The sequence below is a fragment of the Oncorhynchus keta genome, chromosome 6, assembly GCF_023373465.1.
Source record: "Oncorhynchus keta strain PuntledgeMale-10-30-2019 chromosome 6, Oket_V2, whole genome shotgun sequence".
NCBI classification, from domain to species: Eukaryota; Metazoa; Chordata; class Actinopteri; order Salmoniformes; family Salmonidae; genus Oncorhynchus; species Oncorhynchus keta.
The window spans coordinates 42,957,363-43,011,110 of record NC_068426.1 but is presented as its reverse complement, the minus strand read 5'-3'; the positions used below and the strand labels follow the sequence as shown (position 1 = coordinate 43,011,110).

Below are 53,748 nucleotides of genomic sequence, written 5' to 3'. Positions count from 1 at the left end.
CCCCCTTAAAAGATTTAGATGCACTATTGTAAAGTGGCTGTTCCACTTGATGTCATAAGGTGAATGCACCAATTTGTAAGTCGCTCTGGATAAGAGCGTCTGCTAAATGACTTAAATGTAAATGTAATGTAAACGTTGTAAATGACATCGCCGAAGTCGAGGATCGTCAGGATAGTCAGTTTTACAAGGATATGTTTGGCAGCATGAGTGAAGGAGGCTTTGTTGCGAAATAGGAAGCAGATTCTAGATTTAATTTTGGATTGGAGATTCATAATGTGAGTCTGGAAGAAGAGTTTACAGTCTAACCAGACACCTAGGTATTTATAGTTATCCACATATTCTAAGTCAGAACCGTCCAGAGTAGTGATGCTAGGTGGGCGGGCGGGCGCGGGCAGCAATTGGTTGAAGAGCATGCATTTAGTTTTACTAGCGTTTAAGAGCAGTTAGAGGCCACGGAAGGAATGTTGTACGGCATTGAAGCTCGTTTTGAGGTTTGTTATCACAGTGTCCAAAGAAGTGCCAGATGTATACAAAATGGTGTCGTCTGAGTAGAGGTGGATCAAAGAATCACCTGCAGCAAGAGCGACGTCATTGATATATACAGAGAAAAGAGTCAGCCCGAGAATTGAACCCAGTGGCACCCCCATAGAGACTGCCAGAGATGTGGACAACAGGCTGTCCGATTTGAAACACTGAACTCTGTCTGAGAAGTAGTTAGTGAACCAGGCGAGGCAGTCATTAGAGGAACCAAGGCTGTTGAGTCTGCCGATAAGAATATGGTGATTGACAGAGTCGAAAGCCTTGGCCACGTCAATGAATACAGCTGCACAGTACTGTTTTTTTATCGATGATGGTTATGATATCGTTTAGGACCTTGAGCGTGGCTGAGGTGCACCCGTGCGTGACCAGCTCGGAAACCGGATTGCATAGCGGAGAAGGTACGGTGGGATTCGAGATGGTCGGTGATCTGTTTGTTCACTTGGCTTTCGAAGACTTTAGAAAGGCAGGGCAGGATGGATATAGGTTTGCCCCGACACTTTAACAAATGCCCAAATGCTCTGTCCAAACGCAAATATGCCTTGCACGGTATACAGTTGGGATCATAACTTTCATTTGAAGGATAAATTATTTTTCAAATACAAAAAAAAGATACACTTACTAACTTTATGCATTTTCTTCTTTTTCTATGAAATAATGGCGGTCCCCAAACCAACGTTAAAGGTGCACCTACTCTGGTGGAGTGTATGGTCAATCACAGTTTACAACATTTCTAAATACTCCTACCCAACTCAACACAAAGAGCCCAACTAACTTCTAATAGGCCCTCCCCATCCCCCGAATCCCTTCCAAATGCCCCCAACCCCATCCCACTTCAATGACCCGACACTTCAATCTTTACCTCTCTTCCAACATACTTACAACAATATAACAACACATGCTCCACCGTTTCATCAACCATATTATCCAGACACAAACCATTCACATACTTGCCAACCAGATGTAATAACAGGTCCAATGTACAGTGTCCTAAGCGCAATTGAACAAACATCACCTCTTCCTCCATAATTTGACTTTTGAATCTTGGTCCACCAACCTTTATTTGGAGGGCATATAAATGACAGCCCTTGGGCTCAGAGTCCCATCTCTTCTGCCACACATCTATCAAAAGGGCTCTGATCTTACATTTAGCCTCACCTCTACCCAGTGAAACATTACTACCAATTATATCTCATTTCAAAGCTCTTTTGGTTAACTGGTCTACAATTTCATTCCCTTCCACACCCGAATGTGCTGAGACCCTGCAGAATCTCACTACTACACCCATAACATTAATACCTCCAATAGTAGGTCACTCCTATTAGATTTACTATATTATAAACATTTAATACAGACAGAGAATCTGAGCATACTATAATTCTAACCGATTGTATGACTCCCTAGAAAGGCCAAAACCTAGGAAGAAACCTAGAGAGGAACCAGGCTATGTGGGGTGGCCAGTCCTCTTCTGGCTGTGCCGGGTGGAGATTATAACAGAACATGGCCAAGATGTTCAAATGTTCATAAATGACCAGCATGGTCGAATAATAATAAGCCAGAACAGTTGAAACTGGAGCAGCAGCACGGCCAGGTGGACTGGGGACAGCAAGGAGTCATCATGTCAGGTAGTCCTGGGGCATGGTCCTTGGGCTCAGGTCCTCCGAGAGAGAGAAAGAAAGAGAGAAGGAGAGAATTAGAGAACGCACACTTAGATTCACACAGGACACCGAATAGGACAGGAGAAGTACTCCAGATATAACAAACTGACCCTAGCCCCCCGACACATAAACTACTGCAGCATAAATACTGGAGGCTGAGACAGGAGGGGTCAGGAGACACTGTGGCCCCATCCAAACAGGAAGGATATAACCCCACCCACTTTGCCAAAGCACAGCCCCCACACCACTAGAGGGATATCTTCAACCACCAACTTACCATCCTGAGACAAGGCTGAGTATAGCCCACAAAGATCTCTGCCATGGCACAACCCAAGGGGGGGGGGGCGCCAACCCAGACAGGATGACCACATCAGTGAATCAACCCACTCAGGTGACGCACCCCTTCCAGGGACGGCATGAGAGAGCCCCAGTAAGCCAGTGGCTCATCCCCTGTAATAGGGTTAGAGGCAGAGAATCCCAGTGGAAAGAGGGGAACCGGCCAGGCAGAGACAGCAAGGGCGGTTTGTTGCTCCAGAGCCTTTCCGTTCACCTTCCCACTCCTGGGCCAGACTACACTCAATCATATGACCCACTGAAGAGATGAGTCTTCAGTAAAGACTTAAAGGTTGAGACCGAGTTTGCGTCTCTTACATGGGTAGGCAGACCATTCCATAAAAATGGATCTCTATAGGAGAAAGCCCTGCCTCCAGCTGTTTGCTTAGAAATTCTAGGGACAATTAGGAGGCCTGCGTCTTGTGACCGTAGCGTACGTGGAGGTATGTACGGCAGGACCAAATCAGAGAGATAGGTAGGAGAAAGCCCATGTAATGCTTAGGGTTACTCCTGGAATAAGTGGAATAATAGGGTTACTCCACATTAACGTGAGCATTTAAAATCTCACACCTGCGTATCTGTGTCTGGACCAACATAAGCAACATTTCCTACTTATTCCAGGAGTAACCCAATTATTCCACTTATTCCAGGAGTAACCCTAATATTCCACTTATTCCAGGAGTAACCCTATTATTCCACTTATTCCAGGAGTAACCATATTATTCCACTTATTCCAGGAGTAACCATATTATTCCACTTATTCCAGGAGTAACCATATTATTCCACTTATTCCAGGAGTAACCCTAATATTCCACTTATTCCAGGAGTAACCCTATTATTCCACTTATTCCAGGAGTAACCATATTATTCCACTTATTCCAGGAGTAACCCTATTATTCCACTTATTCCAGGAGTAACCATATTATTCCACTTATTCCAGGAGTAACCCTAATATTCCACTTATTCCAGGAGTAACCCTAATATTCCACTTATTCCAGGAGTAACCCTATTATTCCACTTATTCCAGGAGTAACCCTATTATTCCACTTATTCCAGGAGTAACCCTAATATTCCACTTATTCCAGGAGTAACCCTATTATTCCACCTATTCCAGGAGTAACCCTCCTATTATTCCACTTATTCCAGGAGTAACCCTAATATTCCACTTATTCCAGGAGTAACCCTATTATTCCACTTATTCCAGGAGTAACCATATTATTCCACTTATTCCAGGAGTAACCATATTATTCCACTTATTCCAGGAGTAACCATATTATTCCACTTATTCCAGGAGTAACCCTAATATTCCACTTATTCCAGGAGTAACCCTATTATTCCACTTATTCCAGGAGTAACCCTATTATTCCACTTATTCCAGGAGTAACCATATTATTCCACTTATTCCAGGAGTAACCCTATTATTCCACTTATTCCAGGAGTAACCATATTATTCCACTTATTCCAGGAGTAACCCTAATATTCCACTTATTCCAGGAGTAACCCTAATATTCCACTTATTCCAGGAGTAACCCTATTATCCAGGAGTAACCCTATTATTCCACTTATTCCAGGAGTAACCCTATTATTCCACTTATTCCAGGAGTAACCCTAATATTCCACTTATTCCAGGAGTAACCCTATTATTCCACCTATTCCAGGAGTAACCCTCCTATTATTCCACTTATTCCAGGAGTAACCCTAATATTCCACTTATTCCAGGAGTAACCCTATTATTCCACTTATTCCAGGAGTAACCATATTATTCCACTTATTCCAGGAGTAACCATATTATTCCACTTATTCCAGGAGTAACCATATTATTCCACTTATTCCAGGAGTAACCCTAATATTCCACTTATTCCAGGAGTAACCCTATTATTCCACTTATTCCAGGAGTAACCCTATTATTCCACTTATTCCAGGAGTAACCATATTATTCCACTTATTCCAGGAGTAACCCTATTATTCCACTTATTCCAGGAGTAACCCTAATATTCCACTTATTCCAGGAGTAACCCTATTATTCCACTTATTCCAGGAGTAACCATATTATTCCACTTATTCCAGGAGTAACCCTAATATTCCACTTATTCCAGGAGTAACCCTATTATTCCACTTATTCCAGGAGTAACCCTATTATTCCACTTATTCCAGGAGTAATTCCACTTATTCCTAACCATATTATTCCACTTATTCCAGGAGTAACCCTATTATTCCACTTATTCCAGGAGTAACCCTATTATTCCACTTATTCCAGGAGTAACCCTATTATTCCACTTATTCCAGGAGTAACCCTAATATTCCACTTATTCCAGGAGTAACCCTATTATTCCACTTATTCCAGGAGTAACCCTATTATTCCACTTATTCCAGGAGTAACCATATTATTCCACTTATTCCAGGAGTAACCCTAATATTCCACTTATTCCAGGAGTAACCCTAATATTCCACTTATTCCAGGAGTAACCCTATTATTCCACTTATTCCAGGAGTAACCCTATTATTCCACTTATTCCAGGAGTAACCCTAATATTCCACTTATTCCAGGAGTAACCCTATTATTCCACTTATTCCAGGAGTAACCCTATTATTCCACTTATTCCAGGAGTAACCCTAATATTCCACTTATTCCAGGAGTAACCCTATTATTCCACTTATTCCAGGAGTAACCATATTATTCCACTTATTCCAGGAGTAACCCTATTATTCCACTTATTCCAGGAGTAACCATATTATTCCACTTATTCCAGGAATAACCCTAATATTCCACTTATTCCAGGAGTAACCCTAATATTCCACTTATTCCAGGAGTAACCCTATTATTCCACTTATTCCAGGAGTAACCCTATTATTCCACTTATTCCAGGAGTAACCCTAATATTCCACTTATTCCAGGAGTAACCCTATTATTCCACTTATTCCAGGAGTAACCCTATTATTCCACGAGTAACCCTATTATCTCCACCATTCTGCCTAAGAGACATTATGAGTACTTGTATATATGTGGGCCCTCTAGCCCTTTTCTGCAGCTATATGCAGTTTAGCGACGTTGCAACAGGTTGTGTTTTGAGTAACTCATACTTCCGACCGAAAATGTGGAATGGTCCAATTGAAATACATCCTGGGTGCAACTTATTTTTTTCTCGCTGGTATGAAAGTTAAGTTCCAAAGGGTTCCAAAAATGTATCGCAAGCGAGGATTATTAACGTTTTTAAACGTTAAAACAGAGCGTCGGGATTGTAGTTCACATGGAGCCAAGCCCCCTTGCGTCCTTAAACGCTAAAATCATCCCTCGCTGCCAAATGCTGATGTAGTTTACATTGAGAGAACAGTCGGAAATAGTGTTTTTCAAATATTCATGTTCATATTTTCAGTCAAACTTTTATAAGTTTGATTGCAAGAGAAATACACCTGCTTTTTTTTTTCAAATGAAATTTGCAGGTGAGATCTGAAAGCAAACAGCAAACTAATCTTTCCCAAGTCTCGTTGCGGATGTTTCACCACCGGAGTATTTTTCTTGTGGCACACGGGTCTTGCTTTTGGATTCATCCAACATGTCTAGTTCTTACAGAATCAGGTGAGCTGTAGATTTGATTTATACATGGAAAGTAGGCCATAATAACACATTCGATTAAATGTGATCTAGCTCTGTTTGTCTACCGTAAATGTTCACTGTAATTGGTCGTGGATTATGAGGTGGTGGACTCTGAAAGCCCTGTAAACTGACGTTAACTAACCACCTCTGACCATTGCGTTGTCTCGAGGAAATGGGAAATCATCTGCTAGCAACGTCGAGGAAACTGTCAGCTTCATTGACCTGTACTACACTGCAGACAATGTTTTTACATTCCAATCCGCTTGAATGGAAAACATGTTTCCTAGCTATCTGCTCAAGCTAGCTGGCTCATTCATAGGCTCAAGCAGTCCACTCCCAAAATGAGAATTTAATTCGAGGTGTTAATGAACGATGTAGTGGCAAACATTATGAAAGGACTAAGAGGTAATGCAGAACTGCCGCTAGCTACCTAATTCATCATATACAATTATGCAACTAAGCAATGTTGTTAACATCATGCACACATTCTCCACTGATCAAATGATCACAACAAACTGGAGACCCTTTTAAACGAGTCAGTCAAACCTGTGCGTTGCATTGGACTTCATGTTAATTATAAGCTCCAAATACAGGGAGAAGTACAAACTAGTCTACTCAAGATGCAATGTTGCTATATAGCCTATTGCATAACATTTGGCCTATGCAATGGACATAATAACAGGACATCCTTTGAAATTCTTGCGAGACGAGGGCAGTTCAAAGCAGGACGCACTAATGCACTTGTATTAAATATATTTACACTTCCGCTATTTGGCAGTTATCAAACAGTAGCCTTTGCTGCAAGGCTAAGTTGGAAGAAGGTGAAGGTTACTCATTATAAAGCTTCCCTGGCGTTTAGGCTACTATTCACTCATGCTTCTGGACTTTCTTGTTCCAGGAAAAGACTGGATCCAATGTTATGAAGGCCAATCAAAGTTATGGTTTAACTGTGACAGCAAAGCACTTTTGCCTGGTGTTCGTTAATGATCTGAGGTCAGGGCTGGTGTCTCGTGAGCACTGGTGTTTGATTAAAAAAAAAAACAGATGAACTGTCTTCCCTTTGAATAGCCCCAAGCTGAGTAACTTTGCTGATCATCTGCAGTTTTCCAGAGAGCCATGACAAACAGGATGTAGCTGCTGGTGAAGTCAAGGAAAGAGAACAGGAAAGAGAACAGGAAAGAGAATAGGAAAGAGAATAGGAAAGGGAATAGGAAAGAGAATAGGAAAGAGAATGGGAAAGGGAATAGGAAAGAGAATAGGAAAGAGAATAGGAAAGAGAATAGGAAAGAGAATAGGGAATAGGAAAGAGAATGGGAAAGGGAATAGGAAAGAGAATAGGAAAGAGAATAGGAAAGAGAATGGGAAAGGGAATAGGAAAGAGAATAGGAAAGAGAATAGGAAAGAGAATGGGAAAGAGAATGGGAAAGGGAATAGGAAAGAGAATAGGAAAGAGAAATTGCTATTACAGGAGAAAGGCATACTAGATTGAAATCAAGTAACTCTTTATTTGGTTCTGTAGGTTAGAACAAAAATCTGAATATCACAGATATGGTGTATTTAAGAATGGACACAACTCTCTGATGTTGAATCCTGTCAGTTCTACACACACTTCTTTCTATAAGACCTGCTGTAGCCTATAACCTACTTACTGTCTGCTGTATAGTCTAGGCCTTTGAGGTTTTTTGGGGGGCTAAATCACAATCAGTCCGCCCGATCTATTTTGAGTTCCTCTGGGAGAATCTTCTTTTCCTGGTGGTGGTAATGCAGCCTAACCACCACATCAATGGGTCCTGTGATTTGGCTGGATAGTCAGCTGCTCATAACAGCAGGACAGCCCACATTGATCATGGGAGCACATAGGTGTCACTGTCTCCATGCAGTCCAGCTGTAGAAGAAGGATGTTTCAGTGAATAGGCTAGTGGCAGTACTGCAGTTTGAATGAGTAATTCAGCAGTGTTACAAAACAATAAAGGGGTACTTTGACCAAGTCCCTCCATTTTGTATGTTATGTTGTACCATAAGAACAGTTGGAGCAGGTTGTGTTGGTAAATCAGAATGTCAAAGACCGTATACTTAGCAGTTGTCTAGGGTGGAAGTTGAACTACTTAATGATGTTGCTATGGGTGTCTATGGCTATAGGTACCCCCCTCCTTTTCTGGGCACATGATTTGACCCCCCCCACACACACACACACACACACACACAGTCAATGCACTAGGTAAACAAATGGAACCGTGCAGCCCTTTGTAGATTGTGACACGAAAATAATGTGTTTTGCAAATCTTTTTGTATCCTATCCTCCTCCTTTATTTGTGGTTGTCACAGTAAACACATTAGTCTACCCAATCAGAACACCCAGTCCTGTATTGTTTATGTCTGTCTGCTGCATGTGTAATAATCTGAACGAGGCATTATAGGAATGCTACCTTCCTCATTCTCGATGGGAGGCATTCTTTTATGATCTACCATGAATGCAACAAACAATATGCCTCTTACAACACAACCTACTTTGAGATGTTATTTTTTTCCTTTCTTGTGCAAATGAAGGATCCAGGAGTTCAAGGTGGCCTTGAGTGAAGATAAGCTTGACTTAAAGGTGCTTCGGGAACTTTGCTTCAGCGGTAAGCCAGAACTTTGCTTTCACCATAAAAACGATGTATTTTTCCATATTTTCTGAACACATGTTCATGTTTCCTATCTCTCTCCAGGTATCCCGTTTGAAGGAGGCATCCGTGCACTATGCTGGAAAGTGAGTTACTCCACAGCCCTTTAATAGACAGAGTGCATTCGGAAAGTATTCAGACCCCTTGACTTTTTTCACATTTTGTTACTCTACAGCCTTATTCTAAAATGGATGAAAAATTATTTCATCAATCTACACACAATACCCCATAATGACAAAGCAAAAAAAAATGATATCAAATTTGCACAAGTATTCAGACTTTTTAGTCTGTATTTTATTGAAGCACCTTTGGAAGTGATTACAGCCTTGAGTCTACTTGGGTAAGATGCTACAAGCTTGACACACCTGAATTTGGGGAGCTTCTCCTGGCTCTGGCTGGGTCACTCAAGGACATTCAGAGACTTGTCCCGAAGCCACTTGTTTGTTGTCTTGGCTGTGTGCTTAGGGTCGTTGTCCTGTTGGAAGGTGAACCTTCAACCTAATCTGAGATCCTGAGCGTTCTGGAGCAAGTTTTCATCAAGGATCTCTCTGTACTTTGCTCCGTTCATCTTTCCCTCTATCCTGTCTAGTCTCTCAGTTCCTGCCGCTGAAAAACATCCCCACAGCAGGATGCTGCCACCACCATGCTTCACCGTAGGAATGATGGAGGCCACTGTCTTTTGGGGACCTTCAATGCAGCAGAAAAATGTTGGTAGCCTTCCCCAGATCTGTGCCTCGACACAATCCTGTCTCGGAGCTCTACGGACAATTCCTTCGACCTCATGGCTTGGTTTTTACTCTGACATGCACTGAAAACTATGAAGCTTTATATAGACATGTGTGTGCCTTTCTAAGTCCTGTCCAATCAATTGGATTTACTACAGGACTCCCAAGTTGTAGAAACATTTTAAGGATGATCAATGGAAACAGGATGCACCTGAGCTCAATTTGTAGATGATAATGGCGCTGAAGGGGATGGCTGCTGTTTTACAGGCTCCTAACAAACTGCTATTTTGTTTGTTTTTCCAGTTTTTTTGTAACTTATTTTGTACATAATGTTGCTGCTACCGTCTCTTATGACCGAAAAGAGCTTCTGGACATCAGAACAGCTGTTACTCACCTCACACTGGACGAAGATTTTTTCTTTAATGAGTCTGACTCGAAGGATATACTGCTTTGTCAAGACAAGGCCCAAATCCCCATCATTCGTGTGAAGAAAATATGGAAATACAGGGGGCGGAGGTCTGGGTGCCTTGTGAGAATTAATTGGCGAATGAGTAAACCACCACTACCCTCTGTAATATTGGCCAACGTCATTATTGGCCAAAATCATTGGAAAACAAACTGGACGCTCTACGATTAAAACTATCAACTACCAATGGGACATTATAAACTGTATCTTGTGTTTCACCGAGACTTGGCTGAATAATAACATGGACAATACAGAGCTGGCTGGCTTCTCCTTTTCTCGGCAGGACAGAGCAGCTATGTCTGGTAAGACGGGGGTGGGGGTGTGTGTCTATTTGTCAGTAACTGCTGGTGGTGCCCCATGTCTAATATTAAAGAAGTCACGAGGTATTGCTCGCCTGAGGTAGAATACCTCATGAAAAGCTCTAGACCACACTATCTACCAAGAGAGTTCATATCTATATTATTCGTAGCCATCTATTTACCACCACAAACGGATGCTGGCACTCAACAAACCGATGCTGGCACTAAGACCCCACTCAACGAGTTGTATAAGGCCATAAGCGAACAAGAAAAAGATACATCCAGAAGCGACGCTCCTAGTGGACGTGGACTTTAATGCAGTCAAACTTAAATCCACTTGACCTCATTTCAGTTCTACCAGCATGTCACGTGTAACCAGAGGAGAAATACAACTCTCGACCACCTTTACTCCACACACAAGAGACGCATACAAAGCTCTCCCTCGCCCTCCATTTGGCAAATCTGATCAGAATTCTAACCTCCTGCTTGCAAGCAAAAACTAAAGAAGGAAATACCAGTGACTCGCTCAATACAGAAGTGGTCAGATGACGCAGATTAGAGGTCGACCGATTATGATTTTTCAACGCCGATACCGATTATTGGAGGACCCAAAAAAGCTGATGCCGATTTTATATTTGTAATAATGACAATTACAACAATACTGAATGAACACTTTTATTTTAACTTAATATAATACATCAAAACAATTTAGTCTCAAATAAATAATGAAACATGTTCAATTTGGTTTAAATAATGCAAAAACAAAGTGTTGGAGAAGAAAGTAAAAGTGCAATATGTGCTATGTAAAAAAGCTAATGTTTCAGTTCCTTGCACAGAACATGAGAACATATGAAAGCTGGTGGTTCCTTTGAGTCTTCAATATTCCCAGGTAAGACGTTTTAGGTTGTAGTTATTACAGGAATTAAGGGACTATTTCTCTCAATACCATTTGTATTTCATATACCTTTGACTATTAGATGTTCTTATAGGCACTATAGTATTGACAGCCTAATCTCTGGAGTTGATAGGCTTGAAGTCATAAACAAGGCTGTGCTTCAAGCATTGAAGTGCTGTTTGAATGAATACTTACGAGCCTGCTGCTGCCTACCTCCGCTCAGTCAGACTGCTTTATCAAATATCAAATCATAGACTTAATTAGAATAAACACAGAAATACGAGCCTTAGGTCATGAATATGGTCAAATCCAGAAACTATAATTTCAAAAATAAAACATTTATTCTTTCAGTGAAATATGGAACCGTTTGGTATGTTATCTAACGGGTGGCATCTCTCAGTCTAAATATTGCTGTTACATTGCACAACCTTCAATGTTATATCATAATTATGTACAATTCTGACAAATTAATTACGGTCTTTGTTAGGAAGAAATGGTCTTCACACAGTTCGCAACAAGCCATGTGTACTCAAAGCATGCGCGGACCAACTGGCAAGTGTCTTTATTGACATTTTCAACCTCTCCCTGACCGAGTCTGCAATACCTACTTTTCAAACAGACCACCATGTGCCCAAAATTGCGACTGTAACCTGCCTAAATGATTACCGCCCCGTAGCACTCACTTCGGTAGCCATAAAGTGGTTTGAAAGGATTGTCATGGCCCATTATCAACACCATCATGCCAGAAACCCTAGACCCACTACAATTCGCATACCGCCCCAACAGATCCACAGATGTCTCAATCTCACTCCACACAGCCCTTTCCCACCTGGACAAAAGGAACACCTTTGTGAGAATGCTATTCATTGACTACAGCTCAGCGTTCAACTCCATAGTACCCTCAAAGCTCATCACTAAGCTAAGGACCCTGGGAATAACCACCTCCCTCTGAAACTGGATCCTGGACTTGCTGACGGGTCGCCCCCAGGTGGTAAGGGTAGGCAACAACACATCTGCCACGCTGGGGCCCCTCGGGTGCGTGCTTAGTCCCCACCTGTACTCCCTGTTCACCCATGACTGCATGGCCAAATTCGAATCATTAAGTTTGCTGACGACACAACAGTCATAGGCCAGATCACCGACAGCGATGAGACAGGAAGGAGATCGGAGACCTGGCAGTGTGGTGCCAGGACAACAACCTCTCCCTCAACGATGAGACAGCCTACAGGGAGGAGATCAGAGACCTGGCAGTGTGGTGCCAGGACAACAACCTCTCCCTCAACGATGAGACAGCCTACAGGGAGGAGATCAGAGACCTGGCAGTGTGGTGCCAGGACAACAACCTCTCCCTCAACGATGAGACAGCCTACAGGGAGGAGATCGGAGACCTGGCAGTGTGGTGCCAGGACAACAACCTCTCCCTCAACGATGAGAGCCTACAGGGAGGAGATCGGAGACCTGGCAGTGTGGTGCCAGGACAACAACCTCTCCCTCAACGATGAGACAGCCTACAGGGAGGAGATCGGAGACCTGGCAGTGTGGTGCCAGGACAACAACCTCTCCCTCAACGATGAGACAGCCTACAGGGAGGAGATCGGAGACCTGGCAGTGTGGTGCCAGGACAACAACCTCTCCCTCAACGATGAGACAGCCTACAGGGAGGAGATCGGAGACCTGGCAGTGTGGTGCCAGGACAACAACCTCTCCCTCAACGATGAGACAGCCTACAGGGAGGAGATCGGAGACCTGGCAGTGTGGTGCCAGGACAACAACCTCTCCCTCAACGATGAGACAGCCTACAGGGAGGAGATCGGAGACCTGGCAGTGTGGTGCCAGGACAACAACCTCTCCCTCAACGATGAGACAGCCTACAGGGAGGAGATCGGAGACCTGGCAGTGTGGTGCCAGGACAACAACCTCTCCCTCAACGATGAGACAGCCTACAGGGAGGAGATCGGAGACCTGGCAGTGTGGTGCCAGGACAACAACCTCTCCCTCAACGATGAGACAGCCTACAGGGAGGAGATCGGAGACCTGGCAGTGTGGTGCCAGGACAACAACCTCTCCCTCAACGATGAGACAGCCTACAGGGAGGAGATCGGAGACCTGGCAGTGTGGTGCCAGGACAACAACCTCTCCCTCAACGATGAGAGCCTACAGGGAGGAGATCGGAGACCTGGCAGTGTGGTGCCAGGACAACAACCTCTCCCTCAACGATGAGACAGCCTACAGGGAGGAGATCGGAGACCTGGCAGTGTGGTGCCAGGACAACAACCTCTCCCTCAACGATGAGACAGCCTACAGGGAGGAGATCGGAGACCTGGCAGTGTGGTGCCAGGACAACAACCTCTCCCTCAACGATGAGACAGCCTACAGGGAGGAGGATCGGAGACCTGGCAGTGTGGTGCCAGGACAACAACCTCTCCCTCAACGATGAGACAGCCTACAGGGGGAGATCGGAGACCTGGCAGTGTGGTGCCAGGACAACAACCTCTCCCTCAACGATGAGACAGCCTACAGGGAGGAGATCGGAGACCTGGCAGTGTGGTGCCAGGACAACAACCTCTCCCTCAACGATGAGACAGCCTACAGGGAGGAGATCGGAGACCTGGCAGTGTGGTGCCAGGACAACAACCTCTCCCTCAACGATGAGACAGCCTACAGGGAGGAGATCGGAGACCTGGCAGTGTGGTGCCAGGACAACAACCTCTCCCTCAACGATGAGACAGCCTACAGGGAGGAGATCGGAGACCTGGCCGGGTGGTGCCAGGACAACAACCTCTCCCTCAACGATGAGACAGCCTACAGGGAGGAGATCGGAGACCTGGCAGTGTGGTGCCAGGACAACAACCTCTCCCTCAACGATGAGACAGCCTACAGGGAGGAGATCAGAGACCTGGCAGTGTGGTGCCAGGACAACAACCTCTCCCTCAACGATGAGACAGCCTACAGGGAGGAGATCGGAGACCTGGCAGTGTGGTGCCAGGACAACAACCTCTCCCTCAACGATGAGACAGCCTACAGGGAGGAGATCGGAGACCTGGCCGGGTGGTGCCAGGACAACAACCGCTCTCTCAATGTGAGCAAGTCAAAGGAGCTGATTGTGGACTATAAGAAAAGTAGGGCCGTACATGCCGCCATTAACATCGACAGGACTCAAGTGGACCGGGTCGAGAGTTTCAAGTTCTTTTGGATTCCACATCACCAACAAACTATCCTGGTCCAAACACACCAAGACAGTTGTGGAGAGGGCACGACAACACCTTTTCCCCCTCGGGAGACTGAAAAAGATTTGGCACGGATCCTCAGTTCCTCAAAGTCCCACAGCTGCTCCATCGAGAGCATCCTGACCGGTTGTATTACCGCCTGGTGTGGCAACTGATCGGAAGGCAGTACAGAGGGTCTACAGCCCAGTACATTACTGGGGCCGAGCTTCCTGCCATCCAGGGACTATACCAGGTGGTGTCAGAGAAAGGCCCCAAAAATTGTCCAAGACTGTCATAGACTGTTCTCTCTGCTACCGCACGGCAAGCGGTACAGGAGCGCCAAGTCTAGGTCCAAAAGGCTCCTTAACAGCTTCAACCCCCAAGCCATACGGCTGCTGAACAATTAATCAGATGGTCACCCAGACTATTTACATTGACACCCTCCCCCTCCATTTGTTTTTACCTTGCTGCTACTCACTGTTTATTATCTATGCATAGTCACTTCACCCCTACCTACATGTACAAATTACCTTGACTAACCTTTACCCCCGCACATTGACTTCTTGTAATTGAGTCTAGGCTACTGTTCAAATGTTTTTTGGCCATTAGTGACGATATGATGCAGCGATTTGGCTTGTGTGTGGATCTGGGAGGAGGAGTGTGTCTGTGGCAATGCACTGCCTTTTGGCGTACAGCACGTATGCAATGCAGTGCATCGGGGTGGTATGGAGGCGGGCCAAAATGAATTGACAACCCAAGTAATTGCGTGGGCTGGATGGAAATGTGTCACGGGCCGGATTCAGCTTGCAAGCCTTTTGTTTAACACCTGATCTACAGTATGTAGCATTAGCCTTAGATGTAGTATTAGTTCAAGCCTGTTGTTCTAACCGTTTCTGTGAATGGTTGGGATTGACATTTCTGATGACTTGCTTCAATGTTTCCAGGTCCTGCTCAATTACCTGCCTTTGGACCAGATAATATGGGAGTCCTTCCTCAAAAAGCAGAGGTACAAATGTCTCCAACAGTGCTGGTGGACTCCTCTTTGTCAACAGGAGGAGATTACTGGACATGTTTTGTACTCTGTGTATAAAGTGCATGAAAACATCTACTGCTCAAGACTTCCATCTATGCCTGAATTATACCTTGGTAGCTAAGCAGTTCTTAGTCAAGTATATCACTCCTGTCCCGACTGGAGTTTAGTTTTGAATCCCTTAGATTTGAGTGTTTCTAGACAAACAGCTGAGTCATAATGGAACCTGACCGATTTAAAATCTCACTCTAAAACACAACACCCAGCACCGGACAGCTATATCAGGTCTGCTCGGCCCGGGAAACAGTGATGGTGATGATGAGTCATGCTTGTCGTCTGCTTCTATTGGCTCATCCCTGACATTATTCAAATACTTAAAATAGTGTTTGGTTGATCCTGCCAGAAGTGCCTTTACTGGCCCTGTCAAGAAACAATGCCTAGCCCCTAGTCAATTCATGTAAACCAGAGCGAATTGGGTCAGTATAAGAAATATGTTGGTGTCTCCATGATATCATGGCTGTATCTTTGAGGACTTTTCACCCCAAAGTCAAAATCAAGTCAAATTGAACTCCTTAAAGGAAACTACTAGGTGTTTCAGTGGTTCCTGCGGTTGCCCACAGGCATAGAGATGATTGTATGTATTTGTGACCCACAGGGAGGTGTACTCCCAGTTCCTAAAGGAGATGATCATCCAACCAGGCATCGCTAAGGCCAACCTGGGCCTCTCCAGAGAGGACGTGACTATGGAGGACCACGTGAGTTTCCCCTCTCCTCTCCCTATCTTTTTTGCCCTCAGCATATTAACATTTCCTACTCGGATACACACTACTGGACTGTCTGAGCGAATGGATATATGATTTTTCACAGATCAGTCTCCCATACGTTCATTAAACATGCCCTCTTTCTATCTGTCCCGCTCTCTCAGCCTCTCAACCCCAACCTTTTTCACAGATCAGTCTCCCATACATTCATTAATCATGCCCTCTTTCTATCTGTCCCGCTCTCTCAGCCTCTCAACCCCAACCTTTTTCACAGATCAGTCTCCCATACATTCATTAATCATGCCCTCTTTCTATCTGTCCCGATCTCTCAGCCTCTCAACCCCAACCTTTTTCACAGATCAGTCTCCCATACATTCATTAATCATGCCCTCTTTCTATCTGTCCCGATCTCTCAGCCTCTCAACCCCAACCTTTTTCACAGATCAGTCTCCCATACATTCATTAATCATGCCCTCTTTCTATCTGTCCCGATCTCTCAGCCTCTCAACCCCAACCTTTTTCACAGATCAGTCTCCCATACATTCATTAATCATGCCCTCTTTCTATCTGTCCCGATCTCTCAGCCTCTCAACCCCAACCTTTTCACAGATCAGTCTCTCATACATTCATTAATCATGCCCTCTTCCTATCTGTCCCGATCTCTCAGCCTCTCAACCCCAACCTTTTTCACAGATCAGTCTCCCATACATTCATTAATCATGCCCTCTTTCTATCTGTCCCGATCTCTCAGCCTCTCAACCCCAACCTTTTTCACAGATCAGTCTCCCATACATTCATTAATCATGCCCTCTTTCTATCTGTCCCGATCTCTCAGCCTCTCAACCCCAACCCAGACAGCAAGTGGAACAACTACTTCAGAAACAACGAGGTGCTGCTACAGATTGATAAAGATGTTCGGTAGGTCTGACTGCCTGGGCAACCAGCTAGGTACTTCTTTGGTGCATCTCCATGTATTTTAAGTCACTCATCCTTTAGAGCAGGGGCGAGCATCTTGACTGATGATTAAAGTCTAAGTTAAAGTCATGTATTCCAGTACCCAGTCATGTAATACCATCTCCAAATAGGCAGAAGATTGGAAGCAGTGGCTCTCTCGTGGAAGCCTTATGTTCCACATAGGAATACACTAACTAGTGTACTTCATGTATTTCATGACGGCAGGCGCTTGTACCCCGACATGGCGTTCTTCCAGCGGCCAACAGACTACCCCTGCCAGCTGATCCTGGATCCCCAGAACGACTACGAGACACTCCGGCGCCGTGTGGAACAGACTACCCTCAAGGCCCAAACTGTGGACCGCAACCGCAGCGGGGTCACCAATGTGAGTGAGAGGCGGGAGGGTCGTGTGCGTTTTAGTTTTTTATGTGTATGAACAGACATATTGGTCTGTCAATGTTCATGCCTCCACTTCCGGAGGCAGCAGGGTGACCTTGTTTCGGTAATGCCAGGGGAAACACTATCCAGATGACTCTACCACCCTGTGTTATGTTCAATGCCCCTCTCCTGCTTTAAGCAATGCGGTCATGATGTGCACGCAGTGGTGCGTGTGTACTGCACGGTCCAGGTGAGTGTATTGGCTTGACGATGATGGGTCGATAACCTTTATTTTACTTATGGGTGTTTTAAGTTTGTGTCCATTTCCATCCCATAACAATTGACTGGATGTCCCTCCAATGGTCTTCTATGGCCGAGAGCTGTAGTGCTTCAACTGCTTTCAGAACTAGGACTGGTTTCTCATCCGGTCCTAATTCTTTCTTCTGTTTTCCGCTCCCCATCTCCAGGTGAGCTCCCCGGGCAAGGCCCTTAACCTGTACCCGTCCAACGAGTACGAGGTGCTGCCCAGCGGCTGCGAGGCACACTGGGAGGTGGTGGAGCGAATCTTGTTCATCTACGCCAAGCTCAACCCGGGCATCGCCTACGTGCAGGGCATGAACGAGGTGGTGGGCCCTATCTACTACACCTTTGCCACCGACCCCAACAACGAGTGGAAAGGTGGGTGCAGGAGGGGATGTGTTCGTGCGTGTGTATTTTGGGAGCATAGAAGAAGGCACATTTTCATCTCTAGTGCAGATGAACAAATAAATTCCTATTGTATTAAACGCAAACAGCAGCCCAATCTGCTGCTGCCTGCATCTACTTCCCTATTTTAGTCCCATTCCCCTGGTTTCTGCATCAGAATTCTAATGTTCTGTGATGCAATGGATCAAGCTGAGTTAGCACTGCCACCTACAGGACAAATGAGGGATGGCCAACATTTCATATGCTTCCCATCTCATCTACAGATATTTATTGTGCCACCTCTAAAGAACTATTTTACGAGCTAGATTTCAGTCCAATCTGCAACAGATTTGCACGCAAATATTATTAAAAAGGCTATGTGTGATGACGTAATGCACATAAAAACCAGTTTTGCTCTAAAGTTCTCAACGAATAAAAAACCAGTTCAGTATGTTTCCATGGCATTTTCCACTCTATGGTTTTATCACAAATTGTTGGCAATTAAACGGCAAACTTGCCGAGTCTTCTCTCTAGACAACAGTTCACTGATAAAGTGGACAGGTTCGGGTGTATGATGAGATGGATAAGATCAAGATCATTCTTATTTGTTAATTGGATGCTAATCACCGATCATCATGTCACATGTCATACAAATTCAGACCCAGGATATTTATTGGAATTGAGCATCAAGCTCATCACTGTGTACATTCACCATCCTATGAAGTACATCATATCTTATTTCATCTGTAGCCAAATAAACGGCATGCTTTTTCAAGTCGTAGTCGGACCACTACACAACATAGCATCGCATGACTGCAAATCTACCTCGACTTGATAGTTATTCTATCAACAATTGCACAAGAAATAGTTTTCACCCCAATTTGTTGCATAATTAATTTTACAGACACAAAAAGATCCCACAATGTCAAACGAACAAATTTTCTGTCAAAATTATTATAATTTTTTTTTTTTACCCCTTTTTCTCCCCAATTTTGTGGTATCCAATTGTCCCATCATTACAACTCCCATACGGACTCGGGAGAGGTGAAGGTCGAGAGCCGTGCGTCCTCCAAAACCCAGCCAAGCCTTAGACCACTACGCCGCTCGGGAGGACTGACATTTTTTAAATTGTACCGACACTTCCTATTTCCTGTCTTGATTTGTTTTTATATGGTATGACTTTACTTGCAAAAAAACTGTTGATGGAAACATGGTTACTGTCTATAGTATATTTTAATGACTGGCAGTCGTTGAACAGACAGACACAATTGACACTAGGCAGGTCATGATTGATCGACTGACTGATTTGCCTGTCCAACCAATCAGAGCACGCCGAGGCAGACACCTTCTTTTGTTTCACCAACCTGATGTCAGAGAACCGGGACATGTTCATCAAGAGCCTGGACGACTCGCAGTGCGGCATCACCTACAAGATGGAGAGCGTCTACTCCATGCTCAAAGAGAAGGACATGGACCTCTATATGAAACTGGTGAGCAAAGGCCTCTTGGGTCCAGTCCCAAAACCATCCCTAGGCCCTTTCCCTAGGCCCTTGTTAACTCCCCTTCACGGCTCTGAAAGGATACAAGTTCGTATGGATTGGGAAGGGGGGTAGATTTTGTATAAGGTGCACATTTATTTATTTTTCTCATGTAATTGCAAAAAGTGTGTTGGATTTAGTTAAATTACTTCATTTAGTGGGATAATGTTTTGTTTGTAGTAATGATGGAGGCTAGTTACATTTTTCAACCTCTTCCTCTCCCTTCTCTCTAACAGCAGGAGCAGAACATCAAGCCTCAGTACTTCACCTTCCGCTGGTTGACCCTGCTGCTGTCCCAGGAGTTCCTCCTGCCCGACGTCATCCGCATCTGGGACACGCTCTTCTCCGACCAGGACCGCTTCGACTTCCTCATCCTGGTCTGCTGCGCCATGCTCGTGTGAGTTCCTGTTAAAGGAATTTAACAATTCCCAAATATGTTCATTAACCAATTCAATTTAAATCACTCTGTCTGTTTCTAAGAATTTGTAAGATCCTTATTTGCATAAAATGGACAGAGACCAGTCTATCAAAATTAGCCAATAGTATTTATTCTCGGAGAGCTGCTCATAGAACCCTGTACAACAGCTTATATATCACATATGACGTCATAGGTTATAAAATGTCTCTCCTCCTCTCGACCAGGACAAAGCAGCTTCAAAAGTTCATTCCAACTCACTAGCGCACATACCTGACACAGTATATCTGGATTAACTCCTGAAGTCTCACCATAGTTTATTACCCCTTAGCAGACAGTTCCAGATAAGGAAAGCCTGGAGGAGCTCTCGCTGTCTTATTTTATCTCCAGAGTTATAGCCGGGTCGGTTCAAACATAGGTTAATGATCCCCTTTGCTTACTTTAGACACACACATACATTCCTTCTTCCACAATGGTTATCATTTCCACTTACCCCTTATCCATGCTACATAACCTCTTTCTTATGAACTAACATTATTAATCAGATATTGTAAAACAGGGTAGAGTTTAATTAGTTATAGTTCTATTTAAATGTACACATTCTTTAGTCATTATTTATAACATTCCTAACAGTTTCCCCTTCTGTCCTGCCCAGCAATGAACCACTACCCCCTGGACAAACCCGTGTCCATAACTCCAGATGGACCCCATACCCAATTCCCTCAGTCTGTTGATTTTTTTTTTTTAGGAATGCAATGCAATTCCTGAATTGACTTGAATTTGGATGGATTTGGATAGGAATTTGATCTTACCGTATAATATGTTATGTTTGTTATTTCTGTCCTGATTGGCATGCTTGTCCTGTGTGGTTTCAGACTGATTCGAGATCAGTTGCTGGCAGGAGACTTCACGGTCAACATGAGACTGCTACAGGTAAGACCATCTAAAAGGGTCTATCCAAATAGTGGGGCCAATATAGGTCATGCTTGGACAACTAAGGAGGTTTTATTTGACATTTGACTGATTGTCCATGTTCTTTTTCAGGACTACCCCATCTCAGATGTCCACACCATCCTGGCCAAGGCCAAGGAGCTTCAGGGTGGCTCATAGCCACCCCTCCCCCTATCTCCCTCTCCTGGATTTGGGGGATGCACCATTGAAACTGGTAATCCTAGGTGACAACAAGGCCCCATTGCACCCTGGGAGGGAGAGGAAGCCACCTGGTGCCGGGGTGGTGCACAGTTTCCTCAAAGCAACCAAACTAAATACTTAGTCTTCTTGTCTCACTCTCACGGCCCGACAGTATTTCCACTCTCTCAGAGAGGGTGTGTGGGTTCAAGCTATTTATTTTTGCACTGAAAACTTGAAAAAAATGACAATCTACATATATGAAGCAGAGAAACCAGTTACCCAACAACAGCGTCATTATAACGTTTGTCAGTGCTATTATAACACTCCGAGGTTATTTTAATAGTACGCTTTCTTTCAGTTTGGTTATTTTTTACATGTGAACATGGTTATTTTTTATTGTGGAGCTCGTACGAAAGACGAAATGTAATAAGACCGTGTAAAGTCTAACCACAACAAAAAATGAGTATAGATTGTAACTAGGATCATATGCCTTTGGTAATGGGCAATTGAAACGTGAAGGTCCTCTGTTTGTTTTCGGTTAAACTCAGTCTGGCCAGTTTAAAGCCAGCCACTTGAATCTCCAATATTAATGTATGTTTTGCAAAATGTTGGTATCAAATGAATGGGGTGTGAAACCCGTACCTTACTCACTAACCCAAAGTGCATGCTTATACGTTAGCCCAAAAGCTAATGAACGAAGAAATTAACCCTTGATTGTCTTAAATCTAGTCTTAGGGGAAATTGATACAGTGATGATGATGGTCTATTTTATTGTAAGGGCATTACTTAGCAAACAAAACAGTCAGATTAAATTGGGCATTCAAGTTTTTAATATATTTTGAGTCATTTCTTAATATATTTTGAGTAATTTCTGGTCGCATTAAAAAAGTGGTTCACATGTAAAGCATAATAAACTGAACATTAATGGCATGTTAAGTGAAGTAAAACACATTTTGCTCTGCATACTGTTGGATAATTAGAGAGAACAAATTATTGATGATAATAACTAAATATGTATAATTAATGACATTAAAATGCTATGGTAACATTTCTGTACTCAGATAATGGAATTGACAGATAACAGAGCTGACAACTGAAAATCACTAACATTTAATGTGTTATTGTTTTTTTTGGGTCTCAAAACGCTAACAGTTACCACAAGAGTTAATACACCATTGAAACGTACCTTTTCAAACTGTAGGACGTGATACTTTGTTAAGTACACAGAGAATGTCTGGCTTTGTAATGATAATTTAATCATTATGATTATGATACAGCTCACGAAACAGTTACCTTTTTACTGTTTGCGTTTCAGATTTCTTGGCACTCCCCAGTATCGCCATCCATTTCGGTCTACAGTACATTTGGAAAGTATTCAGACCCCTTAACCTTTTCCACATTTTGTAACATTACAGCCTTATTCTAAAATTGATTAAATGTTTTTTTCCCTCTCATTCTACACACAATACCCCATAATGACAAAGCAAAAACAGGTTTTTAGAAATGTTTGCAAATCACATTTACATTACTATTCAGACCCTTTTCTCAGTACTTTATTGAAGCACCTTTGGCAGCGATTACAGCCTTGTCTTCTTGGATCTGACGCTACAAGCTTGGCACACTTGTATTTGGGGAGTTTCTCCCATTCTTCTCTGCAGATCCTCTCAAGCTCTGTCAGGTTTGATGGGGAGCGTCGCTGCACAGCTATTTTCAGGTCTCTCCAGAGATGTTCGATCGGGTTCAAGTCCGGCCTCTGGCTGGGCCACTCAAAGACATTCAGAGACTTGTCCCGAAGCCACTCTTGCGTTGTCTTGGCTGTGTGATTAGGGTCGTTGTCCTGTTGGGAGGTGAACGTTCGGCCCAGTCTGAGGTCCTGAGCGCTATGGAGCAGGTTTTCATCAAGAATCTCTCTGTACTTTGCTCCGTTCATCTTTGCCTCGATCCTGACTAGTCTCCCAGTCCCTGCTGGTGAAAAACATCCCCACAGCATGATGCTGCCACCATCATGCTTCACCGTAGGGATGGTACCAGGTTTCCTCCAGACGTGATGCTTGGCATTCAGACCAAAGAGTTCAATCTTGGTTTCATCAGACCAAAGAGTTGTTACTCATGGTCTGAGAGTCTTTAGGTGCCTTTTGGTAAACTCCAAGCAGGCTGTTGTGCCTTTTACTGAGTGGCTTCCGTCTGGCCGCTCTACTATAAAGGCCTGATTGGGGGAATGCTGCCAAGATGGTTGTCCTTCTGGAAGGCTATCCCATCTCCAGAGAGGAACTCTAGAGCTCTGTCAGAGTGATCATCGGGTTCTTGGTTATCTCCCTGTCCAAGTCCCTTCTCCCCCGATTGCTCAGTTTGGCCGGGCGGACGGCTCTAAGAAGAGTCTTTGGTCAAATTTCTTCCGTTTTAAGAATGATGGAGGCCACTGTGTTCTTGCGGACCTTCAATGCTGCAGACATTTTTTTTGGTACCCTTCCCTAGATCAGTGCCTCGACACAATCCTGTCTCAGCTCTGTTCTGTGGACAATTCCTTCGACCTCATGGCTTGGTCTTTGCTCTGACGTGCACTGTCAACTGTGGGACCTTATATAGACAGGTGTGTGCCTTTCCAAATCATATCCAATCAATTGAATTTACCACAGGTGGACTCCAATCAAGTTGTAGAAACATCTCAAGGATGATCAATAGAAACAGGATTTCAAGTCTCATAGCAAAGTGGCTGAATACTTAAGTAAATAATGTATTTGTTTTTTTATTTGTAATACATTTACAAAAAATTCTAAAAACTGTTATCGACTTTGTCATTATGGGGTATTGTGTGCAGATTGCTGAGGATTTATTTTTATTTAATCCAATTTTAGAATAAGGCTGTAACGAAACAAGATGTGGAAAAAGTCAAGGGATCTGAACACTTTCCGATGGCACTCTACATTCTAACACTATTTCATTGGCAAGATGGTATCCTCCAACTGACAAATCCCCTAGGCAGGAATTGGTACAAATTAACAGTCTGTGACTAACTATAATTCAATGTAGCATTATTGTACTAAAGTGAGGTATTAAGTTGACTACACTACATGACCAAAAGTATGTGGACACGTTGAACATCTCATTCCAAAATCATGGGTATTAATATGGAGTTGGCTTCCCCTTTGCTGAGAGTGGCTTTCAGAGTTGTGTTGGATTTTCCCCAAACATTACTCTTTGTATTCAGAACAAAAAGTTAATTTCTTTAACATATTTATTGCCACATTACTTAAGTGCCTTGTTGCAAACAACAAGATTTAGATGCAAGTGGCTGTTCCACTGGTTGTCATAAGGTGTATGCACCAATTTGTAAGTCGCTCTGGATAAGAGCGTCTGCTAAATGACTTAAATGTAAATGTAAATGTTTTGGGATATTTTTCCATTCTGTACAGGCTTCCTTCTTTTCACTCTGTCATTTTGGTTAGTTTTGTGGAGTAACTACAATGTTGTTGATCCATCCTCAGTTTTTTCCTTTCACAGCCATTAAACTCTGTAACTGTTTTAAAGTCACCATTGGCCTCATGGTGAAATCCGTGAGCCGTTTCCTTCCTCTCCGGCAACTGAGTTAGGAAGGACGCCTGTATCTTTGTAGTGACTGGGTGTATTGATACACCATCCAAAGCTTAATAACTTCACCGTGATGCTCAAAGGGATATTCAGCATCTGATTATTTATTTAGATTTTTTTATATCAATTGGAGACCATTTTTTTGCGAGGAATTGAAAAATCTCCCCGGTCTCTGCGGTTGAGTGTGTGCTTCAAATTAACTACTCGATTTGAGGGGCCTTACAATTAATTGTATGTGTGGGGTACAGAAATTAGGTAGTCACTCAAAAAACGATGTTAACCACTATTATTGCACACAGTGAGAGTCCATGCCACTTATTATGTGACTTGTTAAGCGCACGTTTACTCCTGAACTTATTTAGGCTTCCCGTAACAATGGGGTTGAATACGTATTGACTCAAGACATTTCAGCCTTTCATTGAGTGTTCTATTAACACAAATCCACTTGGCAGTGATGGGGTGTTGTGTGTAGATCAGTGACACAAAATCTACATGGAATCTGTTTTAAAATCAGGCTGTCAAGCAAGACGAGGTTGAACAAGTAAAAGGCTGTGCACACTTCCTGAAGGCGTTGTGTATATAAACTGACTTTCTGAAGGTGTTGTGTATATAAACAGTGACTTCCTGAAGGTGTTGTGTATATAAACAGTGACTTTCTGAAGGTGTTGTGTATATAAACAGTGACTTTCTGAAGGTGTTGTGTATATAAACAGTGACTTCCTGAAGGTGTTGTGTATATAAACTGACTTTCTGAAGGCGTTGTGTATATAAACAGTGACTTCCTGAAGGTGTTGTGTATATAAACAGTGACTTCCTGAAGGCGTTGTGTATATAAACAGTGACTTTCTGAAGGTGTTGTGTATATAAACAGTGACTTCCTGAAGGCGTTGTGTATATAAACTGACTTCCTGAAGGCGTTGTGTATATAAACTGACTTTCTGAAGGTGTTGTGTATATAAACTGACTTTCTGAAGGTGTTGTGTATATAAACAGTGACTTTCTGAAGGTGTTGTGTATATAAACAGTGACTTTCTGAAGGTGTTGTGTATATAAACTGACTTTCTGAAGGTGTTGTGTATATAAACAGTGACTTTCTGAAGGCGTTGTGTATATAAACAGTGACTTTCTGAAGGAGTTGTGTATATAAACAGTGACTTTCTGAAGGTGTTGTGTATATAAACAGTGACTTCCTGAAGGTGTTGTGTATATAAACAGTGACTTCCTGAAGGTGTTGTGTATATAAACAGTGACTTTCTGAAGGTGTTGTGTATATAAACAGTGACTTCCTGAAGGTGTTGTGTATATAAACAGTGACTTCCTGAAGGTGTTGTGTATATAAACAGACTTCCTGAAGGCGTTGTGTATATAAACGTGACTTTCTGAAGGTGTTGTGTATATAAACAGTGACTTCCTGAAGGTGTTGTGTATATAAACAGACTTTCTGAAGGAGTTGTGTATATAAACTGACTTTCTGAAGGCGTTGTGTATATAAACAGTGACTTCCTGAAGGTGTTGTGTATATAAACAGTGACTTCCTGAAGGTGTTGTGTATATAAACAGTGACTTCCTGAAGGTGTTGTGTATATAAACAGTGACTTCCTGAAGGTGTTGTGTATATAAACAGTGACTTCCTGAAGGTGTTGTGTATATAAACAGTGACTTTCTGAAGGTGTTGTGTATATAAACAGACTTTCTGAAGGAGTTGTGTATATAAACAGTGACTTTCTGAAGGAGTTGTGTATATAAACAGTGACTTTCTGAAGGAGTTGTGTATATAAACAGTGACTTTCTGAAGGAGTTGTGTATATAAACAGTGACTTTCTGAAGGTGTTGTGTATATAAACAGTGACTTCCTGAAGGTGTTGTGTATATAAACAGTGACTTCCTGAAGGTGTTGTGTATATAAACAGTGACTTCCTGAAGGTGTTGTGTATATAAACAGTGACTTTCTGAAGGTGTTGTGTATATAAACAGTGACTTTCTGAAGGTGTTGTGTATATAAACAGACTTTCTGAAGGAGTTGTGTATATAAACTGACTTTCTGAAGGTGTTGTGTATATAAACAGTGACTTTCTGAAGGTGTTGTGTATATATAAACAGTGACTTTCTGAAGGTGTTGTGTATATAAACAGACTTTCTGAAGGCGTTGTGTATATAAACAGTGACTTCCTGAAGGTGTTGTGTATATAAACAGTGACTTCCTGAAGGTGTAAACAGTGACTTCCTGAAGGTGTTGTATATAAACAGTGACTTCCTGTATATAAAGGTGTTGTGTATATAAACAATGACTTCCTGAAGGTGTTGTGTATATAAACTTTCGGACTTTCTGAAGGTGTTGTGTATATAAACAGTGACTTTCTGAAGGTGTTGTGTATATACAACTTTCAGTTGTGTGACTTCCTGAAGGTGTTGTGTATATAAACTGTGATTCTGAAGGTGTTGTTTAAACAGTGACTTCCTGAAGGTGTTGTGTATATAAACTGTGACTTTCTGAAGGTGTTGTGTATATAAACATGACTTTCTGAAGGAGTTGTGTATATAAACAGACTTTCTGAAGGTGTTGTTCCCAACAGTGACTCCCATTCTGAAGGTGTTGTGTATATCCCATCATTTCATTCCATCATTGACTTTCTGAAGGAGTTGTGTATATAAACTGTGACTTTCTGAAGGAGTTGTGTATATATAAACAGTGACTTTCTGAAGGAGTTGTGTGTATATAAACAGTGACACATTCTCCACCAATGACAAAGAAGGATAGTCTCACCTTCCTGTAATTCACAAACAATTTAATGATTTATTGTTCTCCATCTTATCTTGCTCGATTGTGATTTTTTTTCTCTGTATTCCCCCCTTCTTTCATCATTCCCATTCCCATCATTCCCATTCCCATCATTCCCATTCCCATCATTCCCATTCCCATCATTCCCATTCCCATCATTATCATTCCCATCATTCCCATTCCCATCATTCCCATTCCCATCATTCCCATTCCCATCATTCCCATTCCCATCATTCCCATTCCCATCATTCCCATCATTCCCATCATTCCCATTCCCATCATTCCATCATTCCCATCATTCCCATTCCCATCATTCCCATTCCCATCATTCCCATTCCCATCATTCCCATTCCCATCATTCCCATTCCCATCATTCCCATTCCCATCATTCCCATTCCCATCATTCCCATTCCCATCATTCCCATTCCCATCATTCCCATTCCCATCATTCCCATTCCCATCATTCCCATTCCCATCATTCCCATGGCTCTCGCCTTTCTGGACTTCTAACAAAATCTGTTTTACAGCAATATGGAGACTGTTTCAGAAGGCAGCTCGCGGCCTCTGGTCTCTCATCTCTGCCAACCAGTATAGCCTATATGTGGCAAAAAGCTCCTATAATTGTGGAATAACAGGGCTAGAGAGGGAGAGTATGCATAGTCGATACAAAGTATAGGAATAGCAGACAAGTGGGTTAGGAAAAGCAGGACACTAGTAGTTCAACCATTTTCAAAGTTGGTTTTTGGGAGTAATTTGCTTTCACAATAAAAATGATTTAAAAAAAGCCATGTGAACTTTGTCCATCTGGTTCTTGGTAATGGGCATCATGACATTATGGCCCATTTTCAGACAACTGACCAGTCAGAAAGTTCAGCTGCTCTCCTGCTAACTTTAAAATCCTTTACATAAGATAAGCGCTACCAGTCAAAAGGGTGTCCAGGGAAAAACCGTAGCAACCTTTTATTTTTGTTTTACAGTCATGATCATTCTGATTGGTTGACTACCTGGGTGATGCAGACAAAATGGCTACTTCTCTCACCCAACAACAAGATTTGGTGTCCATGGTGGATAGCAAGCATGGCATTGTGGCATGTGTACTTGCCTGGCACAACCAGTGTTTCTGAAACAAACTCCTTCCTCCCACCCCTTCCGTTTAATAGCTCGTGAAATTGGAGAGACTGGAGAACAGAGGGTTTAGATTGATAATTTGTGCGTGAAGTGCTCTTAGCTAAGGGAGACTTAATCCCAGCGACATCTTCCCTGGCGAACTGGAGGGAGTTGAATCCCTTCCTTGCCATGTAATGTCTTCTTTCCTTATGCTGATCGGTGAACAGACCGGATAGGTTTCCACAATATTGTTTCTTCTAATAAGTCCTCAGATCAGTGTACATGAAGGAAATGAGATAAAGGAAGCAACTGAACAAAGGAAGTGGTTTAAGACCCTCAAATTGTTGTAGAGGAATGTATTGAAGGGCAAAGCAAGTCAACACCCATGGTGTTTGGTTCAGCATTATTCATTTTCTGTTCTTATCTCCTACCTCGTCTGTGTTCACAGAGCTGAGAGGACAAAACCATGGATTTCAATTCACTCAATTCAAAAACGCATGCAGGCTCTTGTAAACTTGTAGCAGTACTTTTTGGTTGCTTTTTTTTTGGTTGCTCATCTCACATGTGCCTGGACAAAAAGTGCAAGAGAATGATTTTAGTCTTTTTTTTTTTAGGGAGGCGGGTGGGATGAGTGAGAAAGTGAGTCGGAATGAATGTTCTGGTATATAAATTCATTGTCTTCTTGATTGTCTAACCTGTTTTGTATTTGTGTGGTGGAAAACACCAGCGTCTCTGGTTACTTAAAGCCGAGCTTTACTCTTGTCTCTTTCTAATAATAATAATTTTTATTGCTGACATCATTGGATGAAGGGATGTCGTAAACTGAAGTAGCTTTTTCAAGCGGGGATCAGAAGCATCCACCCTTGATAACAAGTGTTTGTTCTTTTTCATGTGTGTGTGTGTGTGTGTGTGTGTGTGTGTGTGTGTGTGTTGTGTGTTGTGTGTTGTGTGTGCGCGTGTGTGTGTTGTGTGTGTGCGTGTGTGTGCGCGTGCTTTTGTGTTCTTAAAAATTCTTGCATGATTCTACATTTTTGTATGGGTGTGGAAATTCTATGTTTTTACAGTGTTTGCAAATGCACAATACATTTTTAATTTACGGTTTAAATAAAATATTTGTGAGGTGTACCTGACATTTTCACTGTGACATACATGCATGCATGCATGCATAAAGTTGAAGTCGAAGGTTTACATACACTTAAGTTGGAGTCATTAAATCTTGTTTTTCAATGACTCCACAAATGTCTTGTTAACAAACTATAGTTTTGGCAAGTCAGTGAGGACATCTACTGTGTGCATGACACAAGTATTTTTCCCAACAATTGTTTACAAGCAAATTATTTCACTTATAATTCACTGTATCACAATTCCAGTGCGTCAGAAGTTACCATACACTAAATTGACTATGCCTTTAAACCGTTTGGAAAATTCCAGAAAATGATGTCATGGCTTTAGAAGCTTCTGGTAGGCTAATTGACATCATTTGAGTCAATTGGAGGTGTACCTCCAATTGAAAAATTACTTGTGTCATGCCCGAAGTAGATGTCCTAACCTACTTGCCAAAACTATAGTTTGTTAACAAGAAATGTGTGAGGTGGTTGAAAAGTATTTTTAATGACTCCAACCTAAGTGTATGTAAACTTCCGACTTCAACTGTATATACACATATAGATACACACAAACACACTGAACAAAAATATAAACACAACATGCAACAATTTCAAAGAGTTGACTGAGTTACAGTTCATATAAGGAAATCAGTCCATTTAAATAAATTCACTAGGCCCTAATCTATGGATTTCACATGACTGGGATGTGCATCTGTTGGTCACCTTAAAAAAAGAATGGACTTCACAATGGGCCTCAGGATCTCATCACGGTTTCTCTGTGCATTTCAAATTGCCATCGATAAAATTAAATTGTGTTCGTTGTCCATAGCTTATGCCTGCCCATACAATAACCTAGCTTCTTATGTTGGATCCCGCGACACAGTTGCCATCAGTTGCTGGGACTGCTTGAATCTTTCCAGTGATCCTGAGGAGCTATTTAGCATCGCAGTTAGCCTAGCTGCTAGCTAGCTGGACATCAAGCTAGTGAGGTGTTCTTGAACGCAGTCCGCTACGGGGTTAGCCATTCTGGCTGGGACCGCGGATTGTTCCGGGTTTGTGGCTGTCTCGATCCCTGCTGTTTGTTGTTTTCAATCTTCCCCGTGACCTGCCCTGTCTGGAACTGCGAGGAGTAACAGCCTAACATACGTTGCTATAGCTACCATGACAAAGACCAAAGCCGGCGGGAGTACCGTTGAGGACAGTGGTGTCTGTCACATGTGAAGGATCTTTTAAACAAACAAAAAGAGATAAGCAGTTGTTACAACAACAAGAAAATAGTTTCAAGTGTTTTGTCCAAATGCCTGTGTATTCTACTAATAAAAGAATGGACGACCTGACCAGAGAGATCCAGGACATGAAGAACAGTTTGCAGTTCTCCCAGGGTCCGCTCGACGAGTTGAAACAGGAGAACGACAAGATGACAGAAATCTGTAAGTCACTGAGAGAGGACATCAGTTCTGTGTGTGAATCCATGATAAATCAGACTATCTGTCATTGCTATCTCGAGGGACAATCAAGGCGAAACAACATGGTTGTGGACGGAATTGCAGAATCTCCACACAAGGCCTGGATGTAGTCTGAGGACAAAGTGAAGATGGACCACAGGAAGATTGGAGTGGAGTGCGCCCACAGGACTGGAAAACCCACCACCGGCCCAGGTGATAGGCCCAGGCCGATAGCGCTAAAGTTCCTGAGGTTCAAGGGCAAGGTAGCTGTTCTGGAAAGACTGAAGAACTTGAGAGGAACGTATATCTTCCTCAACGAGGACTATTCTGAAGCTGTGCGCCAGAAGAGGAAAGAACTGATCCCAGCCATGAAAGCTGCCAGAACACGTGGGGACATTGCTTACATCCTCTACGACAGGCTCATTGTCCACCCTCCCTCCCAGAAGCCTGGAAGGGATGAGAGAGCCAAGCCTATGGGTTCGTAGCCCCCGGCAGCACACACACGCACACCAATTGATTAATGGACTGCTGAATGTATATATATTTTTCTCTTGCTTTGTCTGCTCTTTTCAATATGATGTCTATCCCTGATAAGCTACCCAGGAAAGGGCTGACAATAGCCCATTATAATATATGTAGCCTTAGAAATAAGGTTCATGAAATCAATAACTTGTTAACATCAGATAACATTCATATAATTAGCCATTTATGAGACTCCCTTAGATAATTCATTTGATGATACATCAGTAGCAAAACAAGGATATAACATTTATAGAGACAGAAATGCTTATGGGGGAGGTGTTGCTGTAGATATTCAGAGCCACATCCCTGTAATGCTTAGAGAAGATCTTATGTCAAGTGTTAATGAAGTGTTGTGGATGCAGGTTCACTTGGCCCTTCATCTAATGCCTTTTCTTTTGGGGTGTTTCTATAGGCCACCAAGTGTTAACAGTCAGTATCTAAATAATATGTGTGAAATGCTTGATAGTGTATGTGATGTAAACCGAGAGGTCTATTTTCTTGGGGACCTGAATATTGACTGATTTTCATCAAGCTGTCTTACTTTAACCAGTGTCTGTAATCTGGTTCAGGTTATTAATCAACCTACCAGGGTGTTTACAAACACTACAGGAACAAGATCATCCCCATGTATTGATCACATTTTTAAGTTGAGAAGACTTAAATGACTTGGCGTTACCTTAGATTGTAAACTCTCATGTTCAAAACATATAGATTAAATGGCTGCAAAGATGGAGAGGTCTAGCCGTAATAAAGAGATGCTCTGCTTTTTTGACACCGCACTCCAAGAAGCAAGTTCTGCAGGCTCTAGTTTTTGTCTAATCTTGATTATTTTCCAGCCGTGTGGTCCAGTGCTGCAAGGAAAGACCTAGTTAAGCTGCAGCTGGCCCAGAAAAGAGTGGCGCATTTTGCTCTTAATTGTAATCAGAGGGCTAATATTAACACTATGCTGCCAGTCTCTCTTGGCTAAGAGTTGAGGAGAGACTGACTGCGTCACTTCTTCTTTTTCTAAGAAACATTGTGTTGAAAATCCCAAATTGTTTGCGTAGTCAACTTACACACAGCTCTGACACACACACTTATCCCACCAGACATGCCACCAGGGGTCTTTTCACAGTCCCCAAATCCAGAACAAATTCAAGAAAATGTACAGTATTATATAGAGCCGTTATTGCATGGAACTTTCTTCCATCTAATATTGCTCAAACAAACAGCAAACCTGGTTTAGAAAAACAGATAAACGCAACACCTCTCGGCACAACATCTCTATTTGACCCAGATAGTTTGTGTGTGTGCATTGATACGTAGGCTACGTGTGCCTTTTTAAAAATGCATGTAGTTCTATCCTTGAGCTGTTCCTGTCGAATGATGTTCTGTATTATGTCATTCTGTATTATGTTTCATGTTTTGTGTGGACCCCAGGAAAAGTAGCAGCTGCTTTTGCAACAGCTAAAATACCAATCCCTACCGACACTATGGGGCACTCGGTTGACATCAGCAAAAACGCTCGCCCACATGACGCCATGCACATGGTCTGCTGTTTTGAGGCTGGTCGGACGTACTGTCAAATTCTCTAAAACGACGCTGGAGGAGGCTTATGGCGACAGCTCTGGTGGACATTCCTGCAGTCAGCATGCCAATTGCACTTTCACTCAAACTTGAGACATCTGTGGCACTATTATTCAACCATGCTGGTCATTTATGAACATTTGAACATCTTGGCCACGTTCTGTTATAATCTCCACCCGGCACAGCCAGAAGAGGACTGGCCACCCCACATATGCTCTCTCTAATTCTCTCTTTCTTTCTCTCTCTCGGAGGACCTGAGCCCTAGGACCGTGCCCCAGGACTACCTGACATGATGGCTCCTTGCTGTCCCCAGTCCACCTGACTGTGCTGCTGCTCCAGTTTCAACTGTTCTGCCTTATTATTATTTGACCATGCTGGTCATTTATGAACATTTGAACATCTTGGCCATGTTCTGTTATAATCTCCAACCGGCACAGCCAGAAGAGGACTGGCCACCCCTCATAGCCTGGTTCCTCTCTAGGTTTCTTCCTTGGTTTTGGCCTTTCTAGTGAGTTTTTCCTAGCCACCGTGCTTCTACACCTGCATTGCTTGCTGTTTGGGGTTTTAGGCTGGGTTTCTGTACAGCACTGTGATATATCAGTTGATGTAAGAAGGGCTATATAAATACATTTGATTTGATTTGACAAGTGGATAAGAGGCAATCCATAATTGTTTTAAAGACATAAATGAACGAGCTACGACGGACGTAGTCAATTTTTTATTTCGCACTTTTGAAATGTACAGCGACAGAATTCAGAACATGGGCCGTTCTTACAGTGTTGTCCCTGTACACCAAGTCAGATCCGTAGGATAAATAAAGCGGTCATATAATCAAACAATGAAAGCTCTTACAATATTTGATAATTATATTTATCTAAAAAAGGTAATAGGCTACATGTGCACCACCAAGTCAGAACAGTAGGTGAAATTAAGAGGGGTAAATAGACCAAATTATTAGGGTAAGGCACATGGGCTACTAACAGCTTACTACACAACATAGTGTTACTTTCTTAGCTACAGTATACACATCTCCCTGGCATATTACATCATTTATGCAACAGCATACAATACATTTTTGGACTCACCTTGTTGTGCTGTGCTCACTTGAACAGGAAGTTGGCGCAGCAGTCCTTTGTGGGCAAATTTTGTCATCAAAGTCTGGCATTCTCTGGATTTATGGTGCTTTCAAAACAACTGGTAACTAAAAAAAAAACAAGGTTGAATCATGATGTCTTTGATCTTGAGGTTGTAACTCTATAAAGAGGCCGGATTTACAATTCCGAGTTGGATGACCATTCAAAACATATTTCCCAGTAGGTGCTCATTTATTCCCGACTTCCCAGTTGTCTTGAACTCACTGATGTCAAGTTTGCGCGAGGCACAAATCATGCGTCATTAACAGCATGGCCAATGTTGAATGCTCATCATTTTCAATTTGGAAAATAGCCCCTTAAAATCCCAGATTTGGGACAACACAGCCACTGTCACTGATTCCTTCCAAACCACTCATTGTTGAATTTACGATTTTAAAACTTGTTGTGTAATGTTTATGTACAATGTCCAATGAGCACAATATCGCCATGTTTGTATGCAACTTTATTAACTAAATTATATAAATGTGTACATTGTTTGCAAACTGATATGGGCCAGGTATTAGTGCCTAAATAACATGCAAAACAGGCAAGGCCAAAATTACGGGCTCAAAACAGGTGCCCTGAATGACGGGTGCCACTGATCTCGTCTAATGATGTACCTCTGAGGATGTCAATGGTAGTAATGCCGTGTGAGTTGAAAGTGAAATTAGGCTAGTCTTTCGAGTTCAATGTGTGGCTCAGTGTGGTATTTTACTAAATAGACTACATTTATTGACAATACAATTACCAGTCTAGCCTATCAAGGCTTTATAATCACTAGGCTATGTGATCCCATTTGTTTTTAATACCGCCTTTGAGCTTTTGGTGACAGCTACAGTAGACTAAACCAGGCACCCAATATAGATTATATTCATGTCTGTAATGTAGCAATTTCTGATTGAGTTTAACCCTGCCCTGGCTGGCTGCGCACGCAGAATTCAACCAGAGCGCGTCGTGTGGTCTCGCAGTTTCCCTCTGTTCTTCATCTCCTCCGTAACCCGCTGGTGAGAACGACTGACTATGGTTTCTGCCCCGACCGGGAATACACCAAGGAACAACACATCTTTGAGAATGAATGGATTATATGCCGGCCTCGGGGTCAGAAATGACCATCCACTCGCGGAGGTGCGCGCTGTAGGTTCAGGGTAGAATGCAAAATTGATGTAGGCTAAAGCTTAAACAATTGGCATCCCAGCTTCCTCAATAACAGCTCGTGGGTACCGAACCATTCTATTTTAATTTTCTACCATAGTGCATTGAGGATATCAGTTATTTTTTTTGTCGTTTATTTTGACATTTCCCCCCTTCTCGTTGCGCAGTTAAATGTCTCGGCTGAGACAGGATTCGCGTCATGCTTCGCGTCATGCTATTTATGGGATTTGTATTTTCTTCTCCACGTAAAGACCAACAGCTCAGAGGCATATGAAAGATATGTGACACGGATTCCACACATCGAACGAGGGGGCTGCCCAGAGAAGAATATGAAAAAGCAAGACATTGGAGAGACCATCCATTTTGTGTCTGGAGAAGATTTTGAGGAAGGTGACACTGGGATAGGCATAATTATAGAAACAGGAGCCTCTGAATATACATTCATCGACATGGGAGCACCCAGCTATGAAAATGCATGTTGGGCCTATTAATTGTATGATTACAATGACTAGGCCTATATGACAATGGCTGGATCATATCCAATAAAACATCATTACATTTGATTCCATCTTCTCGGGAAAAATACAATAGGAAAAGATGACCCAGAAATCGTGATGACCCTGTCACCCACCAGTGCCTTCAGCTTCATGTTATAATGTGGAGTGGCTGCGGGAGAATATAAACTAAATTGTACATAAATATCCCCGATTTGTAGGCCTATGGGATTTTATCATAGACTTGGCCTATTTCATAATGTAACAACTTCCTTTTGCATATTTATTTCAAGGTAAACGTTGAATTATTGTCTGTTGGGGGCGTATCCATTCCAAGTGTCAAATGAAATGAATATCGGACATTGGAATTTGACAGTAAAGGGAGCAACCTCGATATAATTGAGACTAATGTTTACAATCCAAGGAAACATCCCATGGCACACAGAAAATAAGTAGGTCTATAGCTGTCATATGAACAAATGGCCTCCCAATGCTCAAGTGAATGATGGTCTCTATTCCCAATCTTATTTGTACACCCTCCACTAATTTCTGGATTCAAAATGTATTACCTCGAATGGAAACCATATGTGACCCACTTGATTTGAAACAAGTGTTTTTTTTTCTCCCATTGCTGAACATGCTGAACATGCTGAACAAACTGCTTTTCAAACGCAGACAATAGTCTTACTGTCAAGTGCGAAAAGATTTTTTGTGAGTGACATTAACAGAGGTGGAATTGATGACAGATATCTTGTTGTACTCCGGGGATATTGCACGGTACAGGCCAGGAGCACTGCCAGAGTCACTGGGAATTCGACACAATTCAAGTGCAAGTTCAAGTTTTTGTCTGTTTCGCTCAAAATGTGGAGAGTTGTATTGTAGGAGTGGCTCACGACAGAAGAAGAACAAGAAATGGAGATGAATCCGAGAAGGTGATGATGATGCTGGATACACAGGTAACAAAAAACTTTATAGTTTGCATTAAGTTATTGATGACAATGGTGATTGTGTTTTCATCTGTAGATCTAGGCTACCTGGACAGACATTAAACAGAAAATAACAGAAAATAACAGAAAATAACATTATTAATAATAATAATAATAATAATTATTATTATTATTATAACATTTGTCACCAAAACACATCATTGTATGGTCTGATTTGCTATTTAATTACTATTTATTTGCTTTATCACGATGAATGCAAAAACAGCATTCAGATTACAAACAAATATAAACAACCTGGATGTAGTTGCTAGAATGTTTTGGAATAGATTATGATAATAATTCACTATTCAAATAACCGCCCCAGGCAGGGGGATGCTCTTTGTATGGACTTTACAAAAGAGACAAGGCAGATTATGGCCAGTCATGGCCAGCGTGGGGGATGTCACAAAACTATAATTCCTAAAAGACGTGTCCAGAGATTTGGTCAACTTCATCAGGGTCAGCTATACAATATGGACCACTTGTTCATCTCCTCATTGCATGTAGTGCAACAAGACCAGGGGTTGGAACCAAATAATAATTTTCACTGGAAAGCAACTTTCACTGGAGACGGGGGCGCATGCCCCCCCCTCACAAATGTTGTCATTGTAATGTGATACAAAGAGTGGGTGTAGACCTTACAGTGAAATGCTTACTTACAAGCTCTTAACCAACAATGGTTTAAGAAGTGTTAAGTGAAAAATTGAAAATAAATGTAACAAATAATTAAACAGCAGCAGTAAAATAACAATAGCGAGGCTATATACAGAGGGTACCGGTACAGAGTTGTCGTGTCTTTGGCTATGCCGGATTAAGTGATATGACATGCTATTCTATAAAATCCTTTCTCTGTAATTAATATTACCTGATCGAGCTAATCATGTAAATGTAATTAACTAGAAAGTCGGGGCACCACGAAATAATATTTATAGAGCAGTTATCTTCCGAATAAACTCTTGTATAGCTGACCCTGATATTATACATCAATAGCAGTCAATATTAATCGTCACCTTATTTCAGTCTCATCTGAAAGTTGTAAATTCTTCACGAACCCTGGCTAACAATTTAAATAAGCAATACAAAATTGGGTTTAATTATTTATTTACTAAATACCTCATTAATCACACAGAATTACATATACATAGAATGAATCATACCTTGATTACAAATTATGTCATAAAGGAAAACGTCCTGAGCGGACGGAACAGATATGACAGCTGGTTACACAAAGAAAAGGGGCTGGGTTTGAGTGAAAGAGTGGGAAGCTTGAAGAACAAAGGGAGAAGCGATGTCTCTATCGGGCCGTAGGCAGCTACTCTATCGTAAAATACAGAATCTTATGCATTCTAAATTACCGCCCATTTGGAAAAGGAAAATGCTATAAATATTTACTCTGAGCTGCATTTCAATAGGTTGGTGGTAGATGAAATTCTGTGTTGCCCAACAGAGTCCTTTGTCCTTTGAAGAGTGTCTCTGGTGGTGAACGGGAAACATTGTAGTGTCGTAGTTGTGTGGTAGAAGGGATACTCGGGCCGCCCACGTTTACAGGGGCCTCTGCTAACTCAACGGCTAGGAGGTATCACTTCTGTTGTGAATAAGAGTTCAAAGTTCATACCATTCGCAACTAAAGCTCACGCTGAGGTTGGCTTAGTTCTGTAGTTGACATGTTAGTCCTTTTAAATGTATGGACTGTCGTCCTCGGAACAGGAGGTTACATTTTCGTCAAGGGCTTATATAGTGGAGGGAGAAAAGGGTGTGTTTCATAGTTTATAACCCATGTCTCTTCACAGGGGCAGGCCACTGATTGAGCAGAGCCCTAACCTTATGAAAACCCAAATCTCTCATTTGGAAGCTAAAATTTAATTAAATCTTTTCACAAATCATTTATATTTAAACATTTGAATTGCACAACAATTCCATGTGAATCTGATAACTATAACGTGTAGACTATAATGTGTAGACTCCCAGATACAGTTTATGTCATCCTGTCATCAGTCCTAATGTCTCAGATTACAACCGAACTGACATCATATTCATTAAGTACCAATGCATATTTTCAACTGGTTCTATTACCGAAATATGGTTCCATTCTCTCCACTTGTTTGATGTTCCCAGACTCTCTATGTTTAAAAAAGGCTATTCAAGAGTCACTGTGTAGTCAAGAGAGAGGGGGAAAGGTATTTATGGGGGGGGGTCATAAACCTTACCCACAGGCCAACGTCATGACAGAGTCAATGTGCGGTAATTGAAGTAATATGTATATGTAGGTAGAGTTAAAGTGACTATGCATAGATAATAAACAGAGAGTAGCAGCAGCTTAAAAGAGGGGTCTGGGTAGGCCTTTGATTAGCTGTTCAGGAGTCTTATGGCTTGGGGGTAGAAGCTGTTATGAAGCATTTTGGACCTAGACTTGGCGCTCCGGTACCGCTTACCATGCGGTAGCAGAGAGAACAGTCTATGACTAGGGTGGCTGGAGTCTTCGACAATTTTCAGGGCCTTCCTCTGACACTGCCCGGTATAGAGGTCCAGGATGGCAGGAAGCTTGGCCCCAGTGATGTACTGGGCCGTACGCACTACCCTCTGAAGCGCCTTCCGGTCAGTTGCCATACCAGGTAGTGATGGTGCAGCTGTAGAACCTTTTGAGGATCTGAGGACCCATGCCAAATCTTTTCAGTCTCCTGAGGGGGAATAGGTTTTGTCGTGCCCTCTTCACGACTGTCTTGGTGTGTTTGGACCATGTTAGTTTGTTGGTTATGTGAACACCAAGGAACTTGAAGCTCTCAACCTGCGCCACTACAGCCCTGTCGCTAAAAATGGGGGTGTGCTCAGTCCTCCTTTTCCTGTAGTCCACAATCAACTCCTTTGTCTTGATCACGTTGAGGGAGAGGTTGTTGTCCTGGCACCACACGGCCAGGTCTCTGACCTCCTCCCTATATGCTGTCTCATCGTTGTCGGTGATCAGGCCTACCATTGTTGTGTCATCAGCAAACTTGATGATGGTGTCGGAGTCATGAGTGAACAGGGAGTACAGGAGGAGACTGAGCACGCACCCCTGAGGGGCCCCAGTTTTGAGGATCAGTGTGGCGGACGTGTTGTTACCTACTCTTACCATCTGGGGGCGGCCCGTCAGGAGGTCCGGGATCCAGTTGCAGAAGGAGGTGTTTAGTCCCAGGGTCCTTAGCTTAGTGATTAGCTTTTGAGGACACTATGGTGTTGAACGCTGAGCTGTAGTCAACGAACAGCATTCTCACGTAGGTGTTCCTTTTGCCCAGGTGGGAAACGGCAGTGTTGAGTGCAATAGAGATTGCATCATCTGTGGATCTGTTGGGGTGGTATGCAGATTTGGAGTGGGTCTAGGGTTTCTGGGATAAGGGTGTTGATGTGAGCCATGACCAGCCTTTCAAAGCACTTTATGGCTACAGACATGAGTGCTATGGGTCGGTAGTCATTTACCTTAGTGTTTTTGGGCACAGGGACTATGGTGGTCTGCTTGAAACATGTTGGTATTAGTAAGTTAATATAAGTATTATAAGTTAACTGCCACTTGATTCTCCACCCATGTATGCAGCCTACTCTATTTCATTGAGACCGCACATACTAGGCAAGCCTGAACTCTCATGCCAATATTAACACTACCAGTGAATGTTCCATCTTGAGCAGATAGGTAGAGCTACAGTAGCTACAGGACAGCAGCTTAAAGCTACAGTCTGGGATCTGGCAATAATGGTCATTTCAATTATTCAACCACTGATTATATTTTTGGATAATATAATGTATTAATGTACACCAAGGTAATTCTTAGTCATGCCTCATTTTAGGAGGATTAGGAGGCATAAAAACAAAAAAAGGAGACATGAATATGTTATTGGGGCGGCAGCGTAGCCTAGTGGTTAGAGCGTTGGACTAGTAACCGAAAGGTTGTGAGTTCAAACCCCTGAGCTGACAAGGTACAAATCTGTCGTTCTGCCCCTGAACAGACAGTTAACCCACTGTTCCCAGGCCGTCATTGAAAATAAGAATATGTTCTTAACTGACTTGCCTGGTTAAATAAAGGTTAAAAAAAAAAAATAATTGTCTTGTGAACGCTGGCTGAATTCTGGTAAAGAGTATGTCTACAGATTCTCCCTTCGCCATGTTTTTGTTTGCCTTGAAAATGTTATCTGAAGAAACTGTGTAACCAAGCATGTATAGCGGCTAAGAAATGCATTGCCATTCATTGGAAGGTTGGTTATCCTTCAGGAATGCAAAGTTATGTATCACTAGATGAGATGTATTACAAGATTAAGTGTATACTGGTCGACTTTCATAAAGTCTGGATGCCTTACAAGGAATAGAGTACGACTAAAGGAGTCTGTATTGAAAACATGTCCATGTCAGTGGAGATACAGATTTAGGCTGTCTCTAGCAGCTGGGCTGCTCAGTCCTGGCCCTGGTGGATCTGACATCCTGTGGGTTGTCCCCCTGGCCTTGGCCTAACACACTCAAAACCAATGAATGATTCATTAAGATCCTAAAGCTGAGTGTGGTGTATTGGATTGGGGCTCTGCAGGGTGGTGGACTCCTACGGACAGGACAGGGCGACCCAGCTATATTGTGTGCAAGGAAAAAGAGCTCCACAGTACTATTAGGCCTATGAGATTAATTATATGGAGGATTTGCTGTTTCTGTGTGTTAATGTATATTTAAGGTGTATGTATGTCTTTCTTGTTGTTGTTTCCAAACGCTTGGGAATAAAAAAGAAGATAGGTGTGAACTGGGAAGTCAATTGTGTTGGGAGAGAGTTGAGTTAATGACTAGACTGGTGGGGGCGTGCAGGCGGCTTGGGCGTGAGGGCGGCTCGGGCGTGAGGGCGGCTCGGGCGTGAGGGCGGCTCGGCTGGCTGGTCGGTTGGCGGTCGGACATTTCTGATAGATGATGTCTTAATAAAGACAATCAAAAGTCTTATATTTGTCCAATAGTTTTAATTTCTTAGGCTATTGATTAAAGGTGCAAACTCAAAATGTATGATTTCAATCCCTTTATCTAGTTCAGTCTTATTAATCAAATCAAATATATTTATAAAGCCCTTCTTACATCAGCTGGCATCTCAAATTGCTGTACAGAAACACAGCCTAAAATCCCAAACAGCAAGCAATGCAGGTGTAGAAGCACGGTGGCTAGGAAAAACTCCCTAGAAAGGCCAGAACCTAGGAAGAAACCTAGAGAGGAACTAGGCTATGCGGGGTGGCCAATCCTCTTCTGGCTGTGCCGGGTGGAGATTATAACACTAATGGACATGATTTGGAAAGGCACACACCTGTCTATATAAGGTCACACAGTTGCCACTGCATGGCAGAGCAAAAACCAAGCCATGAGGTCAAAGGAATTGTCTGAGACAGGATTGCGTTGAGGCACAGATCTGGGGAAGCGTACAAAAAAAGCATTGACGGTCCCCAAGAACACAGTGGCCTCCATCATTCTGCAGCATTGAAGGTCCCCAAGAACACAGTGGCCTCCATCATTCTGCAGCATTGAAGGTCCCCAAGAACACAGTGGCCTCCATCATTCTGCAGCATTGAAGGTCCCCAAGAACACAGTGGCCTCCATCATTCTGCAGCATTGAAGGTCCCCAAGAACACAGTGGCCTCCATCATTCTGCAGCATTGAAGGTCCCCAAGAACACAGTGGCATTGAAGGTCCCTCCATCATTCTGCAGCATTGAAGGTCCCCAAGAACACAGTGGCCTCCATCATTCTGCAGCATTGAAGGTCCCCAAGAACACAGTGGCCTCCATCATTCTGCAGCATTGAAGGTCCCCAAGAACACAGTGGCCTCCATCATTCTGCAGCATTGAAGGTCCCCAAGAACACAGTGGCCTCCATCATTCTGCAGCATTGAAGGTCCCCAAGAACACAGTGGCCTCCATCATTCTGCAGCATTGAAGGTCCCCAAGAACACAGTGGCCTCCATCATTCTGCAGCATTGAAGGTCCCCAAGAACACAGTGGCCTCCATCATTCTTAAATGGAAGATGTTTTGAACCACCAAGTCTCTTCCTAGAGCTGGTCGCCTAGCCAAAATGAGCAATCGGGGGAGAAGGGCCTTGGTAAGGGAGATAACCAAGAACCCAATAGTCATTCTGACAGAGCTCCAGAGCTCCTCTGTGGAGATGGGAGAACCTTCCAGAAGGACAACGACCCAAAGCCAAGACAATGCAGGAGTGACTTCGGAACAAGTCTATGAATGTCCTTGAGTGGCTCCCCATTCAACTTGACAGAGCTTGAGAGGATCTGCAGAGAACTCCCCAAATACAGGTGTGCCAAGCTTGTAGCGTCATACCCAAGAAGACTCGAGGCTGTAATCTCTGCCAAAGATGCTTCAACAAAGTACTGAGTAAAAGGGTCTGAATACTTATGTAAATGTGATTTTTCCGTTTTGCAAAAATGTATAGAAACCTGTTTTTGCTTTGTCATTATGGAGTAGTGTGTGTAGATTGATGGGGGGGGGCAATTGAATCTATTTTAGAATAAGTCTGTAAAGTTACAAAATGTGGAAAAAGTCCAGGGTTCTGAATACTTTCCGAATGCTCGGTATATTTTTCTTTCTGTTCCTTTTTTATTACATTTATCTCATTAATATAGAGCAGGCAAGCTAGTTGTTTACATGCCTGATTGACAGAAGAGTGTAGCCTATGGCGCAAGAAACGACTGAAATTTTGCAGGTGGGGAGAGATGCGAGAGAGGTTTGAGAAGGCTTGAATCGCTGGGCATCTTGTTATGACATGCATTATCTGAATTAGGTCCACAGAATTATACCTGAGAGGAGTGGCTACTATGGAGGAACTTTGAATGTCCTTTGAGCTAGCTAGCTAACAAGCTTGTGTGTACAGACCGGCACCAGAATTAAAAACACGTCTTGCCTTTTTCTAGTTAATAAATCCAATGTGAAACTGATTGCTATGCCTATAGTAGCCTTAACTAGCATTGGAAAAGAGACTCCATTCCATCTCTAGTTAAGATTCTAAGACTCCATTCCATCTCTAGCTAAGACTCTAAGACTCCATTCCATCTCTAGCTAAGACTCTAAGACTCCATTCCATCTCTAGCTAAGACTCTAAGACTCCATTCCATCTCTAGCTAAGACTCTAAGAATCCATTCCATCTCTAGCTAAGACTCTAAGACTCCATTCCATCTCTAGCTAAGACTCTAAGACTCCATTCCATCTCTAGCTAAGACTCTAAGAATCCATTCCATCTCTAGCTAAGACTCTAAGACTCCATTCCATCTCTAGCTAAGACTCTAAGACTCCATTCCATCTCTAGCTAAGACTCTAAGACTCCATTCCATCTCTAGCTAAGACTCTAAGACTCCATTCCATCTCTAGCTAAGACTCTAAGACTCCATTCCATCTCTAGCTAAGACTCTAAGACTCCATTCCATCTCTAGCTAAGACTCTAAGAATCCATTCCATCTCTAGCTAAGACTCTAAGACTCCATTCCATCTCTAGCTAAGACTCTAAGACTCCATTCCATCTCTAGCTAAGACTCTAAGACTCCATTCCATCTCTAGCTAAGACTCTCCATTCCATCTCTAGCTAAGACTCTAAGACTCCATTCCATCTCTAGCTAAGACTCTAAGACTCCATTCCATCTCTAGCTAAGACTCTAAGACTCCATTCCATCTCTAGCTAAGACTCTAAGACTCCATTCCATCTCTAGCTAAGACTCTAAGACTCCATTCCATCTAGCTAAGACTCTAAGAATCCATTCCATCTCTAGCTAAGACTCTAAGACTCCATTCCATCTCTAGCTAAGACTCTAAGACTCCATTCCATCTCTAGCTAAGACTCTAAGACTCCATTCCATCTCTAGCTAAGACTCTAAGACTCCATTCCATCTCTAGCTAAGACTCTAAGACTCCATTCCACTCCATTCCATCTCTAGCTAAGACTCTAAGACTCCATTCCATCTCTAGCTAAGACTCCAAGACTCCATTCCATCTCTAGCTAAGACTCTAAGACTCCATTCCATCTCTAGCTAAGACTCTAAGACTCCATTCCATCTCTAGCTAAGACTCTAAGACTCCATTCCATCTCTAGCTAAGACTCTAAGACTCCATTCCATCTCTAGCTAAGACTCTAAGACTCCATTCCATCTCTAGCTAAGACTCTAAGACTCCATTCCATCTCTAGCTAAGACTCTAAGACTCCATTCCATCTCTAGCTAAGACTCTAAGACTCCATTCCATCTCTAGCTAAGACTCTAAGACTCCATTCCATCTCTAGCTAAGACTCCAAGACTCCATTCCATCTCTAGCTAAGACTCTAAGACTCCATTCCATCTCTAGCTAAGACTCTAAGACTCCATTCCATCTCTAGCTAAGACTCTAAGACTCCATTCCATCTCTAGCTAAGACTCTAAGACTCCATTCCATCTCTAGCTAAGACTCTAAGACTCAATTCCATCTCTAGCTAAGACTCTAAGATCCATTCCATCTCTAGCTTCTAAGACTCCATTCCATCTAGCTAAGACTCTAAGCTCCAAGACTCTAAGACTCCATTCCATCTCTAGCTAAGACTCTAAGACTCCATTCCATCTCTAGCTAAGACTCTAAGACTCCATTCCATCTCTAGCTAAGACTCTAAGACTCCATTCCATCTCTAGCTAAGACTCTAAGACTCCATTCCATCTCTAGCTAAGACTCTAAGACTCCATTCCATCTCTAGCTAAGACTCTAAGACTCCATTCCATCTCTAGCTAAGACTCTAAGACTCCATTCCATCTCTAGCTAAGACTCTAAGAATCCATTCCATCTCTAGCTAAGACTCTAAGACTCCATTCCATCTCTAGCTAAGACTCCAAGACTCTAGCTAAGACTCTAAGACTCCATTCCATCTCTAGCTAAGACTCTAAGACTCCATTCCATCTCTAGCTAAGACTCTAAGACTCCATTCCATCTCTAGCTAAGACTCTAAGACTCCATTCCATCTCTAGCTAAGACTCTAAGACTCCATTCCATCTCTAGCTAAGACTCTAAGACTCCATTCCATCTCTAGCTAAGACTCTAAGACTCCATTCCATCTCTAGCTAAGACTCTAAGACTCCATTCCATCTCTAGCTAAGACTCTAAGACTCCATTCCATCTCTAGCTAAGACTCTAAGACTCCATTCCATCTCTAGCTAAGACTCTAAGACTCCATTCCATCTCTAGCTAAGACTCTAAGAATCCATTCCATCTCTCTAAGACTCTAAGCTAAGACTCTAAGAATCCATTCCATCTCTAGCTAAGACTCTAAGACTCCATTCCATCTCTAGCTAAGACTCTAAGACTCCATTCCATCTCTAGCTAAGACTCTAAGACTCCATTCCATCTCTAGCTAAGACTCTAAGACTCCATTCCATCTCTAGCTAAGACTCTAAGACTCCATTCCATCTCTAGCTAAGACTCTAAGACTCCATTCCATCTCTAGCTAAGACCCAAGACTCCATTCCATCTCTAGCTAAGACTCTAAGACTCCATTCCATCTCTAGCTAAGACTCTAAGACTCCATTCCATCTCTAGCTAAGACTCTAAGACTCCATTCCATCTCTAGCTAAGACTCTAAGATCCATTCCATCTCTAGCTACTAAGAATCCATTCCATCTCTAGCTAAGACTCTAAGAATCCATTCCATCTCTAGCTAAGACTCTAAGACTCCATTCCATCTCTAGCTAAGACTCTAAGACTCCATTCCATCTCTAGCTAAGACTCTAAGAATCCATTCCATCTCTAGCTAAGACTCTAAGACTCCATTCCATCTCTAGCTAAGACTCTAAGACTCCATTCCATCTCTAGCTAAGACTCTAAGACTCCATTCCATCTCTAGCTAAGACAGATTGAAATTTACTGGGGGGAGGGGTGGTCCAAAATAGGGGAAAGTTGTCAAACGTTTCTTTGTGCTGTGGGGAGGGTTTTGTGTTTTTTTGGGGTGAGGGAATTGCATTTTTCCCCCTGGTTTATATCACTCTTCTGATCATATTTTCCCTATAAACAATGGTTTGACTTACTTTTTATATTACCCCAATAAAGTTCTGAAACGTTTGTGAAGGTTTGGTATGGTGTGGCTATCATTAAGCTTTAAGTACTGCAGGCCTATGATATGAAGGCAGTGCACCCGTGTGCTCCAACTGACTCTGACAGTTGAACTTAACGTGAGGAAGACTATTTCAGGCCTACCAGAGTTACTCCTATAGTCAAACAATATAATGCGTATCATTATACATTTGCCACAGGCTCATAGCCTGAGGGTACAGGAACAGGTATCGGCCAATCAAAAAGGTTCTTTATTATAAACCAAAACTATTAACTGTAAACAAAGAAAAAGGAATGAGGTGTGAAAGTATCATAATGTAGGGTGTATGGTGTAGGGTGTAGGGTGTAGGGTGTATGTAAAGTGCAGGGATGCGTGAATCTGTGCGTGTGAATATGACTGAGTGAAAACTATGTTAAACTACAAAGGAACAAACCAAACAAGATCATACCTGGAGGAGCAGAGAGAGTGGTTCGTGAAACAGTTTAAATACCATGAGCCCAGGTGGCTCCAATCACTAACGACCCTCCTCTGCCTGCAGGAGGAACCGCCCCTGCAATGCAGGATCGAAAATGTATGAACTTTTACATCTGTATAGCTGTCTGACATAAAGAAATGCTTCATAGCCACTGGCGTATCTCTGTCTCTCTGGGGTTAAGCCTCTCTTCCTTTATATAAGCTTTATATATTTATTATATTTATATATTTATGAATATCATACAGTGGACAGCTAAGCCTATAGGCCTTTGCATGCAATTTCCTAATACGTTTAGTGCTCAAATTGCTGACAGTGTAAAGGTCTTGAGACGACAGACGCTGGGAGACGGGAAACGGGTACAGGGTGGGGATTTAATAATAAATAATAATAATACTAATAATAAATAGACATGAAACAAAGCAAAAACAAGACAAAACAACATCAACGAAGACACGGGGATGAAACTGAGGAACTGACAGATATAGGGGAGGCAATCAATGACGTGATGGAGTCCAGGTGAGTCCGCTGAGGCGCTGGTGCGCGTAACGATGGTGACAGATGTGCGTAATGATGAGCAGCCTGGAGTGCCAGTGAGGGGGAGCTGGATCAGACGTGACAGACAGCTGAACCGTGAGGTGGACAATTATTGTTTTAGGAAAGTAGCCCCCCCCCCTAAAAAAATTATAAAAATTGTACTTTGATTTAGCATTTCTGTAATGTGTCTGTATCTATGTAATTGTGTATGTATTTTTTGTCAAAAATAGGGACCACAATGGAAAAAGCCCCCGACTTTATTGTGCAGCCCCGTTCACTTTAAAGAATCTTTGTGTATATATATATAGTTGAAGTCGGAAGTTTACATGCACCTTAGCCAAATACATTTAAACTCAGTTTTTCACAATTCCTGACATTTAATCATAGTAAAAATGATCTGTCTTAGGTCAGTTAGGACTACCACACAAGTATTGAGATAAACATTTGTTATTGACCAAATACTTATTTTCCACCATAATTTGCAAATAAATTCATTAAAAATCCTACAATGTGATTTCCTGGATTTTTTTTCTCATTTTGTATGTCATAGTTGAAGTGTACCTATGATGAAAATGACAGGCCTCTCTCATCTTTTTAAGTGGGAGAACTTGCACAATTGGTGGCTGACTAAATACTTTTTTGCCCCACTGTATGTATATATATATTTACAAGAATGAATCATTCCAATGGCAACTCATGTAGGAGATGAGGAGAGGAAGTCACATAAGAGCATTGGGACCATTCTCATCCTCATCGTCTCTTACTCCATCCATGTCATGTGACCTCTTGGCCACAAAGCCGCCCTGTTCCATTTCCCCTAAGGCATCCAGAATCCTTTGAGATTTCGCCTTCGGAGTCTCCGTTTGTTGCACGTGTTTGAGGACCGAAGAGGTGAGCACTGGGGGGCCGTGGGGTCGTTGTTTGTTGGTTTGTTGGTTCGACTCTGGTGGTTGCAGAAGGAGTGGCTGGTTGTGCTGTTCCCCTGGGCCTTGCCTCTACTGCAGAGTTCTCCAACTCCAGTCCTGGAGAGCTACTACCGCACCAGTTTGACCAGTTTGCTGATATGCAACATGTACCTACGATGTAGTTGCACTGCTAACCTATTTAATTACTAAGGTTTTGGTCCCAGTTACAGTGTATCCCTCCTTTGACTTATTTACTATTCTTAATGCATTAAACATTCATCCGATTACTTGGGAGATCCTCAATGGCATTTTGCTCTGAGCTACCGTTCACCTAAATCTGCAAGACTTGTAGTTTATAGCCACAAGACATTAGCGGGTGCAGCACTGTAACATTGTATATACTGAGGCCTCAGTCAGTATGGTCAAGTGCATGTGTCTCCATAGCTAGACCCTTAACTTTAGCGTGTGGTGCTAATGCTAGGCTAACCTAGGCTAACCTAGTGTGGGAACTGGGAAGCCATTTCAGTTTAGGTCTCTTTCTCTGGCAGTCTGAATCAGAGTGAATGGGCTGGAGAGAGTTGGACTTGCGAAGTTTTACTGGGCTTGAGCCAGGTCAATAAATAATAGACAAGAGAGTAGAGAGACAGATGCAGGCTTGGAATGTATCTGGAAGAGATCGATAGACAAGACACTTTATACATTTTTTAAAACATTATGTCCACGATTAGCTACACTTCTAATCTCTTTTTCTCACTGTTCTTTTGGTCTTTAAAGCCACACTCTGCAAGTATCCTGTGACAACAAAAAACATATTGTTTTTTAACCTTTATTTTACTAGGCAAGTCAGTTAAGAACAAATTCTTATTTTCAATGACGGCCTGGGAACAGTGGGTTAACTGCCTGTTCAGGGGCAGAACGACAGATTTGTACCTTGCCAGCTCAGGGGATTTGAACTTGCAACCTTTCGGTTACTAGTCCAACACTAACCACTAGGCTACCCTGCCGCCCCTAAATACATTAATACTGTAGGTCTTTTGTTTTTTGAATTTGATACAATAAGACAGCCACACTAATCAGATTATTAAGGTATTTAAAGTCACATCTTTCCAAATCAAGGGGTGTATTTCATTAGTTGAAATGAGTGGAAACCTTACAGACCTGTTTATCTCACCTTTAATATGATTTGTCTGATTGGAGATCAGTCTTATTGTGCGACCAGGCATGCCCATCTGCCGAGGACAGATCAGTCTCTGTGCAGCCAAAGTATTGTTGTGTGTGTGTGTGTGTGTGTGCGTGCGTGTTCATGTTCATGTGTGTGTGTGTGTGTTACGGGAAGCACTGTAGGACCACCACTTATAATGTTCTTGTAATTTGACACAAGAAGTGGAGATGAACTTGATGTTTGTCACCCTTTGTAAACTTTTGGTCGTGAGAATTGTTCTCACAGATAGATACAGTATGTATGTTTGTATTTGTGAGTTTCTTTCCTGATGATGTATATATGTGGTTCTGTTACTAAAAGAATGTGCAGCAAAAATGGCCCATATCCCCTATAGTGTGACCATAAACTTTAGCCACAGTGAAACAGATCATACTCATCCGTCTGCCCTCTTTGACCCCCTTGTGAGAGCGTTGCTATGCTAATAGGTTAGAGACAGCCAAGCCCGTGGACCTAAGCCTCCATTGGCAAACAGCCCAGCTCGGACCACTGTGGGAAAATGGGGAGTCCTCCAATTCCTTCAGCTACAACTCTACTCCCTGCCGCTGCACTGCCCATATTAGTGCTTTATAGGAGAAGACCTGAATTCAGAGCAAAAACCGTCCCCAACTACCGTAGGGTGGCCGGTAGCCTCAAAGGCTGTGCAGAGTTGCTGGATATTGGCGGGTACTGGAACACGCTGTCGTACACATAGATCCAGTGGATCCCAAAACATGCTCAATGGGTGGCATGTCTGGTGACTATGCAGTCCACGGATGAACTGGGATATTTTTTAGCTTCCAGGATTTGTGTACAGATCCTTGTGACTTGGGGCTGTGCATTATCATGCTGAAACATGAAGTGATGGCGGTGGATGAATGGCACGACAATGGGCCTCAGGATCTCGTCACATTATCTCTGTGCATTCAAATGCCATCGATAAAAATACAATTGTGTTAGTTGTCCGTAGCTTATGCCTGCTCATTCCATAATCTCACCACCATGGGGCACTCTGTTCACAACGTTGACATCAGCAAACCGGTCGCCCACACGACACCATACACGTGGTATGGGTTTGTGAGGCCGGTTGAGCGTACTGCCAAATTCTCTAAAACAATGTTGGAGGCAGCTTATGGTAGAGAAATTAACATTAAATGATCTGGCAACAGCTCTGGTGGACATTCCTGCAGTCAGCATGCCAATTGCACACTATCAACTTGAGCCATCTGTGGCATTGTGTTGTATGACAAAACTGCACATTTTAGAGTGGCCTTTTATTGTCCCCAGCACAAGTTGCACCTGTGTAATGATCAAGCTTTTTAGTCAGCTTCTTGAAATGCCACACCTGTCAGGTGGATGGATTATCTTGCCAAAGGAGAAATGCTCACTAGCAGGGATGTAAACACATTTGTGCATATGGAACATTTCTGGGATCTTTTATTTCAGCTCATGAAACATGGGACCAACACTTTACATGTGAAGTTTATATTTTTGTTCAGTATAACATATTATGTTTTTATATAGCATTCTTATGCATTCTTAGGGTTTCACAAATGTCGTTTTTAGTTTTGGAAGTTATAGATAGGCCCTAAGCATCATTTCTAGAAGTTAACCATCTCCATATGTTCTATTGTGTTGGTATACATGAGGAAGAAGATGCTTCAGGTTTTGGTGTGAGTTGGACAATGCATTGGAACCAGCTGTGATAGAGAGCTGTGTTACCCAACGTGTCCAGTAGGTGTCTCTGTCACTCCTGTGAATTGTTGGCCTGCCCAGCTGTTTACAGTGCTAGCTGGTCTTTCCCAGATGTTTTTGCTCTGCGCTGGGTCTTGTATTCAGGGAGTTCTGTTGAACGAACAGGAAAGGAAAGTTACAGATGTATGATCTTAATTGGATCACCCTGTTGCAGAACTTTCGTGCAATGTAGGACATTTAAAACTTGTAGTGTATTTGAGGTTTAAAAAGGAATTCTGAAGTTTGTCATTTCCATTTAGAAATTTCAGACTTGATTATAATTTATGAAAAATGTATATTAACCCCTACAAAAATATTATAATCCACGTAATAGTTCACATTTCCTTTTGCTGCGGGGTTAATTGTCCTGCTGTACCTGACTCATATTAAGGTCCCACATCTGTACATAAAGGCTGAAAAAAAAGTTTAATTCCTGTTTTTGTACAAGGCCTTGTGTTCATAGGACATGAAACCTTTGTGAAATAAAAGCAGAAAATACATGACTAATTGTAAGCTAATCATGAGGAATATGTTTAATGAACATCCGTGCTTTTCCCTGTATTATGGTGATTTAGTCATTAGTATTAGTATTAGTAAAAACAATGTTATAGTGATTCATTATAATTTGTACATTGTGTACATTTCTGCATTCCCTCTCAATGGTCACAGAAAACACACCACATTTTCAATTCTAACGCATAGAAAGCAGCTTATTTATCAATGCGCACCCAATTGTGACAAGCATCAATTAACCAAACAGCCCAAAGTGAACAGCCAATATGGCCGCCAAACCACTAAGCCCACAAATCACATACCATGGATCTGAATTGGAATATCCTAGTCTTTACTCATTGTAATTCTATAGCGTCAGCTCTGCTAGGAATAGGGCCTGACAATCGGCTGTGCCTTATAGGAAATCACATGACACACTGCCCTCATCAATCAGATCATCAACTCCCCCAACCAACCATTACAGGGGATGATGTCACAAAGAGCCAGTCACCCACCTTCCCATAATTCCCCTCATCTCTCTCTCTCTCTCTCTCTCATAATAATGAACGACAATGTGAATATGATCTAATTACCACCAATGTAGCTGATGAGCGACCACAAACCACGAGCAACACGTGCAGTTCAATGGCCAATGGCCTCCCACAATGTTGTCATTCCGTCCGTTACACTCGGCTGTAAATGTGGTTTCTCGTAGCCACTCATGGTCAACTTGTTGAGACCTTTGCTCATGTGTTTTTTTCCACCTCCATTACCCTCATCGGCAGACAAAGGAGTGTAATCACATAGAACAGGAGGGCAGGTAAATGACACTTATTTTGGCAAGGGGACAATACGAGGGGTTGAATGGAGTTTCTCTCTCTCAGTTTGGGTCTGGCCTCTGGTCACCAGCCTAAGGTCACTCTGTCATAATGTGAGGGCACACTAGGCTTTGTTTGTGCCTGGGTGTTGTGCCTGGTGTGTGATGGGAAGAATGTGTTGTGTCATCACCGTATAGGCTAGTAGCGAGAGTGGCCTAAAGCTGAAATGGGTTCTTGTTTTGTAGCCCTCCATAGAGGTAAGGCTAGATTTGGCCTAGTCAATAATATTGGGTTAATGAACCAATGCAAACAAATGCACTGATACATTGAGTGTGTTTGATTGGTTTGGCTTGGCTTGAACGTGGTGTACAGAATAGTTCTGTCACTGTTGATAT

The 53,748-nt window shown here is 42.6% G+C and overlaps 1 protein-coding gene and 2 long non-coding RNA genes across 9 annotated transcripts; 2 read left to right on the top strand and 1 right to left on the bottom strand.

Annotated features, from left to right (window-relative positions):
• The first annotated feature begins 5,845 nt into the window (after window positions 1-5,845).
• Window positions 5,846-24,799, top strand: LOC118385548 (TBC1 domain family member 13-like). 2 transcript variants are annotated; one of them, XM_035772770.2, is made up of 12 exons: window positions 5,846-6,105; window positions 8,671-8,744; window positions 8,832-8,872; window positions 15,322-15,383; window positions 16,063-16,162; window positions 17,004-17,086; window positions 17,348-17,507; window positions 17,968-18,178; window positions 19,511-19,674; window positions 19,959-20,119; window positions 21,013-21,070; window positions 21,182-24,799. In XM_035772770.2, exons 1-12 carry the CDS (start codon window positions 6,083-6,085, stop codon window positions 21,245-21,247), a joined length of 1,203 nt encoding a protein of 400 aa, XP_035628663.1. In that variant the 5' UTR covers window positions 5,846-6,082; the 3' UTR covers window positions 21,248-24,799. The 2 variants fall into 2 exon arrangements, with proteins under 2 accessions (XP_035628663.1, XP_035628664.1); XM_035772771.2 differs by lacking the exons at window positions 5,846-6,105; window positions 8,671-8,744; window positions 8,832-8,872 and adding an exon at window positions 8,900-10,279.
• Window positions 12,154-15,312, bottom strand: LOC127930812 (uncharacterized). Of its 6 annotated transcripts, none has more exons than XR_008139583.1 (4): window positions 13,996-15,312; window positions 13,663-13,923; window positions 13,375-13,518; window positions 12,154-12,586 (listed from the first exon to the last, which is right to left on the bottom strand). It is a non-coding gene; the product is annotated as an uncharacterized LOC127930812 (long non-coding RNA). The 6 variants fall into 6 exon arrangements; XR_008139579.1 differs by having other exon boundaries at window positions 14,068-15,312; XR_008139580.1 differs by lacking the exon at window positions 13,663-13,923 and having other exon boundaries at window positions 13,951-15,312.
• Window positions 24,800-25,467: 668 nt separating the features above from the next.
• On the top strand, window positions 25,468-29,503 carry LOC127930813 (uncharacterized). The gene is made up of 7 exons (XR_008139585.1): window positions 25,468-25,486; window positions 25,551-25,582; window positions 25,613-25,644; window positions 26,334-26,397; window positions 27,000-27,063; window positions 27,321-27,352; window positions 27,560-29,503. It is a non-coding gene; the product is annotated as an uncharacterized LOC127930813 (long non-coding RNA).
• Window positions 29,504-53,748: the final 24,245 nt, after the last annotated feature.

What these genes read in the sequence shown, in the direction of transcription:
- LOC118385548 (XM_035772770.2), top strand. Translation starts at nt 6,083, where the DNA reads ATGTCTAGTTCTTACAGAATCAG. An exon ending in TCGGGAACTTTGCTTCAGCG is followed by an intron (nt 8,745 to 8,831) that starts GTAAGCCAGAAC and finishes ATCTCTCTCCAG; the next exon opens with GTATCCCGTTTGAAGGAGGC. An exon ending in GTCTGCTGCGCCATGCTCGT is followed by an intron (nt 20,120 to 21,012) that starts GTGAGTTCCTGT and finishes GTGTGGTTTCAG; the next exon opens with ACTGATTCGAGATCAGTTGC.